Source organism: Pleurodeles waltl, chromosome 3_1 (assembly GCF_031143425.1).
Source record: "Pleurodeles waltl isolate 20211129_DDA chromosome 3_1, aPleWal1.hap1.20221129, whole genome shotgun sequence".
Lineage (NCBI taxonomy): Eukaryota > Metazoa > Chordata > Amphibia > Caudata > Salamandridae > Pleurodeles > Pleurodeles waltl.
Window position 1 is genome coordinate 1509551652 of NC_090440.1, and position 72089 is coordinate 1509623740.

The following is a 72089-nucleotide window of genomic DNA, read 5'->3' on the forward strand; positions in this document are numbered from 1 at the left end:
TGTGTCCCTGCAGTCCTGCCCCACTCTACGTCCATGGGATGGTGTCCTTACGAAGATATGGCTGGGAATGGAGGCCTGTGAGAGGTCCCCTGTTTGGGCTATTGGTTCAGATGTAGCCTCATGGATTAGCAGATTTGTTGTCTTGCCAACGTCTCTCATTGTGTCTCATTGCAAAGTGTTACGGAGTACAGGGCCAGGATGCACTGTGGGATGTTGCTTAGAAGTCAGGGGCACATTCAGGTGAAGAATTCTGTGTGCTGGGGGTTGGTGCATTAGATTGGTGGTGGTGTATGTGTGCGAACAGGTATTTTTGATCTAGATTTTACCCACTTCTTTCCTGTTTCCCCCCTCCTCTGTGGTCTTGTGTGCTTGTGTGCTTTAGCATCATCTGGCAAGGGAGCTGAGGCACCGGTGAGTGGGGATGCTGCAGCCCATGGTTCATAGGAGGCAGAGTCCACCGAAGCCAATGGGACCAGTGGGTTGGAGGCCGAGGGGAGTACCACGAGGGAGGCAACTACCGCTGGAGGTAGTAACTCAGACACCTCCTCCGATGGCAGCTCCCTGGTGGTGGTGGAGCCTACTGGGCCCAGCCCTTCCTTGACATCTTCCACCACCCCCCATACCATTACCGCCCTCCCAGTAGCTCCCCAGCGTGAGGCCCACACCCGCTCACCAGGAAGGTGGGCGTCTCCTTTGCCCCAGGCAACACATATCCTGCCCCTGTTAGCACTGCTGCCCTCACTGAGGAGGCTATTGACCTTCTGAGAAGCATCCTCTGTTGGTCAGACAACCATTGTGAATGTCATCCAGAGGCTGGCATCCCAGATGCAGCAATGTTATGCATTCCTGGAAGGCATTCAGGGTGCCATGCCTGGCCTCCAGGTATCATTTCAGGCTCTGGCCTCTTCTTTGATGGCAGCCAGTGTCCGTGATCTTTCCGTCCCCCTTCCCACCACCTCTACCCCTTCAAGAGCCCCCCTCCCTTCTCCCATCCCATGCACCCAAATCAACACCCAAGAAGCATGCAGACAAACACAAGCACCACACATCCCACCACATGAAGGCACATACCCAGCATTCAAAGACAGACACAGCAACATCCACCTCCCTCACTGTGTCCACCCCCCTCCTCCCAGGACACAGAAACGCTCCCAGACATCCACTCCACACACGTCCACCAAACATGGGCATACTGTACAGGCACCTGCATCCAAGCACAGAAGACCTACACCTCATACCTCCACTCTCCCATCCTCCACTCCCAAACTTGTCTACAAAACCCCTTCAGCTGCACCTCGTAAGCTTTCCCTCTCCCATGTTGACCTGTTCGAACGCACTGGCCAACCCCGTCTTGTCCCTAAATGTTCCCTTGGCCTCCTGAAACCCACTACTTCCTCATCCAAGTCCTCCGCAGTCTGCCCTACCCATTCCTGTGCCCCTTCTCAGAGAATAAGAAGGCTTTTGTTGCCCCTGGTCCTTCTGCCACCCCCGGTCCAGGCCCACTCCTCCTCCTCCCAAGGGCTAGCCCAAACCCTCTCCACCTCCAGAACCTACGCCCATGACCCCCCCCTTCTAAACATGAGTCCCCACCACCCTGTGCCCCTGAACCCTGAGGTGCCTGGCTGCCCCATTGATGCCCCTTCTCAGGGAAGTGTCCCTTTACATCGTAGAAGTCAAGTGTGGTTTATCTTTGCCTGCCTGGGACTTTGTACTGGCCGCTGTTTTTTAATTAAAATTTGCTGCCCAGCAGACATGTTGATGCTAAATTGAGCCATTGTGCTGTGTTTTATAGTGGGGGTGGGGGGGGTCGGTGCACAGGTGTATGCATTGGTGCCAGTATTTGTTGGCCTGTGTCTGGTAAGTACATTTTGTTATGGTGTGTATTGCTTGGGGTGGTGGGAGGGTTTGGATGTGCGTTGCGGTGTTGGTGGGGTGGGTGGTTGTGTAATTGTGCCCTTTTCTCCCTTGTGTGCTAGGCTGGGGGACTTACCATCATCATCTTCGTCGGTGGTCACGGTCCTGGAGGAATAGGGCAAGGAGAAGCACTGGCATAATTTAAAACTCTTGCTCCATGTCAACGTCGGCGTGTTCTGTGGGCCTCTGGTGAGTGTTTCCCTTTCATATAGGTCGTTTCCGCCAGGCTTTTAGAGCTGATGGTTCCCGCCCCAGAACTCATGGCGGTGTGGTGTTCATAATATGCTGGTTGGGCCCTTCCGCCGCCCTGGAGGTGGCCTCTGCCGTCATCAGTGGTGCTTCATTATTTGGCAGGCTGCACCGCCGGCCTGTTGGCAGTAGTTACCACCACCGCCGGCGGTGTGGTTATTACCGCCAGGTTCAAAATTACCGCTACAGTTCCCAGTGTTACAGGTTGAGAAAACTCAAATCTTTGGTGTCCCTGAGACTTCCAACAGGAGGCAAGCTCTACTCCAAGCCCTCTGAGAACTTTCTCAAGCAGGACACACAGCAAAGTTCACCCTTTGCAATTGTTTTCACGCAGAAGCAGCAAATGCAGGCAAGTCCAGCAAAGTAACACAGCAAAGGGACAGTACTCCTCCTTCAGCTCTTCTCCCGGGCAGAGGTTCCTCTTGATTCCAGAAGGATTCTAAAAGTCTGGGGTTTTAGTTGCTCTTCTTATACCACTTTCTGCCTTTGAAGTTGGCAAACTTCAATACAAAGTCCCAAGTGTTTGCAAGATCCTTCCTTGTCCAGGCCAGGCCCCAGACATACACCAGGGGTTTGGAGACTGCATTTTTTGAGAGCAGGCACAGCCCTTTCAGTCACCAACATCAATCATTCATTGATTGAAAAGAAAAGGACGAGGATGCAGTTCCGTAATTCGGATCCAATACTGGGAGCCCATCTAATAATATAGGGCCCTTCGTGATTTACTAAATTAGCTTGAAAAATAAGTGGACTCTATGAAGTTATCCGTTTATTGGATTATCGTGAAACTAAAGACAATGGGGGTCATTCCAACCTTGGCGGTAAAAGCCGCTTACCGCTGTCAGAAGACCGCCAACATACCGCCGCGGCCGCGGTAAACCGCCACGGTCATTCTGACCCACAACAGGCAAACCGACAAAAAATACAGACATCCACAAAAGTCCGCCACACCAAAGGCCAGCGAGAAACTGCCGATGACCAAACCTCCACCGTCACGCCAACAGAAGTACGCCCACACTATCACGACACACGAAAAATACACACACTCTTACAAAACACAGCCACATTGGACAAATCGAAATACATACACCTGATACACATACACACACCACTCCCACACACCCAATTAAATATAAAACACACACCCACATCACCACAAACCTCCACTCCTAGAGAATCGGTACCACGCACAGAGAAATAGATATCCGAGCACCCAGACGCGCATATTACATTCACCCAGCAATATTACCATGCACTTCACACAACACACCAATACACATCACCACACTTAGCACCACACAATGCACCCCACACATCACCCACACCACCCCATGGCACCGCAAAGACACCCCAGGTTTTCTGAGGATGAACTCAGGGTCATGGTGGAGGAAATCGTACGGGTAGAGCCACAGCTCTTCGGAACACAGGTGCAGCACACCTCCATTGCCAGGAAGATGGAGCTATGGAGCAGAATAGTCGACAGGGTCAACGCTGTGGGGCAGCACCCAAGAAATAGGGACAACATCAGGAAGCGGTGGAACGACCTACGGGGGAAGGTGCGTTCAATGGTATCCAGGCACAACATTGCGGTTCAGTGGACTGGCAGCGGTCCACCACCTCCTCCCCCAGAATTTACAACATGGGAGGAGCAGGTCTTGGCGATCCTGCATCCTGAGGGCCTCGCAGGAGTATCTGGAGGAATGGACTCTGGTAAGTCTCATCTTCACTACTTCCTCCCCCCCACCCCACCAGCATGCCAACTCATACCCCCACCCACACCCTCACCCCCATCACACCTACTCCTTGCAAATGTCTCACCATCACAACCCACCCATCCCAACCCCAAGCCCTGCATGCGACCACAAAGCATGTACACCCATCACCAAAGCATGCCCACTGCACATCCCCATCCCCCCCCAACCAACGTCACAAAAGCCCCCACACAGGAATGCAAGCACCGGGGTACACGGGCACCCACCCATTGCACGCTATGGCACACACAGATGCAATAACCATCCTTTTATACCCCTGCAGGACCCTAACGCCACGTCACCGCGCAGGAGGGTCCACAAATGTCCACTCCACCCCCAGAAGAGGCCCACAGTGATGACAGCACCTCTGTCGACCTGGATCTAGATGACCAGCCCAGCCCATCGGGGACCTCGGGACAGTCGGTTCCCCTCAGACAGCCACAGGCCACAGCAGACCTTCCCCCCTCTGGGAACACCAGCACAGCACCAACCCAGCGGGCCCATACCTCTGTCCCCAGGACACGTCAAGCAGCTGTGTGTCCACCACTACAGGGCACCCAGGTTAACCCACCACCCCAACAACAACAGGGACCTGGGGGCAGTGGTAGTGGGCACACGGTCCAGGGGACAGAGGCCCAGGGAAACAGGGGAACAGGGAGGGCTGCTGTGCGACAGGGGGGGGGGACAGGCCCAGGAAACCCACTCTCCATGAGGCCCTCTCCTCCATAAAGGGAGCCTACCATCATTCCCAGGAGATGGTGGCGACGGTACTGGCCAGGTTTCAGGAGATCCAGCTCCTGCAGGAGGAACAGTATTTGGGGTTCAGGGAGGAACTACGATCCATCAGTTCCGCCCTGGGCACCATTGTAGGGGCTCTGAATATGGTAGTCACCACATTGCGGGACACTGTGGCACCACAAAGGGCCCCTGATACTAGCATGGACCAAGAACTGCCTACCACCTCTGCCGGCGCTAGTGGACAGGAGGCCCCGCCACAGGACCAACAGGCCACCAGCACCCCACCCCCTGCAGAAGGAGAACCACCCCGCAAGCGGGCCCTGAGATCCAGGAAGAAGACAGAGTAAGATGCCAAGACCCCCGCCAGGAAAGGATACCTCCCTGATTGTCATCCCACTGTCCCACATTGTCACCCTGTCCATCCTTAAACTGCCCCTGCTCCACTTTCCACAGGCATTTGGACAATGCACCTGTGATTCAAATAGTCTGGACTCTGCCATGGACTATACTCCACCATCACCCCTCACCGATTTGCAACCACCCACCAATATAGAGCACTGTAATAAACACAGTTATTGCACAAAACAATCAGGAGTCTGGCTGTGATTTTGAACAAATGTATTAGACATTACCGTGCCAAAATGCTTATTTACATTGTGATGCCAACATACCAATGTCACACAGCTGTAGTCCATGGGGAAATAAAGCAGATGTCAGGCAGTGGTGCCCACATCTCTGAAATCAGAAGGGAAAGTCACAACTCAGTTACCATACACTGGGGGAAAAGGACAGACAGTAGAGAGGTAGTAGTGTTTAAGTATATTTAATATGCTGGTGTGTATTCTTACCTGTGTGTCATTGGAAATACTGCTGTATTACTGTGTTCCTGTTGTCTATGTCGTCTTCTTCGGCTTCCTCGTCTTCACTCTCCACAGGCTCCACAGCTGCTACAACACCACCATCTGGACCATCCTCCTGCAGAAAAGGCACCTGTCGTCACAAAGCCAGGTTGTGAAGCATACAGCAGGCCACGATGATCTGGCACACCTTCTTTGGTGAGTAGAATAGGGATCCACCTGTCATTTGGAGGCACCTGAACGTGGCCTTCAGGAGGCCGAAGGTCCGCTCGATCACCCTCCTAGTTCTCCCATGGGCCTCATTGTAGCGTTCCTCTGCCCATGTCCTGGGATTCCTCACTGGGGTCAGTAGCCATGACAGGTTGGGGTAACCAGAGTCACCAATTAGCCACACACGTTGCCTCTGGAGTTGACCCATCACGTAAGGGATGCTGCTATTCCGCATGATGTACGCGTCATGCACTGAGCCAGGGAACTTGGCATTAACATGGGAGATGTACTGGTCTGCCAAACACACCATCTGCACATTCATCGAATGATAACTCTTCCTGTTTCTGTACACCTGTTCACTCCTGTGGGGGGGAACCAAAGCCACATGGGTCCCATCAATGGCACCTATGATGTTGGGGATATGTCCAAGGGCATAGAAATCAACCTTCACTGTAGGCAAATCCCCCACCTCAGGGAAAACGATGTAGCTGTGCATGTGTTTCAGCAGGGCAGACAACACTCTGGACAACACCTTGGAAAACATAGGCTGGGACATCCCTGATGATATGGCCACTGTTGTTTGGAATGACCCACTTGCAAGGAAATGGAGCACTGACAGCACCTGCACTAGAGGGGGGATCCCTGTGGGTTGGCGGATTGGTGACATCAAGTCTGGCTCCAGCTGGGCACACAGTTCATGAATAGTGGCTCGGTCAAGCCTGTATGTCAGTATGACATGTCTTTCCTCCGTTGTCAACAGGTCCACCAGCGGTCTGTACACCGGAAGATTCCGCCATCTCCTCGCATGTCCCAGCGGACGGTGCCTATGAAGGACAACAGCGAGCACAGAGTCAATCAACCCACAGGTACGTAACCACAGCTTACACATAACACGATTCTCACTCTATTGAATGGTTTGTATGAGTGTTGATGCAAGGCCTAGGTATGTGTGACGCAGTAAAAAGTAAGCCATGTGGGCCCCTGAAATGGCGGCTGCCTGACCTGTGAAGTGCGACAATGGGACGTGAGGTAAATGCGCTGGCGTGGCACACCGTGGCGGTAGGCGGTCAAAGACCGCGGCGCAAAGCAGCATTGGTTAACATTGAACCCTATGGGTCTCAGGAGCCAATGACGATGTGCGCCGGCGGTCGCGGTACGCACCGCCGCGGGCGTGACCGCCATTTTCTATCTGCTTAATCACTCGATACCTGATCTTCGACCGGAGAGGACCTACACTGCAAGTGCTGCTGTGACCTCGGTCTGGAAGAGACAATGGCTCATGCGACTGGGGAGAGGGCCCCTGCCTTCACAGCTCATGAGTTGGAGAAACTAGTGGATGGGGTCCTCCCCCAGTACGCGCTACTCTACAGTCCTCCAGACCAACAGGTAAGTACAATGGGAGCATGCTTTATGGGTAATGCCTGTGTTGAGTGGGGTGGATGAAAGATGGTGGGGAGGGGAGCGATTGAGGCATGCATCAAACGACGGTGAAAGCATGTGCCACATGGCAAGGGTAGGGATGGGGGGCCACTCACGTTGAGCATGCAGAAGGTGATGACTATTTTTCTCCCCCTGTACATTTCACATAGGTCAGCGCCCACCAGAAGATCGATATTTGGCGTGCCATCGCCAAGGACGTCCGGACCCTGGGGGTCCACCAGAGACGGGGCACCCACTGCAGGAAGAGATGGGAGGACATCCGCCGCTGGAGCAGGAAGACGGCGGAGGCTCAGGTGGGGATGGCCTCCCAACGTGGGAGGGGTGCCAGTCGGACTTTGACCCCCCTGATGTCCCGGATCCTGGCGGTGGCCTACCCCGATTTGGATGGGCGCGTGAGGATATCACAGCAGACACAAGGGGGTGAGTACACTCTCATTCTGCTGACTTTGCGCGCAGTGGAGGTGTCTGGGTGGGGGAGGAGGGCTGTGGGTATCCCTAGGCCAGGGCGATTTCTGTTGGCTAGGCCCTCCGTAAGGCATGGCCCTGTGCCCCCACCCCCCACCTCTGTAGGGTGCCTAGTACAGCTATTCATGGGCCTGTGTCATCTATGTGTGCAGATGTCATCCATAGGCTTGTAGGCAATGTCCCACGGATTGAGTAGTCGACCCCAAGTGCGCGGCGTAGTGTAGGGGGCTTCTGTGTCTGTCCTGTCCGCCAACGGTGTCGCCAATGCATGCACTCAACATGTCTTTATTTTCTCCCCCCCCTTTTTTGTGGTCGTCCTGTTCATGTGTGCATTAGCATCATCAGGCGGAGGAGAAGTGGCATCGGAGCACGAGGGAGCTGCATCCCACAAGGCCATGGAGGGCCATGCAATGGACTCCGAATTCACCAGTGGGACGGAGGGCGAGGGGAGCTCCACAGTGGGGACTCGGGCAGACATCAGTGACACCGACTCGTCCTCTGAAGGGAGCTCCCTTGTGGTGGCGGCAACATCTGTGCCCCCCGCAACAACAGGTACAGCCGCCACCCACCGCACCAGCACCGCCCTCCCAGCAGCCCCTCAGCGTTTGCCCCGTGCCCGCTCACCTAGGAAGTTGGGCATCTCCTTCGCCCCAGGCACCTCAGGCCCTGCCCCAGTCACCCCTGCTGCCCTCAGTGAGGAGGTCATTGACCTCCTGAGGACGCTCACTGTTGGGCAGTCTACCATTTTGAATGCCATCCAGGGTGTAGAAAGGGAGGTGCATCAGAGTAATGCATACCTGGAGGGCATTCATTCTGGTCAGGCTGCCCTTCAGCGATCGTTCCAGACTCTGGCCTCCCCCCTCCAACTTCCTCCACCCATACCCTATCACCTGTACCTCTGCCTATCCCAGACACACCATCAGACCAGCCTGCACACACCTCAACACCCAAGGGAAGCTCAGCCAGACATAAGCACCACACATCACACAGGCATTCACACAAGCAACATCCACATACAGACATACCAACACCCACTGCCTCCACTGTGTCCCCCTCCTCCTCGTCTCCCTCCTCCCTCCCTGTCACGTCTCCACTCACACCTGCATGCACAACATCTTCAGCCACTACGTCCCTCAGCAGCACACACACCAGAACCCCCCGCACACGTGCAGTCACCACCCCCACTGCCATTTACACGTCCCCTGTGTCCTCTCCCAGTGTGTCTGTGACCCCCTCTTCCAAGATACACAAACGCAGGCAGCCACCCACCCAACAGCCATCCACCTCATGACAGCCTCCAGCCCAAGCACCTGCACCCAAAGACACCAAACTTACAAATCCTACAACCACAACCTCTTCCTCCACTCCCATACCCACTTCACCTACCCGTCCCACTGCTCCTAAAAAGCTTTTCCTGCCAAACTCAACCTCTTTCCACCAACTCCCCCACCCCGTCCATGTCATAGGACTACAGTCAGCACCTCAGCCACGACAAAACCGGCCCCTGTCATTACAGTCTGCCATGGACTGTGGAGTGCCCCACCCTCCAGGGCAGCCAGTTCGGTACGAAGCCAAGGCACGGGCAGCCCACCCCCAGAGAAACATCCCAAGATAGGCAGTGGCCGGCGCGAGAAGGTGAAAACACGAGGGACTCAAACCCCTACCATGGCTCCGGCAGGAAGTGTGGAGACAGCTGGCACACCGCCCAAGGTGGGGAAGGGCCACAGGCGATCAGGGAAGGCTGGGAAGGGCAGCACGCCCGACAACACCGCCATCAGCCCAGCTGGCCAGGAGGGCCCCGCCAACCCCATCCCAGGTGGGCAGGAGGCCAACAGGCCCGGCACAGCTGCCCAGGAGGGCCCTGCCAGCCACAGGACAGATGGGCAGGAGGGCCCGCCAGCCACAGGACAGGTGGCAAATGACCTCCCCGCCATGGCCGGATCCGCTGCACTGGGCCCTTCATCTCTAGTACCGCTGCACTGGGCACCGGCGTCTCAAGCACCGCTGCACTGGGCCCTTCATCTCAAGTACCGCTGCACTGGGCACCGCCGTCTCAAGCACCACTGCACTGGGCCCTTCATCTCAAGTACCGCTGCACTGGGCACCGCCGTCTCAAGCATCGCTGCACTGGGCCCTTCATCTCAAGTACCGCTGCACTGGGCACCGCCGTCTCAAGCACCGCTGCACTGGGCCCTCATCTCAAGTACCGCTGCACTAGGCACCGCCGTCTCAAGCACCGCTGCACTGGGCACCGCCGTCTCAAGCACCGCTGCACTGGGCACTGCCGTCTCAAGCACCGCTGCACTGGGCCCTTCATCTCAAGTACCGCTGCACTGGGCACCGCCGTCTCAAGCACCGCTGCACTGAGCACCGCCATCTCAAGCACCGCTGCACTGGGCACCGCCGTCTCAAGTACCGCTGGCCCATGAGCGGCAGGGGCTGGCCAGCATCTGTGTCGGGCAGGGCTGCATGAAGCACTCTGGGCTCCAGGCCCCCTCCAGAACCAGTGGAGACTGTTATCCACTTGTGAGACTGTGGCTTTGCACTCCCCAGGATGTAACAGTGGGCAGGCCACCCACTGTGTGGACTTGTGAGACAGTGGCTTTGCACTCCCCAGGATTGAACAGTGGACAGCCCACCCACTGTCTGGACTTGTAAGACTGTGGCTTTGCACTCCCCAGGATTGAACAGTGGCCATGGAGGCCCCTCGTGGATCTGGCGTCGTGCACTCATCTGGCTGAGGTGCCCCCCCTTCCCTTCCCCCTGAGGTGCCTGTAGTTTTGCTATCTGATGCCCCAGCAGTGTTCTCTCCGTTGGAGTCAGGTATCCTGTGTGGGCTTTGCCCATGTGAATTGGGGCCAGTGGTCCACGAGCAATGCCTGCTACAATGCTCGGACTTGTACATTTATGTATATAAGAGTTTTTGATGTGTATATATATTTTTTTGGCAGTAATACAATATATTCCAATGTTTAGAATCATTTCCTTTTGTATTTGCATTCTTCCGGGGGGTTTGGGGGGTGTCACTCTGATGTGTTGCTATGCATTGATGTGTGTGTTGTAGTGGGTGAGGGTGAGGGTGGGTGTGTCGCGTATGTGTGTACCCGTAATAATTTCCCCTCCACCCTCCCCTGTGTCGTAGGTGCAGTACTCACCGTTGTCTTCTGCGCCGGCGTTCGTGCTCCTGGTAGAGGAGCAGGAACACTATCGCTGGGAGTATGTGGAGTTCGGGTTCCATTCTGTCCTGATTCCTCGTGGGCTGTATGGAGGTGAGCGTTTTCCCTTCGAAATGGCTGTTTCTGCAGTGTTTTTAGCGGCGGGGCTACCGCCCCGGAAAAGGTGGCGGATTGGTAGGTTGTGATACAGTGGGTGGCACATTGTCTCCCGCCTGTCTGTTGGCGGTGACCGCCGCGCTGTTTGTTTGTACCGCCGTATGCGGGCGGTGTGTTGATGTGGCGGTCGCTGTTGGCGGTTTCCGCCATGGTCGGAATTCCATTTTTTTTCCCGCCAGCCTGTTTGCGGGTTGGCCGCAGGTTTAACACCGACCACCAGGGTTGGAATGACCACCAATGTGTGTATAAGCAGATGGATCTGGGATGACTGGTTAACTGGTGCCTATTAGACTTATGGTATATGCAGATAGATCTGAAAAGTATATGTTGGGAGTATATTTTATTGTCCCGAAGAAGGTGGTGGAAGGACTTTGAAAGACCACCGAAACGCGACAACGCAAATTGAATTGCTGGACCCATTGGAACAGGCCTAAAATTGAACAGGGACTGTGGACAGAAATCGATTGGCCTGTATATACCAAGATTGGGACAGCTTATACGTAATAGACCAGAGTGGATGTCTTTTGTTTTGTCTCCCTCATGTTTGGTTTTTATACGGCATGGTTCTATATTTTTTCTTTGTCTTTTGAAGGGCGGTCTTATTTTGTAATTTTTTGGGATCGCATTATTAAATAATTTTTAATTGATTAAGAATGATCAATGGAGTGATAGAGTGGTGGAAATAGTGTGTTGTGTGTTGCATAGTTTTTTGATCCCACTGGGGAGTTACTCTTTTTCACAGTCGGTTACCCAGGCCCAGTCACACACCACCACAGAGCATCCCCATCAATAAACACCACCCACCACAGTACCCACACAGCATACCCACACCTCTGTCCCCAGGACACGTCAATCAGCGGTGTGTCCACCTCTACAGGGACCCCCGGCCACACCTCGCACACAAGACTATCTGGGACCTGGGGTCAGTGGCAGCGGGCACACTGTTCAGGGGACAGAGGCACAGGAAAACAGGGACACTGGGAGGACTGCTGTGTGCCAGGGGGAGGACAGGCCCAGGGAACCGACTCTCCAGGAGGCACTTGCAGAGATCCTGGGAGCATATCAACATTCCCAGGACACGATGGGCCAGATCCTGGACAATGTGCAGGAGAACAGGCAGCTGCAAGAGGGACAGTACCAGGGGATCAGAGAGGACTTGCAGGTCATTAACACCACCTTGATCTCCATAGCAGGGGTGCTGGCAGTCATGGCCAATATTATGAGGGAGGCAGTCACACAACAGTGGGCCCCTGCCACTAGCCAGACATCTGAACAACCTTCCACGTCCGCTGCCACTAGTGGACAGGAGGCCCGCCACAGGAACAACATGCCACCAGCACCCCGCCCCCTTCAGAAGGTAAACCACCCCGCAAATGTTCCCTGCAACCCAGACAGAAGCCAGAGACACTTGCCAAGACTCCCGCCAGGAAATGAGACTTACCTGATTGTCACCCTTATGTCCCATCCTGTCACCCTGTCCACCTTGAACTGCCATTTCTCCCCTTCCTATGTCCCCTTAGACAATGCACCTGTGTTACAATACCCTGGACTTTCCTCCATCATCACCCCATCCTCTTGCACTTGCCCCTCAATATTTTAGCACTTCAATAAACACCCTTGGAAAAAAAAGAAGTATGGAGTATGTCAAATTTTTCAAGTATGTATTCATTTAACCAGGTACAAACATTGCAATTCAACTGTACTGAAAATGAGCATCTGTAGCTGGCTGCAGTGATCACACCAGGGGCATATGCGAGGTCACCAACATCTGTAAAATGAATTGCCAAAGGGTACAGTAAATGGGCAAAGAAGTGGGAAATAACAGCATGCCAGTGCCACAGAAATTCCCCAAAATGTCATTGAAATGTGAAGTAACACTGTCTTACCTCTGTCTCATTGGAAATATTGTCTGATGACTGATGTTCTGTTGTCCTCATCCTCATCCTCACTGTCCACAGGGTCCACTGCTGCCACACGGGCATCTCCAGCCTCCTCCTTCTGCAGAAAAGGCACATGGCGTCTCAGGACAAGGTTGTCCAACATCCAGCATGTCACTATTATTTGCCAGACCTTCTTGGGTAAGTAGCACAGGGATCCACCTGTTAGATGGAGGCACCTGAACCTGGCCTTCAGGAGGCCAAAGGTCTTTTCTATAATCTTTCTGGTTCGCCCATGTGCCTCATTATAACGTTCTTCTGTGCTTGTCCTGGCATTCCTCACAGGGGTCATCAGCCATGATAGGTTGGGGTAACCAGAGTCACCTGCAATATTGAGGGACAACATTTAGCCACACACTATCCAATATGGCCCACACCATACCCTTACACCAACATATACTGGGTGGGGACCAGGGCTCACCTATTATCCACACCCTGTGCCCCTATAGTTGGCCCATCACATTTGGGATGCTGCTATTCCATAGGACAAAGGCATCATGCACTGACCAAGGATACTTAGCATTGACGTGGGAGATGTACTGGTCGGCCAAGCACACCATCTGTACATTCATAGAGTGGAAACTCTTACGATTTCTGAACACCTGTTCATTTTGATGGGGGGGGAATGCAATATGTGTTCCATCAATAGCCCCAATTATGTTGGGGATATGTCCCATTGCATAGAACTCAGCCTTCACTGTGGTCAAATCTGGGGAAATACAATATAGCTGCACATGTGTTTAATCAGGGCAGACAACACTCTGGTCAGCTCGTTTGAGAACATTGGCTGTGACATTCCTGCTGCCAAGCCCACTGTCACTTGGAAAGAACCAGTTGCCAGGAAATGGAGCACTGATAGAACTTGCACAAGAGGGGGGATCCCAGTGGGGTGACGGATAGCAAATATCAGGTCAGGCTCCAATTGGGCACACAGCTCTGTGACTGTGATCCTGTCAAGTCTATAGGTAAGGATGATGTGCCTCTCCTCCATTGTTGCCAGGTCCACCAGGGGTCTGGACACAGGGGTATGTCTCCATCTCCTATTCATCTGCAGTGGTAGCAATCTATGGGGCAAAAGAGGAAGGATACGGTCACAAACTGAACAATGGGGCTATAACATAACTCTGCATGCTGTGAACTTGTAATGGGTAAGTGTGAATTGTCCAGTATGTCCAAATGTAACCAGTGATGCAGCAATTATCCATTGCCTGCGCTCCCCTGAAATTGCGTCCGTCTGTCCTGTGTGGAGCGACAGGTGGAAGTAAGGTAATTCCGCTGACATTGTGCACCGTTGCGGGAGGCGGATGGGAACCGCCGTGCAACTCCTCATTGGTTATAATTGGGCCCTATGTGTTACAGTGGCCAGTGGTGATCTACGCCGGTGGTGACGTGACCACCATTTTCTATCTGATTCCTCACTTGCTACCTAATCTTCAACAAGAGAGTACCTACACTGCATGTGCTGCTGTGACCTGTGTCTGGAAACTACCATGGCCCGTGTGACTGGGGAAAGGACCCTAGCCTTCACTTAGGCAGAGTTGGTGAGACTGGTAGATGGGGTCCTACCCCAGTACAGACTGCTGAATGGGCCTCCAGACCAACAGGTGAGTACACTGTGGGCACGATGCATGTGGCATGAATGCATGGAGTGGTGTGTGAAGGCCTCGTGTAAGGGGGGTGGGTGGATGTCCTCTGGGTGGTATATTGGTTGTGTGCTGGGCCATATGTGTGCAAATGGTGATGTGATGGGGTATGGTGGGCCATAAGTGTAACAGACAGGAGGACTGTTTGACTAATTCTATTTTCCTGTGTGTATTTCCTCTGCAGGTCAGTGCCCATCAAAGAAGGGTATATAGCGTGCCATCACCAAGGACGTGCAGACCCAGGGGGTCTACGGCAGGTGGAGCACCCACTGTCGGAAACGGTGGGAGGATCTGAGATGCTGGGCACGGAAGACGGCAGAGGCCCAGCTGGTGATGGCCTCCCAACGAGGAAGGGGTACCCGTTGAACCATGACCCCCCTGATGACCCTCATACTGGCAGTGGCCTATCCAGAGCTGGATGGGTGCTTGAGGGCATCACAGCAACCACAAGGGGGTGAGTACAGTGCCCATCATTAGTACTTATGCCTGGTGGGGTGGTATCCGGGTGGTGGATGTGTGTCAGTGGGTGCCCCTAGGCCAGGCCTGACATTGCAGCGTAGGTCCCCTGGTGGCTAGGGTTATGAAGGGATAATCCTGCTTCCCAGCTTGTAGACATCCACTACTGGTCAGGGCTGCATGGGTCTTAGGTGTGCTGCATTTGCCAGTGTGTGTCCTTCTCCATGCCTTGGTGGCTAGCAATATCACTGGTAGTGCAATGCATAGAGCCTAGGCCTGTTCCCTGTGTGTGAGGATGCCGTGTACACCAACGGTGGTGTTGGTGCAGCCATTGACCAAGTGTATCCTTTGTCTCTTCACCCTCCTTATTGTTTTGTCACCCTGTCTTTATGTGCTGGTGGCAGACACCCCTGTGACCACTCCAGCTACAGGTACAGCCGCCGCCACCCCCTACCAGCACCGTCCTCCCAGCAGCCCCTCATCGAGTTGCCCGTGGCCCGTGCCCACTCACCCAGGAGGGTGGGCATCTCCTTCGCCGCAGGCACCTCAGGCCCTGCCCAGTGAGCCCTGCTGCCCTGAGTGAGGAGGCTATTGACCTCCTGAGATCCATCTCTGTAGGGCAGTCAACCATTGTGAATGCCATCCAGCCTCAGATGCAACAGACTAATGCATTCCTGGAGGGCATTCACACTGGCTTGGTGGCCCAACAGAGATCGATCCAGGCTCTGGCCTCCTCTCTGATGGCAGGCATTGTCCCTGTTTCTACCCTCCAACCTCCTCTTCCCAATCCCATTCTCCTCAACCCTAACCTAACCCAAGCACACAGGCAGACGAGCATGCACACAAGACAGCACACATGAGTGGTACAGGCAAACACAAGCACCACACTTCATCCCACAGGCACTCACACAAACACCATCCAGATGCAGACATACCAACATCCACAATTTCCAATGTCTCCCCCTCCTCCTCTAGCTCCCTCCCAGTTCCGTCTACACTCACTCACTGGCAGACACCTCCACAACTGCCATGTACACGTCCCCTGTGTCCTCTCCCACTGTGTCTGCCCCCCCTCCCAAGGTACACAAACGCAAGCACTCAGACACCCAACAGCTATCGACCTTAGAACAGCATCCAGCCCATGCACCTGCACCCAAAGTCCGCAGACAGACACCTCCTACAACCACTCCCTCTTCCTCCACTCCCAAACCTTCTCCCTCTTCCCACCCCAATGTCGCTAAAAAACTGTTCCTATCCACCATTGACCTGTTCCCTACCCCCACACCCTGTCCTGCACATCTGGCCAGGGTGGAAAGAACCCAGCCAAGCACCTCAGCCACCCAGTCCAGGGGGCCAGTCGTCACCACACCCACTCGTGGAAAAGGATCCAGGGCACATGTCCTGAGGGTGAAGGAGCCTGCACCAGGCAGCCTCAAGGGAGAGGAGGCTGCCACAGCTGCCAGAAAAAGCAAGGAGCCTGCCCAAGCTGCTGCCAGGAAGACAAAGAAGCCTGCCCCAGCTCCTGCCAGGAAGACAAAGGAGCCTGCCCCAGCTTCTGCTAAGAAGTTAAAGGAGCCTGCCCAAGCTGCTGTTAGGAAGGCTAAGGAGCCTGCCCCAGCTGCCAGGAAGATTAAGGAGCCTGCCCAAGCTGCCAAGAAGAGCAAGGAGCCTGCACCAGCAGGCAGGAAGAGCAAGGGACCTGGGGCAGAAACTGTGATGGAGCCCCCACCACCAACCATGGTTGTGCAGCCGTCCAATGCTGCAGGGGATGGGCTGGAGCCTCCTCCCAGCAGCAGCAGCATCACCACCACCACCAGTGAGCAGCTGTCTGAGTTTGCAGGGGATGGGCAGGAGCCTCCCCTCAGCAGCAGCAGCACCACCACGAGTGAGTAGCTGTCCGAGGTTGCAGGGGATGGGCAGGAGCCTCCCCTCACCAGCAGCACCACCACCTCCAGTGAGTAGCCATCACCGCCGGCGACCAGTATGTAATCCTGCATCCATGGGCTGCTGTGCAGCCTGTCCCCTGCAAATCCTGTGGGTATGACACCCACCTGAGAGACTGTGACCTTGCACTCTCCAGGATCAAGAGCACAGGGCACGATGCCCCCTCCAGAACCATTGGATAGGACACCCACCTACCCCTGACTACCCAGGATCAATAGCGCAGGGCACGATGCACCTTCCAGAACCAGTAGGTAAGACACCCACCTATCCCAGACTCCCCAGGATAAAGAACACAGGGCACGATGCCCCCTCTAGAACCAGTGAGGTATTCTCCCACTCGAGAGACTGTGGCCTTGCACTCCCCAGAACCAAGCACATGGCATATTGCCCCCTGCTGAGCAAGTGGGCAAGTCACCCACTTGAGAGACTGGGGCCTTTCACTCCTCAGGACCAAGCACAGGGCATGTTGCCCACTCCAGAGCAAGTGGGCAAGTCACCTACTTGAGAGACTGTGACCTTGCACTCCCCAGGACCAAGCACAGGGCATGTTGCTCCCTCCAGAGCCAGTGGTCTTGTTCCATCTGCCAGCTGAGGTGCCCCCGTCCTCTGTCCCCCTGAGGTGCCTGCCTATTTCCCAACTGATGCCCCTGCAGTGTTTTCTCCGTGTTGAAGCAGGTGCCATGTGTGGCCTTGGCCTTTGACCTGTGGCCACGTGGACAACATACATTGTCGACTGGGCTGTGTCCCTTTTTATGTACATATGTATATATCTATCATCTTGCCTCACTTATTTATCTTGATGTGTTGCTCTCATTACATTCACTTTTTCAAAATCGTTTTGACCTTGCATTATTCATCCATGGTACAGGGTAAAAATATTTTAATAATGCAGCTGATTGTGTGTATGGTGTTGGGGGGGTGTAGTGCGTGTGTGTGTCACTCTCTTTTTTCTCCTACCCTCCCTTGTGTGCTAGGCTGCTGTACTCGCCATCGTCGTCTTCGCTGGCGTTGGTGTTCTTGGTGGAGCAGCACGTAGAAGATCATGGGGAAGACATGCAGCTCGGGCTCCATGGCTTTGTTGTTGTTCCCTGTTTCTCCAATGATGAGTCCCTTCCCTTCTGAAGTCTGTTTCCGCCATGCTTTTGATATTGTTGGTACCGCCTCGGAAAAGGTGGTTGTTTCCTGAGTCATAATATGGTGTGCGGAACCTTGACTTCTGCGTGGCTGTAGGCGGCTACCACTGTGGTGCCTGTTGTTTCCACCCTGGCGGTCAGTGTGGTACATTGGCTGTCTACCGGAGATCTTTCTGCCATCGTCAGAATTTGTCGGTAATTACTGCCGGCCTGTTGGTGGTATTACAGCCACTTTAACACTAACTGCCAGGGTTGTAATGAGGGCCAGAGACATTTTAAAACACCGCAGTCTCTGTTACTTTTTGGAATATTTTAAACAGTTCCCTAGGTTGGTTTAAAGCTCTCTTAGGAATAGCATTGAATTTCCGGTGCTCATTTTCAGCTTGGAGATATGCATTATCAGCCATGGGTGGCTTAGAGTGACAGAGATAGGGGTCATTATATGATATGTCTTTTTTCACCAGTGATGGGCGTTGCAAATCTCTCTTTTAAATTAATAAGTTTTACACACCTTTTGCAAGAGAGCTCACTCAATTCAACCATTTCTGGAGAATCCATTTTCATTCTCATCTTCTACTGACTCTGCTCAATAGATTTGCCATGTCGGTGCTACAGATGGAACCACAGCTGTAAGGTCATGGACTGACATTTGTTGGAGAACATAGCTGCTGCCACTCAGCATAGTTTAATAAGGAGTTCGGCCCAGAATTTGTGCCATCCCTGGTCTGAGGGAGACCCTTAGAAAGTGGCAGCAGAAGATGCTTAAATACCTGCAAAGTAAATTTTAGTAAACCAATTTCTGGTGGGTGGATTTGATTGAGCGTGATTGAGCACATTGGCCATAGGACCTATATCAATAATGTTGATGCTTCCCTTGCTAGAGAGTATGAGATAATTCCTAAATTCTATAAACATAACAGCCCAATGCAGTAATTCTAGGGCACAAGACACCCCCGCCTTAGCGCAATATCAGACATAGGGGCATATTTATGATGCTCCTAGCACCACCTTGTGACACATTTGCATCCTTTTTTTACGCAAATGTGGTGTTAAGGTGGCATTTACTATGCACCATATTTACAAAGTGGGGCAACGCAAGCATTGCAACAGTTTGAAACCCTTGCATCACATTATGCCTGCACCAGGCATAATGTATGCAATGGTGGTCTTCCCACGTAGGAAGGCCCAGAAAATGGTGCAGTTAAATTTACTAGATTTCACTGCGCCATTTTTTGCGTCATTATTAATGCCTGCCTAAAGCTTCCACTGAAAATAATGGGCCTCTCTGTGCTTTGCTGCATTAGCGCCATAATTTATGGTGCTAATCTAAGCGCAATATTAGCACCTTAAATTATGACACTAATGTGGAAATGACAGCCATGGTGCACCGTATTATAAATACCGCGCAACCATGGTGTTGTTAGAGGAACACCATGAGGCACTAGAAAAGTGCTGCATCACGATTGATGCACAACTTTTCCATAAATATGCCCCATAGAGTGAAAGACCTCTTGCCTAGAAAATACCTTGGGCGAATGGCAGATAACTATTCCTGTCCACCGTTGACATTTAAATACAAGAAGACTTTTTTGCTGTCCTTTAAAATGAAAAGGCTTATTCCTCCTGCTGCTCCGCAGGCTCGATTCCAGAACACGGGATCTTGCTCTAGGAAGAATGGGCGCCGATGAGCTGATTTTTTCCTGGAACAAGAGTAAGTTGCGGCCTACAAACAGACCACATCTAGGCCCATATTTATACTTTTTGACGCAAAACTGCACCGGCGCAGTTTTGCGTAAAAAATATTACCACCGGCTAACGCCATTTCAGTGCGCCGTGAGGGCATCAAATTTATACTTTGACGCCCGGCGGCGTAAACCACAGGTGTAAGTAATTTTTTTTGATGCACACCGCAGTGTCAAGTCGTAAAGCAAAACGACGTTAACGCGATGGAAATGACTGTGGGTTGATTTACGACCCTGCACACCAGATATGCAGCGTTTTTTGACGCAATAGCGTCAAAATTCCCCGCAAACACAGCCATTTCAGCAGAGGAGAGGCCCTGATCAACAAGCATTTAACACACTCTGTAAAGGGTTCACTATATATTTATTAAACAGTGATAACAGAAGAGGAAACTCAGGGAAAAGTCTTACCTACCCTAATCTACCCTAACTACTCATTACCCAAAACTGTTCCTAACTAACCTAAGCTAAACTTACTTATCACATATAACAAAACATTCTAAACATCAACCCCCCACCGCCCTTATGAGACGGGACACATGTAGGACAACAGATACTAACCTAAACACATACTATCCTATACTAAACAAATATATATTTTTTTGTATTTTTTTTTTTAAACACACAAGAACCCCAATATAGCCTAGCCACCCACCCACCCACCCACACACTCAAAAAGAAAAAAAAGAAATAATCAGGACCCCCCCACCCACTAACACTAACTAAACTAACAGCCTATACTAACCTAACACTAAGCCCCCTTAGCACACTAAGTATAAGAACAATGAAAGAGGAGGGAGGGGAGGGAATCATGTCCATTTACAAAGTCTAGAGGTTGGCCCTCCGGAGGGTCCGCTTTATGGACCGCACACGCCTCTTCATATGGCGAACATTCCAGCTCAGGTGACTAATTTTCCGGAGGACACGGTCCATTTTGTGCTGCATGTCCTGAAAAGCTGCAGGGTCAACTGTAGCATCTGGGGCGGACTGGGAACCAGCTGAGGATGTGTGTGTTCGTGCATAGTCAATGCCTGTGGCCTGCCCTGAAGGTGGTCCACTGCTAGGGCTTGGAGCACTTGCAGACGTTGTTGGGACAACAGTCCCAGCTGTGGGTGGTGCCACCTGGGTGGAAGTGGTGGTCGTGCTGGTGGTGGCTGTGGTGGGCAAAGTAGGGCCACCCTGTGGGAAAACCCTCCATGCTCCGGAGGTCCGTTCGTTCCTGTATCTTTGGGCCATCCGTCTGAACCCCAACTCTACCAGCAGGATATGCTGGTAATGGATTGCCCGCCTCTGGAACTTACGGACCTGGATGGGTGGCAGCTGTGAAGACAAAGACAAAAATTTACATTAGGAACTGCATTGTGTGAAATGGCACAAGAAGTAAATCAGACAGTACATCTACTGTACTTGTAACAGCTCCTATCATCATACAGATCATTGAATGTCCCTGAGGAAGTACATGGCAGGCCAGCCTACAAAGGTTGTATCACACATAGCACATCCAAACCCTACAAGATGGGTAACAACTGGCATTAATTTGGCATCAGAGGTCTGACAGTTGTCAGCTAACAATCATGAAGCACATCCTGCGCCAATGCCAGGGCTACAAATGTCAGTGTACGGGATGGAAATCTAGGGCCACATGATCTGCAACTTGTAAATGGACTTGCTAGTATAGTACTCATGTGCTATCCCTGATTGGGTATACTAGGTTCCAACCAAACATTCACTGATTTACATGTCTGTGTAACATACTTGTATCATCAGTCCTAGGTACACTATTCACAAACCCATGCCTATGTTTGAGGGTGGGGGTGGAGAAACAATTAACAATTTCAAACAACATGGACACCCAGGAAGCTTAGGAAAGCTGGACATGTGTTTGGCTCTACACACACACCACAGGTAAGGTGTATCTACAAATAGGAGACAGCAAACCCTTGACCAATCGCAGCACCACACGTGTCTGGAAATGCAGACCTTTGTCCACATCATATACTTCCAGTAAGGCATGACTTACAACAGACACAGAGTTGCAAGAACACCCCTGGACATGATTTGCATGCACACCTAGGCCATTGCACTCAAGTGCCACATACTTGTAGCACTACATGTGGAGCTACATGCTGCTAGGAAGTTCACCCTACAGTTTCATAAGTACATTATTGAATAGGGAAACAGAAGTCCGTGGGTAAGCATTTTGCAGTGCAATTCTGGGAGAATGTGGGTCTGACAGGCAGACTAAATCTGAGATTTGGTCCAGTGCGACTCTTGTTGATACAAGTTTTATCCACATGACTCACCCCAGTTCACATTGCGGGGCCTACAGGAATGACCTAGAATCCCTAGATAAGACAATAGGATAAGCACTGGCAAACTCCAAAATGCTTAGAAAATGAAATCCCACTCATGGAACAAGACAAATGATGGGCCAGTGCATCATACCTTGCTATGTTTTCAACACACAGGAGTCCATCACACATCACCAGCAAACAGAACACATAACAGACATATCAACACTTACTGGAGTTGTCGGGGTCCTCAAATGAAGCCACCTCGCCCACAGTGTAGGGTGCGGGTCCACCTGTAAGGCATGGAAGGAAGAAATGTGCTCAAAATCTGTGCACTGACCAACAATTCCAAAGACAAAAACTATGTGTAAGATGACATAAGTAAGTAAAGCCACTCAGATATGATGATACTGCATCCGATATAGCACGACTAACATGTACATAGCATGGGTCTCCTGTGACAATTACACACATATCTGCACACAAGCAGTGGCCCTAACTATCATGTGGTGGCAAACATGCTCCTTCATTAGTGAGCAGACATAATAATGGTGTCTATTTGTCTCATCATGTGCATCCAAGAGAGACATCCAAAGCCTGGTTACTTGATACTTGAGGAGTGCATTACCAGTCAAACAGCCATTGTGGCCATGACATATTTATGACACATAGGTACAATGTACAGAGGGGCAGGGACATTTGTAAGCTCTCATGTTGTTACAGTTTCTTCATTTGATGTGGACCAGCTATGGTGATTTGAACCAACCATAGAGATATGAACCCATGTGCATACCTTTGGCCTGCCACCCCTAAACGAAAGGTGGAACACCAAACACCAAATACCAGTGTAAGATGTTAGCTGAGGGCACCTTACACTTTTTCCCTATGTTTCCAAATCCAGATCTGACATGTGTCCAAAATGATGAAGGACTACAATAATCCCTAACATTCATAGAACTTCCTTGAACGCTTTCCTTACACACTCACCAGACACACATGAGACATATGTCTGGGCCACATTGCTATCATCAGTTGACGTGAAGCCTGCACTCAATTTCTGCATCATGTAGTGTTTTGAAAGTCAGTCTAGCTGGTGCGTCAACAAAGGTTGCCAATATTTTGGAAAATCTATACTTCACTGGCAAATGTGATCTATATAGACATGATTGACTCCTAATTTGTGATGCTGTCTGACACAAAGGCGGCACCAAATTACATTAAGCAAAAGTATTCAGCAAGTTTGCAGAGCACTTGCTTCCTGACAGCTGGCAATTGTGGTCCTTCACATAGTCCATCAATGACCCTGTATGTTTCAGAAGCATTCCGCACACTCAGCAACTTAGCCGGCAGATATTGTAGAAATCATCTGATGTCACTACAGAGCTTTTATTTGTGCACATTTACATGATTTGTACTCACCAACAGGGCCACCAATCACTATTCCCAGGTGGTCCAGCAGATCTTGCTCCCTGGTGATGAGGTCAGCACAGCTGTGCTTCAGCTGGTGATCATTCCTCTGGCTCCGATACACACGCTGCAAGTGATGCAGGACCTTTCCCTACCGGATTCGTCGTGCCTCAGTGTGGTACCCCTGTATCACCCTGCCCCATGCCTCAATCATCAGTGGGAGGAAATGGCACACCAGCCATATAAACCCCCCAAGCTCCTCCTCACCCATCTTGCCAAGACGTGGCCTTCCCAATATCTTAGCACCGAAAAGGGGAATAGGGGATAAAGAAGAACAAAGGAGAAAAGGGGGAAAGTAGAAGTACAAAAAAGTAAACTTAACAACTAAAAGGGCCCAACTATCCCCAAACTAGCACTACCCACAACAGACTCCCACAAGCAAAAAAGACAACACAATACTGGACAATAGTACACAAAACACACTCAGACAATATACAACAACAATATTTATTTCACAAACTAACAAGTAATGGAGCACAGAGGAGTCAAAAGCACGATATCACTGGACAAAACTCAGAACACAGCCACACAGTCTAGAAGAATCACAGACTGCAAAGTGAAAGTGAAAGTACCACCACTGTACATAATCTGTAAACAGTATATCCTATTACATTACTTCCTGCATAAAATGGGCGCCGTTTTTATCATTATGCGTCATATTTTTTCACGCATACGGTATGTGCGTCATTTGTTTCGACGCCCAGGTGTAAAAATTAGGCCGCATCCATGTATTTGGAAATAGTCTTAACACTTAACCAATTTTCAGGGCATTATGCGTCGTTTCTCGGGCATAAGCGTAATTTTTTGATGCGTATGCGTCAAAATTTTAAGGCATGAACTGGTTTTGGGTATTTTTTCCATTTTAATGTAATGTTACATTTGTGACACAACTGAGATAGGCTGATTGCACCCACTTTGGTGTTGATGGTGTATGATCACATGTGAGACATCATACTGCTGCGGACCATGACCCGCTACTTCCTTAACAGGATTCTCACGCTTGGCTGACGCACTAGATGGCCATATGTGTGGCCTACATATATGTATTGCACAATTTGGGCATGTTTGGCATCAGGAGAGGATAGCAAGGTGACACACATAAGTACAATACCTAAATGCCTATGGCTCAATGTGTGTGCATTGGCTACTAATGTAGTTGTCGACCCAGTGTGTGTGCATCACAAGATGCATTATTGCAAATATGCTTGTATGAATGTGAAGTCAATGTGTCCAAACCTTAGATGCAAGTCAGTGTGGAAATGAGAGAGGACATGTGCTAGTCATACATGTGGCAACATCTGTTGTGTGCACTTCCAAGATTTTGGGTAACGTAGACACCACAAATGACAAAGCATGCACCGGATAGATGGCAGTCCCTTGTGCATGTCAATGGTCCACAAGTTGGCCATCCCATGTCCTAGAAATTTGGTAACTGCTTCCTAGGCACTTGTTGGTGAACCCACAGTGAGTCAGGCACATGCATAGACTAAGTGGGTACCATGTTATTGGCACAGACAGCCAAAGGTGAACCACAAATGTAATATGACGCCACAGTTGTGGTCATATGACTGAGCCACAACTCTCCAGTGGCAGTGGTGGACCAGGAGATGAGGCAGCACGTGGCCACATATTTCCAGTGATCAATTGCACAGAGGTGTCTTGTTCATGTGTGTGGTCCAATGTTGATCCTGTATATTTTTAGGGGTGTATCTTGTTACAGTTACTTCCAGGTCTCATCATGAGTCAGTGGCAGCTATTCCTGTATCTACTGAGTAACCTTCGGAGATCAATGTGAGTAAAGTTGATGAGGACATTAGAACCTACATGGGGATGGTCCCACCCTGTCACTGAAGACGTGTTATGAGACTGTCAACAGGGCAACCTTGGTGTGCTGAGTGAGATAATGTCTCAGATGTCATGTTCCGGCAGGTGTCATTACAACATTTGTACACAGGTTGGCCTGTGAAGTTCCCACTGCATCTGGGGACATCATAGCCTCTGTGTTGATTAATGTAGCAGCTATTCAGCATGCACAGCCCACCAATATGTTGTGAGCAATGTGATTCAGCGTGTGAACTGTCAGGGTCCTAATATGTGTGGACTTTTCATGCACATTATCAGAGATAGCTGGTTCTGCGGGAGGCACCATACCCAATCCCTGCATACGGCCCTGGTACACTGTCACACTTTGTTGTTCATGCATACATGAGACCCAGACAAGAGATAGGCCATGATTTTGGTATTCAAAGACAATTTTACTAATATGGTACAATTAAAAAGCAGATTATGCTATACAATGTATTTGTGTATGCAGAGAGGAGGCACATGTCAAAATACCCTCTGAGGATTGAGAGGTTTGGTAACGCAAGTGTGGTACGTATATAGCCACAAGGAACCTTTAGGGTAATGCAAAGACAGGTGCCAGTCAGGCTCACAGGATGCAGGGTCAATCTGGATCCAGCAACTTCACAAGGTACATAATCAGTGGTCTGACTAAGACTAGTCGGAGGAAGAACAAGACAGTTGACATGTAAAACTGTGTATGCCCTGTGTTTTTGAAGGTGACACATAAACCCAAGGGCTGTGTTACATGGCTTAATTACTAGCAATGCATAACGGTGTATTTGACAAAATGGAAACTTCTATTCTGTTCCAGGTATCAGCAGGGGCAGTGCATGTTCAAATGGGTGGTGTGCATGGAAGTGATCCCAGGTGTGTGCTGCATCAGTTTCTCACAAGTCCTGTATGTGAGATTCGAATTCAAATGGCCAACAGTACCTTTCACACGGGAAGCAATCTACAGGTGATAACAGGGCTGAGAAAGTACAAGCCAGTGTATTAATTGACCTGACGTCCATGCAGTCAGATGTACTATGATAATGGCATAACATAGGAAAGGGTGTAGCACACAGGATCAGTATTGTTAGTCTGTGTGTATAGAGGAAGTAATATGGGGGTATACATATTACCATTCCAGGGACCTCTTCAGACAGGTGGGGTGAGACCAGGAGCATGGGTGTGTCAGGAGTTAGGAACTGGGCTGACATATACATGGAATGTCATGTGCGTAATGCTGGTCATAGGTGTGGCACTTGTGCTGTCTATGTTCTGCTTCTATGGAACTCTAATCACAGATAGTCCTTGCAAAGATCGGTGCAGTTGGACTTACTGCGGTCAAGGGTCTGGTCATACATTCTTGTTACCAATGCAATTTCACATCCACTGCCTCATGAATGAGGCTTGTTTTACCCTTATTGAGTGATGTGTCTTAGTTGTGTGCCATATGCTGTGATGAACCATGTTGCTAACATGTATGTGTGAAATAGGTGTGGTCCTCTACTATTGCCCTTTAAAGGTGAAATGTACAGAATATATGTCATTTACAGTGTGTGTGTATGTGACTGTTGTATGATACGCATCACAATTGCTCAGGGAATTTCTGTGTCTTGATCGGTATATCAGCAATGCTCCATGAGGCTACACTCTTATTCTGATAGTTAGAGATAAAGGTGAGCAAAAATGATTAGCCAGACCATGATATGGTGATTATTATCGGTGTTTATTTACATTAGTTAATACAGTGGTGATGGTGATTAGTTTTAAAATAAATTGTTCACTATATGTTGGCGCCTACGCAATCCAGCAGCAGTGTTTTGTAGTTCCCCCTCATGTTGCAGACCAGCGTCCTCCTCTTCCTCCTCTTCAGGCATTTGTGGCTCTGGTTCTAAGAGGGGAATGTTCCTTCGTATACAAATGTTGTGCAGGATGGTACATGTTAGAATGATCTTACAGACCATTTCTGGGGAATATAGGAGGCTGCCACCAGTGATGTCGAGGCACCTGAATCTTGACTTGATGATGCCGAAGGTCCTCTTGCTTATGCTGCGTGTCCTCCTATGTGCGTCATTGTAGGCACGCTCTGCTGCAGTGCTTGGGTTGCCAAATGGTGTCATTATCCATGGCTGGATCCCATACCCCTGATCAGCTGGAAAAGAAAATTAATGGGATCATGTTGCTGTAGCTTGCCCCATTGAAATCACCTTGCATGGCAGTAGTTGTCTTGTGTTGTCTGTGACTCTTTTGTATTATTGTGTTCCTTCCTAGGCTTGTAGGATGTACCATCTGCATTGGGCTGTTTCCTTGGCTGAACGAGTGTTTGGCTGTTGACTGGTTGTCAGCAGTATGTTTTGGGATTTGCAGTACAGTGTGTCCTCCCTAGCATTGTGACTTGTGACACAGGTGTCCCTGTGTCTTCACTGGGGGTGATATGATATTTCCATACACAGAATAATTTTGACAGTGTTGTTAACAGGTTACCTACCATCAATGTACCCTGGACATCCAAATCCTTTAGACTTATTCAAAGTATTAATGTAAACATCAGTGAGACGCTTACATTTGGCAAGGTGACAAATAGGCAAACCTTTCCAAACATTGTGATCATTGATGTCTTAACATTAGACTGTACACTAATTTCAGATGTGTGACAGGTTCAATGCAGACCTATGAAACATGGCTAGTGATGTCACGAATTTAGTGTGTTCCTGTCCACATGTTGCTGTCGTGGTGCATGTGTTATGTGTCCTAGAGGGTTGCTGTGCAGTGTATATAAGTAGGTTTTTGTACTTACCAACAAGTAGTCCATTGCCATACCGTCCATCCTGGAAGTGTTGATTGACGGTAGAGTGACAGAAGAAGAATGAGTTATGGACACTCCCAGGATATTTTGCCACGATGTTGGTGATCAATCCTTGGTGATCGACAATGGCCTGCACATTGATGGAATGTGTGTGCTTCATGTTGCGGTAGAGGTGTTCAGTTGCAGCGGGTGGGCCAAGGCGTACATGTGTGCAGTCGATGGCACCAAGGACGTGTGGGAAGCCACTAATGAGGTAAAACCCCTGTTTTGTCTCCTGCTGATTCTGCAGTGTGTTTGGGAAGCAGATGTGGCAGGGTGTGAGTCCAATGATGGCATCCAGTACTTTGGGCAAGGAGGCAGAGAATGATGGTTGTGATATTCCAGCAACCAGGGCACCAGTTGTTTGAAAAGAGCCACTTGCCAACATGTGAAGTACAGCTTGGTTTCTGTTGGGATGGTGCGGGGTGTCAGCAAGGTGGGTGCCAACTGTGGCTCTATGTTTCGCAGCAGCTGCTGAATGGCCTGCAAGTTCAACCTGTACCTCTGGATGATGTCATGTTCCCTGAGGCCATGAAGGGTTGTTCTGGTGCGGAATATCCTCTCCTGCCTTCTGCGCTGCCTTTGGAGTCCCTGCTGGTGTTGTGGCAGTTGCTGTTGTTGTTGCTGGGCTCTGCGTCTGCGTGCACGCTGGATGAGAAACACTTCCATGTCTCCCTTTTGCTGCTCTGCTGTTGCTTTTGTGTGTTCTGATTAAATACAGGTGTGTTTGCCCCATTTTAATGCCTGCCCTGACCCAGGCGTTAATTTTTTACGCAAATGGGGCTGTGCGTCATTTTCCGGCTCCGCCTCCCAGCCGTGCAGAATTTTTGCCCGGAAGCATAAATACGACGCACGACCGTTTAACTCATTTTTTGGACGGGAACGCCTACCTTACATATGGTTAACGCAAGGCAGTTTCCCGCATCCAAAAAATGACGCACATGGCAGGATTTTGACATCCGCGGGCTCGGGAGTCAAAGTTTAAATATGGGGCAATGTTTGCGCTGAATGTGCGTCTAATTTTTTGCTGCACATGTGGCGCAGACAGGGTATAAATATGCCCCCAAGAGTGCGGGTCTGATAGAGTCAGCCGGAAGCACTGCGTTTGATTCACCTTTTGAAAATAAGCCATTGTCCTTTTTTCAAACCTACAGCATCTTTCACATCAAACTGGAGGTCGGTTTGAAATAACACCTGCATATTCTGTATCAAGATGCCCCTAAGGAAATTAATGAGGAAACACATGCACTGGCCTAGCTGCTTAAAGTAGCTTGTTGAAACCTATTTACCTCCGCGGAAAGTATTATTGGGCTGTAGCAGGGCTATCTTGCAGCTCACATGAATATTGTGACCTCTCTGGCCGATCTACTACCAAGCAATTTTCCTACAATATTTTATATACTACGATTGTCACCTCAGCCGCATTTTAACCGACCTTATCATGATTTTACATAAAATATTAATTAATGCAAAATATAGAAATCCTAAAACCACGAATCTAAATCTATTCTTTGCAAGAGAATTACATACCCTTTCAAGCACAAAAATGAAAAGAATGCTTACTAAGATCCTTAAAATAGCCTGCAAAATAGCACACACAGAGTGCCATGACAATTGCACGCATGCAACAAATCCTATTTAATTTTTAAACAAATAAACAAAGTCAATCACACCACCGGGTATAATACGCAAGCACTTAACAGTCCATGGGCCATTTTGAATGCATCCCGTTCTGTTTATGCTGTGCATCCATGCAGGGAGTGAAAATTGCAAAGTGAACAGCTGACAGTGTGCGGATATACATATTTAAATAGAGCATCCCCCAGAGAAAGTTTCCTTGTTTGAGATGTTGTGAGGGTTTAGCAGATTGACTGTATACTCTGCCCTATCCCACCCCTCTTTTTAGGCATGCATATATTTTCAATATACACTATTAGTTTTGACCTTTCACCCCCTTTGTGGTTTTATGGAATAAATAAGCACATTTGAATTCAAAATGACCGATTCACTTCTCGGTGCTTTATTCTGTAATGTGCATCTTACAAGGCTGGTCATTAGCCCATAAGTGGGAGTTTAACTGTAACTCCATTAGCCTTTCTTATTTGAAAGGTTTTGCACCAATTGAATAATTGAATTGTTATCCAGCTGAGTACAATGTAATCAATTTAATGTGATCCAATATAATGTAATTTCACTGTGGACCATGCTTATCGTTACAGTATTTGCAACATTGTGAAGCTCAGCCTTTAATTATTAACCACTTTACTATTTGTCACCTTGATTAAAATCACCTGTATGCTTAGTATTTAAGAAAAAAAAGACAAGACCCCATTTAAACTAATTGCCTTCAAAATGGCGCCTTGTTTTTTTCTTGGTTGCTGACTTGCATCTGACAAAACAGTCAGCAGCCACGTTAAATAGCATCCAATAAACATGTGAAATAATTAGTTCATAAACGTTACTATACATTGTCTTTCTAGCACCAATTCAAGTTATTTTTCTTATTGTATGTTGTTGGTGTTTATTTGTAATGTGGATTCTCCATTTTGGTTGGGTTTACAGTATAGACGTCCGTCCGTCCTCCTTATTTAGATGTTAGCAGTCTCCTAGACGAAAGCCCTCATTCAAACTGCCTTCTCCACCAAGAAATACCGCCTACGTTGAGAGGAAAAAGGGGATGCCCGTGGGACCCCAGCCACCCTTCTAGATGATTTGGATGTGCCTTACTGCCAAGAAAAAAGTGGCAGTCCAACCTTCATGTCTGCGAGGGCGGAGTGGAGGGGGGAAGAGATGAAAACTCACCTTTCTTCCCCATTTCACATCCGTCTTTGACTGGACATAACTGGACAACACCTGCCATCACTGCTGCCAGTGACCCACATAGAAAACACAACCCCCCTCATCACCAGACTCAAAGGTAGGACGCCGCATTTGCCAAAGTAAGTTTGGTGGGCACTACACTGGAAGTCGGGACCTCTCCAGACATATACATGTCACAGTTATTTCTTAAAGATACTGTGACATGTATATGTCAGGAACACGAGTAGGTCAGACATGGATGGGGACACACTGATACACAACACATATCGCATACATACAAAACTCTCATAATGGTGCTAGTATTCATTGGCAAATAAATGCTAGCACCACAATGATGATACTTCCACACCTGTCAACTGTCAATGTGTACACTTTGCCAGGGGCTCTGTACCAGTCATGTTGTGCTGCAAGTTGTGTGTGTGTGTGTGAGTCAGTACATTTACATATGTATGCAATGCGATTGGCTGGGTGAGGGGCAGGAGCTGGAGTGGGTGATGTGGTTGTGTGAGTATGTGTACCACCTGCATATGGCTGTGATGTTGTTGTGTATGCTGTGTTGTGTGATGTATTGCTGTGTGCAACATTTAGGTGAGTGGTGTTGTCCTTTTCGTGATGTGTGTAATTGTGTTTGTGTGTGAGTGTGTTTGCGTAGAAGAGTATGTAGTTGTGTTGGTTGTAGTGGTTATGTAGTGTGTGGGTGCAGTATTAATGGTGAATGTATGTTGTGTGGTGGATGTATGTCAATGTGTATTTTCAGCATGTACGTGGTGTGATGTGGTGGAATGAAAATAGATGCGAGCGTGTATGGGGTGAGTTGTGCCCTGTGTAGTGCAGAAGGATACATAAGGCAAAGGTACCTCTAGTCCACGTCCACTGCCATTGTCTGCTGTTCATTGGGTCCGTGATGTCCTCCCTCTGTCAGTGAACTGCCACCAGTCCTCCACTTGGAGAGCTCTAACATCTAAATACGGTCGGCAGAACACCATCAACTTGACAGTCTTCTCGGGTTCGCCACCGACGTGGCTTGGTGGTGTGACCACCAAGATCTAAATCAGGCCATTAGTTTTTTAAACACAATGTCTATGAGTGTCTTCATTTCTTAGTGCCTCTTGATATATTTCTGCCTTGGTATCCAATTTAGAAAAACAAAAAAATGTTAAATGCATTGTTATAGTTCATCCAGATGCTGGTCATTATAGTACTTTTGTCCACTGTGCCACTATAGACATGGAGCAAACATATGCCAATCAGCCTTTGTCATGCTCCAGAAGAAGTAGTCCTACCACAACTGCCATGTTCCTTAGAATGGCAACATAAGCAACCCCAGGCAGTATACAGCCTTGTTGGACTACATTCTTGAGGTGCACCTTGAGTTAATTGGCAACAAAATTATATGGCACTGAAATAATTTATGTTTACCTATTTGTATCCCTACCCTGGCCACTTTTACCATATCTTCCAAGATGCAAAATTATGTCAAACCGGTGTTCCACCCAATGGCACATCCTGAGCTAGGCCCTGGTGAGTGGGCACACAACTTCACAAGAGTGTTTAGGACTAGGTAGATGCCAGTGGAATACAAGTGAAATCTTCACCCCAATGTCCATCAAAATAATATATATATATATATATTTATATATATATGAAGGACTCTGCAGTCCTAGCCAGCTCCCCACCTCCTGTGAGAGCCGGCATTGCTTATGCAGATAGGGAGCTGCTAAACATGCAGCTCCCTCTCTGCAAAAAGCAATTGTTTCCTCTGTTTCCCTGTCCGCATCTCTTCCGGCATTGAAACTGAGGAAATCTGCGCTCCCAGCAAGCGAGAGCTGTTTGTTATAGAGAGGGGGTCCGCACCCCTGCATACAATAAAATGTTAGCCCCAGGGAGGTGACTGTCCCCGGGACCGCTGTGGTCTGTCGGTCCCACATATTACATCAAGACATTTTGACGCAGGGAGGTGGTAGTTTCTCAGGTGTGGGTGGGGTCATGAGGGCCCGCTGACTATTGAATTGAAGCTCTGGGGAGGTGTCAGCCCCTGGGCATAAATAAGCCCAGGAGGTGGTCCCCTAGCACCCTCTCCTTTAATTTTTACATGCCCCCAGGACCTGGCCCACCGAGAGCTTCATCAAAATAAGCGCGGGAGACCATGCTTGTTTTTTTATTAATTGGCGCACATTTGTGATATCTTTGCAAATTTGTGGCAACATTTTTATTTTTTTAAGTGCTTATATGCCCTGGCTTGGTCCCTCATGCACCCCAGCACTAGAGCTAAGGGGTCAGGGTATCCCTACCTTGTCCTCTTTTTTTTCAGGGACTCAGTGGAAGCTGAGTACCAAGATGGTTGCCAACATGTCCTGGTTGAAATGTTGGCAGCCAATCAGAGCTCTGCATTTCCCTGCACAAGCTGTTATTATTAGTGAAGTCGTCGGGGAGGATCTGTGTCCCTCGATATACAAATTTAGTTTCCCTCTAATTTCTCTTAAACTACTAAACGGACGTACACAAAATATCAAAAATCTTAATCTGCATACCAAAAGCTACCTTTATGCCAAATTTGGTGTAATCGCGTCCAGTGGCTCAGCCTGGAGTTGTGTTCAAAACTCCTAAGGGAATTAACATGAGAAACACACTATAGGCCAGATATAGCAACAGTTTTGCATGGCGCAAACTGCGAAATTCGCAGTTTGCGCCATGCAAAACGGGCATCGCGATGCACATTCCCATTTTGCGAGTCGGTACCGTCTCGCAAAATGGGAATGCGACTCACAAATAGGAAGGGGTGTTGCCTTCCTATTTGCGATTCGCACCGCGATGCAGAATTGCTTTGTGACTGCGAACGCGGTCACAAAGCAATTCGCAGTTAGCACCCATGTGAAGTGGGTGCTAACTCATTCGCCAAGGGGAAGGGGTCACATGGGCGCCCTTCCCCTTTGCGAATGTCGCCAAAAATATTTGTTGCCAAAAATATTTTTTCAGAGCAGGCAGTGGTCCAATGGACCAATGGACCACTGCCTACTCTGAAAAAATGAAACCAAATGGTTTCATTTTTTCTTTTGTATTGCAACTCGTTTTCCTTTAAGAAAAACGGGCTGCAATACAAAAAAAAAACGGATTTATTAAAAAAGCCGTCACAGACATGGAGGTCTGCTGTCTCCAGCAGGCCACCATCCCTGTGAGTGCAGGGAATCGCAAGGGGGTCGCAAATTGCGACCCACCTCATTAATATTAATGAGGTGGGTCTTTGCGACCCTCTCGCGATTCGCAGATGGTGTCATGGACACCATTCTGCATATGATTTTGCGACTCGCAAACTGCGAGTTGCAAAATCATATCTACCTACATCTGGCCCTATATATATATATATCGTAGTGGCAGTCGCCACTAGGCAGTTATAGTTAGGTCCACGTGCCACTGCCACTAGGTAAAAAAAAAAAAAAAAAGTAATATATATATACCTGTTGCTCTGTGGGCCCAAGAGGCTTAGATAGAGTTATATGGCCTGACCACAAGCCTTTAACGGCTGTCCCTTCAAGTCATCTTTTTTCTTTTGTTATCCTGGTCTACCCCAACTCCCCCCTCTATTTGAGGTGTCCTACTCCCGTTTGTTTGCTCTGCTTTCCCTTGTTGCAGCCTCAGTCTTCTTCTTTTTGCCTTCCGCTCTGCTCACATTTTCTCTCATTCTGCTCTCCCCTCCAATCCCACCTTCATTTCAGGGGTTCTGATCCCCATTTGTGCACTCTGCTTGCCTTTTTTGTAGCTTCTGTCTTCCTCACTTTATCCTCTGCTCTGCACCCTTTTCCTCTCTGATTCTGCTCTGCCCCTTGATCTCCCCTTTATTTTAAGGGTTCCACTCCCCCTTTGTTTGCTTTGCTTTGTTTTCCGTCTTTTAATCTCTGTCTTCCTCTCTTCATTCTCCGTTCGGCACCACTTTTTCTTCTCTGATCCGGCTCTGCCTCCATGAACCCCCCACCCCTCCCCATTTTAGGGGGTTCTGCTCCTCTTTGTTTGCTCTGGTATCCCTCTGCAGCCTCTGACTTCCTCTCTTTATCCTCTGCTCTGCGCCCCTTTCACCTCTTTGATTCACATCTTGCTTCCTGATCCCCCTCCATTTTAGGGGTTTTGCTCCCCTTTGCTAGCTCTGGTTTCCCTATCTGCAGCCTCTGTCTTTTTTTTTAGCACCTTCTCTCTCTGGCCCCTTGACTCACACTGCCCTGCTGACTCCCTGAGTCTATCAGTCCAATAGCTGTGTACTCTCTTACTACAATCAAAGGGCTTGTTTAGAGCCATAGGTTAGCTTTTTTGATGTTATGATGTACTTCTGTTTTTCTCTAAATTTGACATTGTGAAAGTTTGCCATTTTTGTGTGATTCTGCTCACCATTAACAAAACGCTACTGCTTGAAAAGCCAGTTTTTCCCTCCCACCCTATCCAGTTCCCTCTTCCTACCTGCTCTCCAGACACAGCTTGGTGACTAGTAAGTTGAACAAACTCCTCCTTAGGGTGAACTCATTTGCCTGTTGCAGGCGTCCACTTGGCTGGGCCTTCAGGTGAGCAGTGGCTAAGGGAGAGTCAGATGACCTTATCATCACTCTTCACAAACCCTCCATCCAGTGCACTTCAGCATGGACATCAAGGCTAGTGCAGAGAGGACAAGGACAATTGAATGTTTGGGCCCAGTTGGGCCTAGGGCCAGAAATGCTGCCATTTTTTCAAATTAACAACTTCTGCCATATCCCATTCATAGCCTCAAACACACACACACACACACGCATAATCTTGACAAAGGGACAATAATCATTCACAGCAAGCAAACTCAATCCACACTTCACATACTTACCAAACACTACACAACTTCGCAAAACAAATCTATATACCATTCTTAGCGTCTTCTCAAGCCTGGTACCCACAGAATACCTAGGCAACGCACGGAGCTCACCATCTTCATTCCTCTCGTGTACCTCTGAACTCCCACATTCTAAAGCAAGCTTTCATTATTTTCTATGCTACTGATTACATCATACAGAAACAGAGTCCTCAGGGAGCCAGAAAGGTTCCGTTCTAAATCATGCAAGACACTACATCTCTCACTCTGTTATACGAAAAATTTTAAATATTTAGAACATCATCAGATGGACACAGATATTTACATATATAGAAACAGGTACAGCTATATCTCTTCAATTGATCTTCTTGGTGCTCTGATCAGTCAACCTCATCTATTTACTGGAAGCTGTAAATGGTCATCTTTAAATTCAGAAACTGCCATTGATGGTAAGGAATCGGTAACAATCATTTAGTTGAAGACCAATGAAATACTGGGCTGAAGTGAGAAGAGTCTCTGGTAAGTGACTTTCCAGGTTATTAGGCAATGACCAGATATCCTTTGGCAGACACTACTTCAAACCGTTCATCATCTTCAGAAACATGAGATTTTCTTTTCAGTAACTGTTGAACAATCACCAGAACTCCTTCTCTGAGTGAGAGCTCTTTTGCATGTCACCTCTTGTCTGCCTTCACTTTAAATTTCTGTTTCTGAACCAAGTCCATTGTATGAATCAGGTTTTCATTACTATTTCTTTTTGGGGTCCACTGGAGTATCTTTGTTTCCATTGCTCTCCTGGACATCAAAGTCAAAGGACTTTCACCTGTGATCAAGTGGAGTACTGAAGGATAATCTTGTAAAATAGAATTCAGTAGTGTTTTTAGACTGAGCTTCTCAAGAGTTGCATGCTGCACTTCTTTTTTTATTTATTTATTTATTTATAGTTTTATGTAAACAACATACAACAAAAAATAAAATGCCACCTTGGTCCTTACAGTAATAGATCAGTCAGCTACTTTAATCTATCTTTGGCTCTCCAAGCTCCCCACGTCTCAGTAACTCTTATGAATCAGGCAGAGGGAGACCAAAAAACTTTGCTGAATGTCTATATAGTAGTATGCCCCTGCCGGAAGGGCCTAACGGGTCATCGAGTCCAAGGGCAGGACCAAACAGCAGTGGCAGAACAAGAAAAAAAAAAAAAAAAAAAAAAAAGGGAAACAGAAACTTCAAAAATAAAGGGAGAGAGAAGGCCGGGAGGAACAAGCACAATTCTCAGCAACCCTTCTGTACAACCTTATCTCATTGTAGAGTAAACAGCACTCATCACCTCAACATACCCATCCGCAGCAGGTTCTTCAGACAGATGCAGATTCAAGATAGGATTGAAGCGGTGCCCAGATGTCTCGTGGCCTGGAGCCAACTGGAGTCAACTCCCAGTAATTTGTTAATTGTTCCTGGTAAAAAGCGGCATCTCGCAGCCAATCCAAAATCTGGGGAGACCGTGCCCGGCCCCAACAGATTGCCACCCTACGCCTAGCTAACAATAACATCATGCCAACCAGGCGCCGCACTGTAGTCTGCACCTCATTCACCACTCCCAGTAGCGCTATCAAGGGAGACGGAGGAATCTCCAGCCCAATCATCTCAGAGAGTACACGAAAGACCCTTCCCCAATAGGCACATACTGCCGGACAGGTCCACGCCAAGTGCAAAAAATCAGCAGCAGGGGCCCGGCATCTTACACAGGTATCATCCGTTCGCAGCCCCATAGCACATAAACTTCTGGGGGTGTAGTACAGACGGTGCAAAAACTTAAAATGTATAAGGCGTAGTCTATAGTTTGGTGATAACTCCTTCATATGTGTACAGCACATCCTCCAAACATCTTCTGCGATGTTCTCACCCACATCTTCCGCCCATTTCATCCTTACAGACAGCCCCGTCCCCTCTCCCTGCCCCTGCGTACTGCCATACAGCTTAGTGATTAGCCTCTCAGGCGTCCGCACACTCTACAACACTTCCAACGCGCAGCAAGAAGTCGGGGGCAAGCAGGGGTAGCGAGCACGCAGCATAGCGCATATCCTCAACACGTAGAACCGGTGGAGAGCAGTGGCCGGTATATCCCACAGGATCTCCTCCGGGGACATCAATCTGTCATCAACAAACCAATCATCGAGGGTTATCAGATCAAAGTCCCGTAGGAAGCTCCGCAGCCGCGAGTCCTGAAACATCACCTCATCTCCCGCCGCCACCACTTGCATAGACGGTGCAAACTGCACACTTATCCCAGAACACTTCAGCAAACCCGACCAAGCCCGGACAGTGGAGGGCACCGTATCAATGCCCCGAGGGCGAGCTCTGTCCAAATTGCCCAACACTCGCTCGAGCCCATCCGGCCACACCGCATCGCTTTCGGGAGCCAGGTGTGGCAGATAACGTATCAGGTTGATCCTGTAATAGGCAAACAGAGCCTGCGCGCAGAGATAATAGAGTTCTAGGTCAGGGGCCGCAAGACCACCCATCTCAAATGGCAGGAAAAACCAGCTGTAAGCACTAGCGGAAGATTGAGAAACAGATACAAAAACTTGGGCAGCACAAGCATCTTAGCCACCGCAATCCGTCCAGTCAGGGACAATGGCAAGGAGCGCCATGCCGTGACTCTGTCGTCCAGCCAGGCCATGGCCCTACCATAGCTGGCAAGCCAGAGCGTGTCAACATCACAGCTCAACCAGATGCCCAAACATTTAACAGGATCGTCCGCCCACACAATAGGGTAGCGGGACCGACACACTGCCGTTCCAGACGTCAGAGGCAGCACAACCGACTTAGACCAATTTATCGCCACTCCAGATATGTCTCCGAACCTGACAATTTCGTCCAGCAACACATCCAGGTTTCGCACAGGATCTCGTACATACAGCGCCACGTCATCACCGTACATGGAAATCAGAATCGCTCTCTGGCGGAACTGCAGCCCCCGCTCACTGTGGTGCTGTCTCATAAAGGCTGCCAGCAGCTCCATCGCAATCGCAAAAAGCAATGGTGACAGGGGGCAACCCTGTCTAGTTCCACGCGCCACCTTGAAGGGCTCTGACACGCATCCGTTCACCCGCAAGCGAGCCAATGGCTGTGAATATAGCAAACGTATCCAGTTCACAAAACGACTACTCATCCCCACTCTCTCCAGGAGCGCAAACAGATATTGCCACAGCAATGAGTTGAACGCCTTAGTAGCGTCCAAAAACACGGCCACAGCCCCATCATCGACGGGAACTGAGCCAGCAACAGCAAAGAATGTACGTAAGTTTTGTGCCGTGGACCGCCCCGGTATGAACCCCAACTGATCCGGCAGCACCAGTTTCGTCATAAGAGGCCGCAGTCGCGCCGCAATCATTTTGGCTAATATCTTATTATCAATGTTAATCATCGACAGGGGCCGGTACGAATCACAGCTAGCTGCAGCCTTCCCAGGCTTGAGAATCGTGACAATAAGCGCCTCGCGCAAAGAGGCCGGGAGCACTCCATTCCGCAATGCCTCGTCATAGACGTCCAGCAGAGAGGATGCCAAAATATCTGCGAACTCTTTATAAAATGCCAAAGTCAATCCATCCAACCCAGGGGCCTTGTCCCCAGGGAGGCTCTGAATAGCAGCCTTCACCTCTTCTATAGTAAAAGGAGCATCAAAGTACTCCCTGTGTACCCTGTCAAACCAGAGGAGGCTAATGTCAGAGAAATATCCCCGAATCACCTCCACAGGCACCGCAGAGGGAGCAGAATAAAGATCCTGAAAAAAGGTAGTAAAGACCCTCAGAACCTCAGACGTGCCCGCCACTCGCTCCCCACTCGAATCATCCATTTCAGTCACATAGCCACTAGCCCACGGCCTGCAGAATAGATTCGCCAAAGTGCGTCCGGCTCTATCACCCTCTCCATATCGCCTGGCCCGTGCAAATTTCCCCCAAAAATGTACTTCTCTCAAAGAAGCCTCTTCATACGCGGAGACCGCAGCCCTCAAGGCCGCCAATGTGGCTCCACACCAGTCCAACACCAGTCGAGCCTCCAGATCCGCAATCCGGCCCTCTAACTCAGCCAGCTCACGACGCAATGCCCCCAGCACGCCGTGCTGCTTTGAAATACATATCCCGCGTACAACCCCCTAATGGCTTCCCACAACGTACCAGCCGACCTCACCGTGCCCACATTCTGTTCAAAGTAAAGATTGATATCGCGACGAGGTTCCTCACGGAACAACTCCTCTCTAAGTGCCCCAGGCGGCAACCTCCACATATAGGCCTGAGCAGGTCTGCAGGGTATCTCCAGCTCTACGTGCACCGGGGCGTGGTCAGACAGCGTGCGTGCCATGTGATCGAACGAGCGGGTCCATAAAGCCACATCGCGAGAGCCTATCCAACGATCAAGATGCAACCAGCTATTGTGTACATAGTTAACACAAGTGCCTTCCCCTTCACAAGTGCAGGGTGTTTCATCCGCCGCAAGTCTACCAGCGACGCATCGTCCATAATTGCAGTTAAAACGCGAGCAGCAGAAGTACGCTGTGTCTGAGCCGAGCTTTCTCTATCCAAAATGGGATCAAGGATCACATTGAAGTCTCCTCCCCAAAGCACAGTTCCTCCCCCCAGAGACTCGATCAGTCGCCAGACCTCACTAAAGAACTCAGGAACATCCGAATTAGGCCCATACACCGGCGCGAGGTGACACGGCCTATCCATCAACACTCCGCTAAGCAGAACATACCGCCCCAATGGGTCAACAATCACCCTGCAAGTGCGCCACTGCAACCCCTTGCGTAACAAAATCGCCACGCCTCTAGCATAACTCGAATACACAGACCCGTGGCATTCCCCAATCCATCCCGCCTTTAAATAATGTAAGGTACTCTCCACCAGGTGTGTCTCCTGTAGCATGCATATATCTATATTCTGCCTCTTGACGTATGCCGACATAAGGCGCACCTTCCTTCTATCATTCAAGCCACGCACATTCCATGTTAAGCAGCGAATCAGAGACTCTCTCATCTGTGTCATCTGTTCTCCTCAGCGAACATACAGCGCATTTCCATCCCTCCTCCATCCCAGCCAATCTCCCAAAACCACAAAACACAAAAACAAAAACAAAAAAGCACACAATACAACAATCCCAAAGACCCATTCCCCCCCACCACCCACACAGTCCCCCCAAACGGGTCAAAGACATATCCCTCCCCCCAAAATCCACAGTTACCCAAATATGCAAATAATGGGGACTCATCCAGAGGGCGGAAGCTAGCCGCCCAACCCGCCTAGTATCAGGCAGGGAGGGCAGGCGGGGGCCCAGCACAAAAGGAGTGTCTTCAGGACGAGCAGCACAAAAAGAAATGCATCTCACATCTAGTTGCAGAAGCACATTCTCTACTGAAAAACAAAAATAATCAGTGACGATCAGTCATTATCGCTCAGCGACTCTCGTTCCGCGGCACTCGCTTCAGGCTTCCGAAGAAGAGACTTGGCATACCTCGCCTCCAGCTTCGGGTCCGTAAAGAACTGTAGAGACCCACCATTGTTGCACCTTTAGTTACGCCGGGTATATGAGCGAGAACCTAGCAGCAGTTTGGGCCAGCGAGCGCTTCGCCGGAAAGAACGCCCTGTGCGCCGCCAGCACGCCAGGGGTGTAGTCTGGAAAAAAGTTCAATTCAGTGTTTTTATATATCACCGGGCGGCGCTCCCTGGCCAGTCGCAGAATCGTGTCACGGTCTCGATAGTTCAGAAGCCGAATAATGATAGGACGCGGGGGAGCTCCAGGCGGGGGCCGCGGCCCCAGCGATCTATGCGCCCTCTCCACTACCAGCAAACTGGACAGCTGGCCGGGGAACAGATCGGATAGCATCTTCTCCACAAAATCCTCCATTCTGCCCATGTCCGTGGTCTCGGGGAGCCCCATCAACCTGAGATTGTTCCGACGGGATCGGGCCTCCAAATCTTCGTTCTTTGCCCGGATGACCTCCAGCACCCTCTCCATGCGCAGCAATTGTTCACTCTCACCTCGCTGCGTGTCTTCCAGACCAGAGGGACGCGCTTCCAACTGGTCAAGGCGGGCGTCATGCTCATCCACCCGAGTCTTGATACGATCAAGTTGCTCTGTCACGTGATCTAGCTTCCATCTATTCCAGCCAGGCTGGTTTTGAGGTCCAGAAACATAGCCTTTACCGAACCATCTGAATTCTCTTGATCCGTCGCAGGCCCCTCCGAAAGGGATGCGGGTGCACCCCCCTTCCGTTGGCCCCCCTCAAAGGAGAGCTTAGCCTGTCTCTGCTCCGCCTTCCCCATCACTCAACCAGTGGGTCGTTGATGGACACACTCCGCTGACCCCCTTGGAAGTCCAGGAGGAGAGGCCAGATATTCAATCCACCTTCACAAAGTCCTACTGGCTCCTGCTAATCAGCTTTATCCAGTGCCAGTGGTGCTATGAATCTCGCCAATGTCCGGCGTCAGATAAGCCTCTGCGTCAACGGCACTAGGCCAGAGCACCACTACACCAGTTCCCACTCTGGACTTTTCCTTCGCCACCACCGCACCTCCGGGCCCCGGCCACGATCCCGCCACCTCCACTTGTTCGATCGTCTTTGAGTGTGCCCCCCAGGCCACACAATCGACTCCGGCACACCAGCATCTCCCACATCTGTGCAGCAGGGGGACACAGTGGCCTCACCAACCTCCAGAGTCAGGGCCCAGAACGCAGGGTCAAAATCACACCAGTCCGCCGTACCTTGTATCCGTCTACACCAACCCCAGTAGATCAGGTCCTACACCGGCAGCCGACCACCAGGCCAGCCAAGGTCACTCAGAAGGAGGGGGGGTTGGGGGCGGGTGGAGGCCCCCCCTCCGCAGCCCGACCTGACTGCCGAGCGGCTCCCCGGAACCCCCCTGACCCCAGCGACACTCCCCTCCAAAGGCGGCTGCCTATGCCGCCAGTCCTTCCCGGCAGGAGGGCTCTCGGGCCACCCAACGCCCGGTGCAGTCCACGCGGCCGTCCTTTCTCCAGGGCACGCGGTCTAGGCCTTCAAGGCAAGGCCGCGATCCCCAGGCGCGGCGAGAGAAGGCCGTCAATCGTGGAGGAGAAGGGGAGGGCCGTGGCACAACACCACCGCCGATATGGTCCCCCCCAGAGCACCCCAATGATCGATGCCACGGAGGCCCTCCAGGTCCCCAGGGGAAAGCGCAGACCAGTCCCACTCAGCGTGGCGGCCGGGAGCACGCCGCAACCTCAAGAGGCCGGCTCGACCCCTCGCACCGCAACTGCCACCGCTGCAATGGGGGGAAGCCGTCAACATCAGGCATCCCCCCACCTTCTCATCGCTCGGCCAGCTCCGTCCTGACTGGAGAATTTAGCAAACTGGGCCCCTGCCGGAGTAGAGACTCACGGAGTGCCGGCCATCTTGCCGCTGGCTAGCTCCACCCCCCCACTTCTTTCTTTAGCGTACTTAGAAAATGCTCTACAAGTCCATTGCCCAGAGGCCACTAGGGTGTGATCTTTTGATGTTTATGTTCAGATGCTCAAGAAATTCTTGAAATTCTTTGCTGTTGAAGTGTGGACCACTGTCAAACTTCACAATGACTGGCAAACACAATGTTGCTAAGATCAAATTTTTCAATCACTCACTCATGTGTCATAGATGAGCAATATTCGACCAAAGGAAAACGTGAATATTCATTCATTATCCTCATTAAATGATGTCCATTGTGAAGTGGACCAAAGAAGTCAATGGCTATTGTCTCCAAGGCAGCATATGTTGAGTGACTTTGGTTGACAGGCAATTGCATATGTGACAGGCCTTGAGTTCCTTTTCAAGTCTTTCCAACCTGAAGACACTCCAAAGGAAAGCCCATCTGCACCTGTCTGCACCTGGAGCGCATCCAGCTCCATGAACCCTGGTCCTCAGACTGTCCATTGCTACAATGTAAGACCCTCCATACTCTGAACAAAGTACGTTCCATTACCCAGAGACACCCACGGACCTTTCTACTGCTTCTACTGCCACCACCCCATCACCTTATACCAAACTCTGGACTCTCCCGCCATTGGAGCAGCGGACAACCCTCCCTGAGCGTCTCAACTGCATCCTCCTCAACGTACGCTCCCTCCACAAACATGCCCTTGAACTCTGGGACCTGCTAGACTCCACCTGCCCAGAAATCGCCTTTATCACTAAAACATTAACAAACACAATGTCAGCATCAGGCATCGCCATCCCCAGCGACTTCAAACTACTCTGCAAAGGCTGGCCCTCTCGACCAAGCGGGCGGCCTGGACATTGTACCCAAATCCACCCTCCGCCTGACAACCAATGTGGAAGAAACCCCCCCCTCATAGAGCACCTCCATTTCTAGATTCACGTCACCCCCTACGTCCACTTTCTGTGGCACCCTCATCTACAGGCCACCCGGTCCCCGTCCAGCCTTCAGCGACTCCATCGTTGACATCATATCTCCCCACACCCTTGCCTCCACAAACTACTTTCTCCTCGGATACCTCAACTAACACATTGACAACGGCAATGACAACAACACTGCTTCCCTGCTTGAGAACCTCGCAACTATAGGCCTCAAGCAACTGGTCACCTCGCCAACACACATCACTGGACACACACTTGACCCCATTTCCTCCGCTAGCAACAACATCACAGTCAACAGCACCTCCACGCTACACTGGACCGACCACCAATGCATTGATTTCTCCATCATCACACCTGCTGTCCACCCACACATCCTCCATTCCCCACGTAGGAAATGGAACCAGATCACTGAGTAACAACTCACAAACACCCTCCGAAAGTCACCTCCTCCCCTCGCCACTGATGCAAACACCTTAACACGGAACTTCCACCTATGGATCTCTGAATGCGCCAACACTCTAGCACCACTCCAAATGACTTCTGCTAAACACAACCTCAAGAAAGCCTGCTGGTTCTCCCCTGCACTCCAGGACTCCAGGCACACCTGCAGATGGCTGGAAAAAAAAGATGGGGAAACAGCAAGTCCCCAGAACACCTTGCGGCCTTCAGATATGCCATCAAATCCCACCACCATCTCATGAGATCCACTAGGAAAGCTACCTTGCAGCACTGTATCAGTGCCACACAACACCAAAGAGCTTTTCACCTTGGGGAAAGAGTTTGGCAAACCCCAATCGGAAATGGCAAACATGCCTCCATCTCAGGGCCTCTGGGACAGACTAGCTACCTTCTTCCATCGAAAAATCAAAGACATCTATGATAGCTTCGGACCCCAAGATCCTACGAGCCACCAACAACCATCCAGCCCAGATCTTCCGCACCTTCACAGATCTTGCACTTCTGGACCAATCTCACCATGGACAAGACCCGTTTCATCATGAGCAGCATCCACTCAGGTGCCCCTACTGATCCTTGTCCTCACCACATCTTCAACAAAGCCAAGACCGCAATCGCTCCCGTGCTAGCCACACTCTCAACTGCTCCATGCAGATGGCTACCTTCCCTGAGGACTGGAAGCATGCCCATATCCGCCTGCTCCTGAAGAAACCCATTGCTGACCCACTGGACCTGAAGAACTACCGCCTCATCTCTCTGCTGCCTTTCAGAGCCAAGATCATTGAAAAAAGGCCATCAACACACAGCTCTGCAAACACATCAAGGACAACAACATCCTGGACATCTCCCAATCAGGCTTCAGGAGAAATCACTGCACAGAGACCATCCCCCTCCTCGCTGCTACAGACAACATCAGGCCACTCCTCAGCCACGTCCAAACAGTAGCCCTCATCCTCCTGGACCTATCGACCACCTTAGACACGGTATCCTATCACACCCTCTGCTCCAGACTCACACTGCTGGCATGCACCTAAAGGCCCTACGGTGGATACGCTCCTCCCTGACCGGCAGAACACAGAGAGTCAAACTCCCACCATACCTGTCAAAACCTACGCAGATCAGCTGCGCAGCACCCCATGGCTACTCCTTAAGATCTAACACTCTTCAACATTTACATGGCCCGCTCACGTTCATCGTCAGGAACCACGGTTTGAACATCAACGACACGCAGCAGATCATCTCACTGACTGAAAACCCTGCAACTGCCAAGAAGAACTTCAAGAAAGGGACAAAAGTTGTTGCTGCCTGGATGAAGGAGAGCTGTCTTAAGCTCAACTCTGACAAAACTGAGATCCTCATCCTGGGACCCTCTACATCAGCCTGGGATGACTCATGGTGGCCTGCTATACTCTGCACCTCCCCACCCCAACAAACCACACATGGAACCTTGGCTTCACCCTGGCTTCATCGCTCACCATGACCCACCAGGTCAACTTTGTCGCATCCTCCTGTTTCTACATACTTTGATTTCTCCGGAAGATTTTCAAATGGTCCCCACACGACTGCAGCAAGACGATAACTCATGCCCTGGTCACCAGCAGACTCAACTATGGCAACACCCTTTACACTGGCTCCACCCAGAAGAACCTGAGGAAACTACAGCACATCAAGAACACCTCCACCAGACTCATCGTTGACGTTAACCATCGCAAAAATATCACCAGACACCTAAGAGACCTCCACTGGCTCCCAGCAGATAAAAGGATCAACTTCAAACTACTCGTCCAAGCATACAAGGCTCCTCGACCTTGGACCCACCTACCTCAACCACTGCATCACCATCAACTGCCATGCCAGACCTCTCCACTACGCACTAGCCACCGTACCCCACCTACAGAAGACCTGGGCTGGAGGAAAATCCTTTGCCTACATTGCAGCAAAGAGCTGAAACACCTTGCCTTGTCACCTGAGGCGGGCACCATTGTTACCTCAATTCAGAAAAGACCTTAACACCTAGCTCTTCAACTGAAAGGCGAGGAGTGCGCTCTACAAACTTTGATTGATTAATTGTTTAATTCCAGGTAGGGAAACCAAACTCAGTCTCGGAGAGTTCTCTTTGTAGCAACAATACTACAATGTCCTTCATGAGTCACTTATATCACCTTTTCTCGTAGACTCTCTGAAATGAGGATATTCGAAGAATAACTCCTTCCTGAGTTACTGGCAATTCATCTTTGACATTTTTGTACTTTTGATATTCAGTATTATTACTTAAAGCTCGAACGTGTTTGTTCCACGACTGATGTATCATTATGGCCCTCATTATGACATTGGCAGTAAATGGCACCTACCGCCATGCTCATGGCTGCCAACATACCACCGGGTGGCATATATCCATTCACCATATTATGACACACACCAATCCGACAGAATACAGCCACATACACAAATCTGCCAGCACAAAGGTGCAAAAGTGGAGGACCCAAAACCCACACCATTATGCCAACAAAACAACACCCACCACATTACAACCCATGAATCACCACGGCGGACATTCAATGGTGGTAAACCATTGGTGGTACACACTGCCGCACTCAGAATGGACACCCACATACAAAACAATACTACATTGGACAATACAAAACACACACACCTGACAACCATACACACACCCACCACACCAATATAAAACACACACCCACATTACCCACAACCATTTACGAACAACAATTACTGCCAGGAGACTGACACTAACAGCACAGAGATAACTAGACACACACACCAAATACACACATACATCCCTCATGCACCCCACATCACACAGCCCACCACATTACTCAACACACTCTCACCAACACACACCACACAACACCCATGGCACCACAAAGGCACCCCATTTCACTGATGAGGAGTTAAGGGTCATGGTGGAGGAAATTGTCACGGTAGAGCCACAGCTGTTTGGAGCACAGGTACAGCAGATATCCATTGCAAGGAAGATGGAGCTATGGCGGAGAAACGTGGACAGGGGCAGCACCGTGGGACAGCATCCAAGAACAAGGGACGACATCAGGAAGAGGTGGAGCGACCTACAGGGGAAGGTACGTTCCTTTGCAGCAAGGCACCAGCTTGCCATACAGAGGACTGGCTTTGGACCCCTCCCCCACAGCTCACAGCATAGGAGGAGCAGATACTGGCATTACTGTATCCTGAGGGACTCGATGGAGTAGCCAGAGGACTGGACACTGGTAAGTCAACATTTACTACTTATCACCCCCATACCTGCATGCCATCACGCCTCCCCACCCTCACTCCCATCACTCCACTACATCCCACGCACTGCACCTACACATATGACTAACCCAAATGTCAAGACCTGCATGCTATACCAAGGCATGAACACCCCTCCCAGCCCTTTATGGACACCCATCACTAAAGCATACACAGCATAGGGAAACTAACATTCCCTCAATACATCACCATACACAAATATAAGGTGGCAGGGCAACACCAACGATAGAGGGGAAGCCAGGGATGTACAGATGTCATACACATGAAGGGTAATACATCACTTACGTCCCCACAGGTACCCCAGCCAATGTCAGTGGGGAGGAGGTGCCACAACTATATAGTCCCCCAACAGAAGATGCCCCCAGTGATGGCAGTAACTCTGGACTTCTGGATCTGGATGACTTACCTGGTCCATCAGGGACTACTGGCAGCCGGTCACCCAAGCCCACTTACAGACCACCACATAGCCTCCCCCATCAGGATCCAACACCACAGCACCCACCCAGCGTACCTGCACCTCTGTCCCCAGGACACATTAATCAGCAATGTGCCAACCTGTATAGGTACCCCAGTCCACACCTCAGCCCCAAGATAATCAGGGACCTGGGGTCAGTGGCAGTGGGCACACCATTCAGGGGACAGATGCACAGGCCAACAGGGACACTGGGAGGACTGCTGTGACCCAGGGGGAAGACAGGACCAGGGAACCGACTCTCCATGAGGCACTCTCCGAGATCCTGAGAGCCTACCAACATTCCTAGGACCAATGGGCCAGATCGTTGACAACGTGCAGGAGAACAGGCGGCTGCAGGAGGGATAGCATCAGGGGATAAGGGAGGACTTGCAGGCCATAAACACCACCCTGACCTCCTTAGCAGGGGTGCTGGCAGACATGGCGAACATCATGAGGGAGGCAACAGCACACCAGCAGGCCATTACCACTAGCCAGTCCATTGACCAGCCCTCCACTTCTGCTGCCGCTAGTGGGCAGGAGGCCCCACCACAGGACCCACAGCTCACCAACACCCCTTCCCCTGCAGAAGGTGAACCACCCTGCAAACGTTCCCTGTGACGCAGACAGAAGCCAGAGACACTTGCCAAGACCACCATCAGGAAATGAGACTCTCCTGATTGTCCCCCTTGTGTCCCACTCAGTCACCTTGTCCACCTTGAACTGCCTTAGCTCCCCTTCCTATGGCCACTTGGACACTGCACCTTTGCTACAAACAGACTGGAACAATACCCTGTACTTTCCTCTATCATCTACCAATTCCATTGCACTTTTCTCTCAATTTGTTAGCACTAAAATAAACACCCTTGAACACAACTCAAATACTTGTATGTCATGTGTTAAAACACTGTATTTATGGAAACAGTTACATCCATGGCAAATGAACTGTACATTGTGAGAGCATAGAAATAATGACCTGTAGCTGGTCGTAGTCAGCACATCAGTTCACAATTGTCATTGCAAAAACATCTGTAAAATGATAATCCATAGGTGACAGTAAGAGGTAAAAAGTAGTCAATGCCATCATGCCATAGCCACACAGAATACAACAATAGTCATAGAAATGTGAAGTTGCACTGTCTCACCTGTGTGTCATTGGACGTACTGATGGATAACTAATGTTCTGTTGTCCTCAATCCTCATCTTCATCCTCGTCATCTTCACTGTCATCAGGGTCTACTGCAGCCACAAGGGCATCTCCAGTCTCCTCCTCCTGCAGAAAAGATACATGGCACCTGAAGGCCAGGTTGTGCAACATGCAGCATGCCACTACTATCTGGCAGACCTTCTCGGGTGAGTAGCACAGGGATCCACCTGTCATATGGAGGCACCTGAACCTGCCCTTCAGGAGGCTGAAGGTTTTCTCGATGATCCGTCTGGTTCACCCATGTGCCTCATTATAATATTCTTCAGCCCTTGTCCTGGCATTCCTCACAGGGGTCAGCAGCCACAATAGGTTTTGGTAGCCAGAGTCACCTGCACGTATTGAGGGACAATATTTAGCCACACACCATCCTATGAGGTTAACACCAGAGGCATACACTAACATACACTGGGTGGGGACCAAGGCTCACCTATTAGCCACACCCTGTGCCTCTGTAGTTGGGCCATCACATTGGGGATGCTGCTATTCCTCAGGACAAAGGCATCATGCACTGACCTAGGATACTTAGCATTGACGTGGGAGATGTACTGGTCCGCCAGGCACACCATCTGCACATTCATGGAGTGGAAACTTATGATTCCTGTACACCTGTTCATTCTGAAGTGGGGGAACAAATGCAATATGTGTCCCGTCAGTCGCCCCAATAATATTGGGGATATGCCCCATTGCATACAAACAGGCCTTCACAGTGGCCAAATCTTCCACCTGGGGGGAAAGCTATGTAGCTGCACATGTGTTTTACCAGAGCAGACAACACTTTTGCCAGCACGACTGAGAACATTGGCTGTGACATTTCTGCTGCCAAGCCCACTAACACTTGGAAAGAACCTGTTGCCAATAAATGGAGCACTGATAGCACTTGTACAAGAAGGGGGATCCCAATCGGATGACGGATAGATGAGTTAAGGTCTGGCTCCAACTGGGCACACAGCTCTGTGATTGTGGCTCTGTCCAGTCTATAGGTGAGGATAATGTGCTTGTTCTCCAGTGTAGCTAAGTCCACCAGGCATCTGTACACGGGGATATGTCTCCAACTCCTATTCGTGCACAGCGGTAGGTATCTAAGGGACACAAGAGTGAGCAGTCTGTCAGAATTGGAACAACAAAACCACTACAGCAGTCCACATGGTGCACTTTTGTATTGGGACAGTGTTAATGGTGAATTATGTGCCAATCTAATCTGTGACGCAGCAATTGTCGATATGCCTGTCTCCCCCTGAAATGGCGACCGCCTGTCCTGTACGTAGAGACATGTGGAAGTGAGGTAACTCCACCGACGCTGGTCATTGTGGCAGGAGGCGATCTTGCACCGCTGTGCAATTCCTCATTGGATAATATGGGGCTATATGAAGTACAGTGGCCAATGGGGGTCTACTCTGGCGGTGACATTGTACACCGCTGTGGACGTGACCGCCATCTTCTAACTCAATCCTCACTTGTTTCCTGACCCTCAACAGGAGAAATCCTACACTGCGTGTGCTGCTGTGACCTGTGCCTGGACACTACCATGAACCGTATGACCAGGGAAAGGGCCCCTGCCTTCACTTCGGAGGAGTTGAAGTGACTGGTGGATGGGATCCTACCGCAGTACGGACAGCTGTATGGGCCTCCAACCAATAGGTGAGAACACTTTGGCCACAATGTATGTTTTAAGGATGCATGGAGATGTTTGTGCAAGCATTGTGTAAGGGTGGGTGGGGGTCAGGGGATTGTCTGTTGGCGGTGCACATATTGTGCGCTGGGCTATGTGTGTGCAAATAGTGATGGAAATGGGTATAGTGGGCCATTTCTGTGACGGGCTGGACTGTTTGTTTAATGGTGTTCTCCTGTCTGTATTGCCTCTGCAGGTCAGCGCCCATCAAAAGAAGGGATTATGGTGTGCCATCACCAAGGACGTGTGGACCCTGGGGGCCTATGGCAGGCGGAGCACCCACTGTCAGAAACGGTGGGAGGACCTGAGAGGCTGTGTATGGAAGACCGCGGAGGCGCAGATGGGGATGTCCTCCCAACGAGGAAAGGGTGCCCGTCGGATCGTGACCCCCTGACGGCCTGCATGCTGGCAGTGGCCTACCCTGAGCTGGATGGGCACTTGAGGGCATCACAGCAGCCACAAGGGGGTGAGTACAGTGGGTATCAATACATATTTTGACTGGTGGGATGGTATCCGAGTGGTGGATGTGTGTCAGTGGATGCCCCTAAGGCCAGGCAGACATTGCAGCGTGGGTCTTCTGAAGGGTAAAGGGTGTATGGCAAATACAGGTGACTTAGCTTGTTATCCGTCCATTTCAGGCAGGGCATTGTGGGTCCCAGGAGTGCTGCAGTTGGCAGTGTGTTGTCCTCATCTTGCCTTAGCAGTATTCCTGGTAGTGCAATGCATAGTGCTTAAGCCTGTTCCCCTGTGTGTGACGGTGATGTTATTGCCAACTGTGGTGTTGGTGCAGTCATTGACCCAGTGTATCCTTTGTCTCTCTCCCCCCTTTCTTGTTTTGTCATCCTGTCCTTGTGTGCATTAGCATCATCTGGGAGGAGCAGGGGCACCAGTGACAGAGCTGCATCCCACATGACCCAGGAGGCAGAATCCACCGATGCCGAGGGAACCAGTGGGACGGAGGGCGAGGGGAGCATCACGGCAGAGACTGGAGGAGACAACACAGACTCAGATGGGAGCTCCCTGGTTGTGGTGGACACCTTTCTGACCATCCCAGCTGCAGGTACAGCTGTCACCCCGTACCAGCCCTGTTCTACCAGCAGCCCCTCAGTGAGTTTCCTGTGCCCACTCACCCAGGAGGGTGGGCATCTCCTTCACCCCAGGCACGTCAGGCCCTGCCCCAGTGAGCCCTGCTGCCCTGAGTGAGGAGGCTATTGACCTCCAGAGATCCATCTCTGTAAGACAGGCAACCATTGTGAATGCCATCCAGGGGCTGGCATCCCAGATGCAGCAATGCAATGCATTCCTTGAGGGCATCCACAGTGGATTGGCGGCCCAACAGAGAGCGATTCAGGCTCTGGCCTCCTCTCTGATGGCAGCCATTGTCCCTATTTCTACCATCCCCCCTCCCAGTTCCCAGTCCCATTCTCCTCAACCCTAACCCATCCCAAGCACATATGCAGAGGAGCATGCACACAAGACAACACCCAAGAGTGTCACAGGCAAACACAGGCACCACACTTCATCCCACAAGCACACACTCAAACACCATACCGTTTCAGACACAACAACATCCACTTCCTCCACTGTCTTCCCCTCCTCCTCCACCACCTCCCTCCCAGTCATGTCCACACTCACACCTGCATGCACTACATCAACATCCACTACCAGCATCACCACACCAAGCAGGACTCACACCTCACTGGCAGATACCTCCACAACAGCCATGCACGCGTCCCCTTTGTCCTCTCCCACCCTGACTGTCCCCCCTCCTAAAGGACACAAAATGTAAACCCTCACACACCAAACAACCATCCACCTCACATCAGCATACAGACCATGCACCTTCATCCAAATCCAGCAGACATACACCTCCACCAACAACTCCCTCAACCTCCACTCCCATTACTCTTCCCGCCCCAACATCCCTAAAAATCTTTTCCTTTCCCAAATTGACCTCTCCCCTACCCCTCCCCCCGTCCTGTCCGTATGAGCAGGGTATACAGGACAAAGCCCAGCACCTCAGCCAAACAATCCACGGGGACAGTGGTAGCACCACCTACTCGTAGTGGTAAGGATACCACACCTCCATCGAAGAAGGGGAAAAGAGCCTGCACCACCAGGAAAGACAGGGAAAGAGCCTGCACCACCAGGAAAGAAGGGGAAGGAGCCTTCACCACCAGGAAAGAAGGGAAAGAGCCCAACTACCCTTGCCAGGAAGGGTAAGGGATCCACACCCCATGTACTGGAGGATACTAAGCCCTCTACGCCAGCTAATGAATTGCAGACATCAGAAAGTGCAGAGGCTGCCCAGGAGGCTCCTCCATCCACCACCACACTGCAGCCATCAGAAAGTGAGGTGGCTGCCCAGGAGCCTCCTCCATCCACCACCACACATCAGCCATCAGAATGCGCAGAGGATGCCCAGGAGGCTCTTCCATCCACCACCACATTGCAGCCACCACGGCCAGTGGACGCCATGTAGGCCACACTACAGAGGCTGCTGTGCTAGTTGCCTCCCTCCAGAACCAGTGGGAAAGTCACCCACCCCAGAAACTGTGGCTTTCCACTCCCCAGCACGGAGAAATGGGCAATGTAGCCCCCTCCAGAACCAGTGGGAAAGTTACCCACCTGAGAGGCTGTGGCCTTCCACTCCCCAGGACACAGAAATGGGCATGTTGCCCCCTCCAGAACCAGTGGGAAAGTCCCCCACCTGAGGGACTGTGACCTTGCACAAACAAGGACAGAGCAATGGGCATGTTGCCCCCTCCAGAACCAGTGGGAAAGTCACCCACCTGAGAGACAGTGGCCTTGCTCTCCACAGGACAGAGAAATGGGCATGTTGCCCCCTCCAGAACCAGTAGGAAAGTCACCCACCTGAGAGAGTGGCCTTGCACTCTTCAGGACAGAGCAATGGGGTTGTTACCCCCTCCAGTCTGTGTGCCATATGGGCCCTTTGAACTTTGGACTGGGCAGTGTCCCTTTGTGCACATGTGTACATATCTGTTTCATTGACAAATCTAATTATTGATTTTTAATTTGATCTGATTACAATCACTTTAGTCCATTCCTGTTGTCCTTGCATTATTCTGCTGTTTTTCAGGGACAAATTGTTTTTCGTGTGCAGCTGGTTGTGTGTATGGTGTGTGTGTGACGGTGTGTGTGTGCGTTTGTGTGTGTCACTCTCATTTTCCTTCCACCCTCCCTTGTATGCTAGGCGGCTGTACTCACCGTCATCGTCTTCATCGGCGTTGGTGTTCTAGGTAGAGCATGAGGAAGACTTGCAGTTCGGGTTCCATGTCGGCGTTGTTCTTCCCTGTGTCTTCGATGGTGAGTCCTTTCTCTTCAGTGATGCGTTTCCCCTAGGCTTTTGATGGCGTTGGAGCTGCCCTGGAAAAGGTGGCGGTGTGCTGTGTCTTAATATGGTGGGCGGTACTTTGTCTTCCGCCTAGCTGTTGTTGGCTACCTTCGTGGTGAGTGTTGTTTCTGCCCTGGTGGTTGGTGCAATACATTGGCTGTCTATGGGAGTTATCACCGCCATGGTCATAATTTGGCGGGACTTACCCCCAGCCTGTTGGTGGTATTACCGCCACTTCATCACTCACCACCAGGGTCATAATGAGGGCCTATGTCTTTTAACTTGAGCAGGTCACTATCAAGACTCGTAGCAGTGATAATCTGGGCTAAGGAAATAACAGCTGATGTACTTGACTTGAGAATCAATTTGATATAGGTCTTAGCCTTAGCCTTTTTAGATGGAGTGCCATGACCTTGAATGGGTACTCTCGAAAAGTAGTCAACAGGATTTTGATCCTTTCCTGGATGATGCACAGTTGTATAATCATGCTCCTGCAGTCATTGTCCCCATTGTTCACTTCAAGGAGGTATCTTGGCTTTTGGTTTGACAAAGATGGTCAGCAGGGCTTGATGATCAGTCACCAGCACAAAAGGCTTTCTGTACAGGAACACATAGAAATGTTCACAAGTCTATAGTACAGCCAAACTTTCCTTCTCAGGCTGTGAGTAAGAATGTTCTGTTTGAGATAAACTTCTACTAGCATAGGCCACAATATGGCTGCTTCCATTTGGGCATCCACTATGCTGTGCCTAACACAAAGGGGCTAGCATCAACAACAATTTCAGAATGGGGCTTTGAATTGAGGTGCACCATTTAGATAGCATTGTCTATGGCATTGTTGATTTTCTTGAAACTCTTTTCACATTCTCATGACCATATAAAATAAAGATTTTTATTTGTTTACTCTTGTAATGGAGCCTTAACAGTGGCAAGGTCCTTTATGTATCATGAACTGTACCTGGCCATTCCAAGAAAAGAATGTACCATTGAAACATCTTATGGGGGGTTCAGTATTTGTCAAAGCTTATACTTTTGCAGGATCAGGCGTAATGCCCCCATCAGAAAAAATATAGAAAAATAATTTCATTTTTCTTTTACTGAACTCACACCTATGCACTTCAAGTCAAACCCTCATCATTGAGTAATTGACATACTTGTGTGAGGGCTCTATCGCGTTCCTTCTGTGTAGCTCCACAAACCAGTATGTCTTCGACATAGTTAAATTAATTTACAACAGTTTGTATGGTGTGTCGTATGACATGTTGGAATAGTTCTGCAGCTGATGACACACCAAAACTAAGGGCCTGATTAAGAGTTTGGTGGTCCGTGGACTACCATGGTGGTTGTGGTGGTCCGATCGCTGTTAGATTTGCAGTTGGACCATTGTATTCCTATGCACAGGTTCCAATACCAAAGACCGCTGCATTCCCGCCAGCACCGCCAGGCAGCACAGACCACTGTGAGTTAAGCCAGTGATGCAGTCAGAGCCACTGTTTCGCCAGACAGATTATGATGTTGCCTTCTGGCCGATGTGAATGTGGTGGACCAACCACCATATCCCAGCTGGCATAAACAGAAGCATGAAAAGCGGGAACTCACCTGTAGACAGTGACACACATCCTGTGCTGCCATGGAGTCAATCCTTCAGGTCCTGCCACTGCTGCTGATAGATGGAGCCCAAAAACAATGCCACCATGGACACAAATGACGGTAAAGCAAAACATCAACCCGTGTCCCTGAACAGTACAACAAATCGACGTGCCGCCATTGACCAGTTATGGGGGCTTCGCTCCGTAGACCAAGTATGATCTTGTATGTCCCGGGTTAGAGATGTACACAATGTATGACCCAATCACAGCCCTTTAATGCCCCCTTTGGACATGTCACTGACACTGCACCGCCACACTACACAAAACCACATGTCTGCACATTCCAGTTTCAGGGACAGTGAAGTGTACATAACATTGTGTCATACAACAGCAACACGACATCTACATCACACCTACTAAATGAGCTGACACTCTCACATTGCTCACTTGCCATTGCCTAGCATGATATTGAAGACACATATGTATGGATGTGCCATGTAACCCAAACACCCCTTTCCACGCAACATCCTTTAATGGACCCTCAAATCTCACCCACATTGCAAGTCAATGGAAGGTAAATGGGATGCACAATATTTTCAAGGACAAATATACAAAACTCACAATGTAAATAATACCTGCAGAACAGGGATGGCGGCATCAGGGGGACCCCCAGGAAGGATGCTGCCCTGTGGCACATTTCACTTTGCACGTGCCCCTGAAACAATATTTGTACAGGAACTGGGCCTTCATGTATCTCAGGGACAACCAATAGTATAACCAAGTGACATGCATATCTGTCAAATGTGTAAGTGCAAGTCAAGAAAACAAACACAACAGCAACAGCATGGGTCACAAATGTAGATGAAGTAGCTGGAAGCTACAAACGTGAAAATGGGCACATGGTCGGTCAAATGTATAGGAAGGTAGCACAATTGAATACCCTCCATGTGTGGACAAACAAAACTCTAGCTTGCACACTTGATAACAAATGTCCATTCTACAACAGGGGGACACATGTAACCCAACAGATGTTGACATTGGCCAAGCCAAGATTAAATACTTACCATATCAAACAACACACAATGTAATAACACCCCCATTGGATTACCACCCACATATCCACCCATGGAACATTTCCCATTGTCCTTAGTGACAAAAGCATTGCTCCCAAAGTCAGAAATTGCCAACTACAGCAAATGGATCAGCAATAAGGGTGGATAAAAAAACTACTGTAGGCATACATCACAAATTGCATATGCACAGCAAAAAGGTAGAAAAGCATTGGCAGGACAAATGTGTACCTCAAATAACAGCTTGGGTTTATTAACATAACACTTGAATGTGTTAAGGTCAAAGACCAGTCCACAAATATAAGTCATTGTGCATTAATGTGCACCACAATGTGACCATCAAGTGGGCATGTCAGGCACCTCAATGATCCCTCTTGTGTGGGGTGGAGCCAGATTTAGGATGGGTGGGTTTTGATTTTTGGAGAGGTGAGCTTAACCTTGGGAGTGGTGGACTTAACTTTGGGACCGGTGGGCTTATTCTTGGAGGTGGGAGGGGTATAGCGGGTTTCAGGGTAGGTGGGGGCAGGTGTGACAGGGGAGGACTGGGACATAGAAAGGATGGGCTGGGATGTGGGTGGTTCCTTTTGGTTGGGAGAGGGGTGTTTTCACAGGGCTAAGGTCAAGCAGCAAACTTTCTTTGGGAAAACAGGTAGTGTCTGCAGAAGTGATTAGGCGTTGGGAGGATGAGGACGTCCTTGTCATGGCTGTGGGTGTTGTTGCTGCTGGGGTTTGGGTAGTGTCTGTCGCGTGCATGAGTGTAGGCTTTTGTGTTTCTTGGGGGCTGTGAAGTAGAGGGGATGGCTAAGGAATGAGTGGTGGCTGTATTTGTGGCTGTGGGGGGTGGTGCTTGAGGGTATAGTGTGTGTGGTGTGTGGGTCTGTGGGTGAATGGATGGTATCTGGAGGTACGGTGTGTGTGGTTTGTTGGTCTGTGTGTGCTGGGGTGGTGTCTGGGGTATGGTGTGTGGGTCTGTGGGATTTGGGGAGTATCTGGGTAAGATCTGTGTGGTGTGTGGGTCTGCGGGTGTTGGGGAGTATCTGGGTAAGATCTGTGTGGTGTGTGGGTCTGCGGGTGTTGGGGTGGTATCTGGTGATATGATGTGTGTGGGGCATGGGTCTGTGGGTGTTGGGGTGGTATCTGGGGGTATGGTGGGTATGGTGTGTGGGTTTGTGGGTGTTGGGGTGGTATCTGTTGGCATGGTAGAGTGTGGTGTGTGGGTCATGGGGCTGGTGTCTCTGGGAATGGTTGGTGTGGTGATGTGTGTGAGTGACTGTTGTGTGCTTGCACACCTATGTGTCTTGTGGTGCCTTTGCTTATGTGTGCTGCTTGTGTGTGTTGAGGTGGGGGCATGCAAATGTGTGTGTGCTTTAGACAGGTAGGGGAAGAGGGATATTGGAGGGAGAAAAAGTAGGTGGTGAGGTGTAGGATTGTGGAGCATGCAAAGCTGTCATCACTGAGGAGGCCTGAGCCCGAAGAGTTCTTTGTAAGCCAGACATGGCAGTATCAATACCTTCCAGGTACGCTTTCACCTGCTGACCCTGGGTGCCCTGCACCTGGATGCCATTCAGAATGGAGGTCTGACCTACAGAGATACTCCTCAGTAGGTCAATAGTCTCCTCGCATAGGGCAGCAGGGCTAACAGGGACAGGGGGTGAGGTGCTTGGTGCGAAGAAGATGACCACCCTCTTGGGTAAGAGGGTGCTGGTAACTGGGTGGGGAGAAACAGGGAGGGTGGAGATGGAGCTGGGGTAGCAGACAAGGATGGAACAGGCACATGTCCTGATAGGTTCGCCACCACTAGGGAGTGTTGACCGGAACAAGAATCTGAAGATGAAGGTGTTGATCCTATGTTCCCCATGGCACTCCCCTCACCCTCCGGGCCACTGGTTCCCTCTGTGTCTGATGTCTCTTAACTTTAGGTACCATGGCCAGCTGCTTCCCCACTAGTTTCAGTCCTGTCTCCTCCTCTTGCCTGTGCTGATGCTGAAATTACAAAGACAACTAGGGTCACTACATGTGCCCGAACACATATGAACAACTGCTTCGATTAACAAACATGCCATAATATACAGTAGCCCCCAGCCAAAAGCTTCAGCAAAGTTGTCCCAACATTTGCAACACCATATGCATGCATGCTACATGAACTGTGAACAGCTGCCCACAACAAAATCAGAATGACAGACAACTCCAATTGCATGGATGAAGTTGTGCAATAACAATACGCATGGAGCAAGCAGGAGACCTTTTCACCTCGAATGGTTTGGCTTATGTGACATCCCGCGATGACCTGTTGGCACCGAATATATTGCCAATATCAAGTTAAATCTCTCAGATCCCACACAGGATCAAGCATCCAGCTAATCTTTATACACTCAATACCACATCATGATGAAATGATGGGCAAAACTGCAGCCATGTTGCAGCAACAAATACAGTGGCCAGAAGAAGGTGACAGGGGAACACCTATATCACACTGTTTAAGATTTCCAGTGGTAACTTCACAATATGCACGTAATCTAAATAGACTCATGGAAATTGTACCAATGTTGCTCTGGTAGACAACACATCTTGCCCAGAAAAGTACACGGGAGACAATTTGGGCAAAATGACTGGGAGATTTTTCAACAAATATCCACACCACAACGAATCAGCTGTCTTGATCGGTACTGCTGAAAATACTCAGACTGCATAAAAAGTTAATAGCCCTTTGAATGTTATAGAGGCCCAGTACCTGTAAAAGGCCCCTAACATGTTGCTCATTGGGAAGGCACATCACTGTCCTTTTTTGTCATGCAAATACAGATTACCTTGGATGAATGTGTGTACACAACCACATAGGGTTGCCACATTCCTGAAAGTCACTCCCAGATGCATGTCAACAGTTAGGCAATGATCCTCCACCATTTAACATGTGCTAAGCACTTTGCCATATGACTCTACATCAATGGCATGGAAATGCACACTATAAGTTTAAAACTGAAGTCCTACTTGTCATTTCCTTCATTGCTTCTGCAATTGTACAATGCCAAAATACATTGAGTGATGTGTGAGGGTATATTGGAGCAACCAAGCAATGGTGACACACTCCTGTCTGTGGCAACACATGAACTGTAGGCCCATCACATATTCCTAGCACATTTTGTCATGCATACATGTGAGGGAATCAGCCTTCATCCCATGGAGACAGGTAGACCATACATGAAACAGCAGTGAAAATGATATGGCAAAAGTGAAAGTTACACGTGCTAACATGTAGGCACAAGGAATGATGGCAACAGTGTTGTTACCAAAATCATGTCAATGGACATTCACTACTTACCAAGGGAAAGTATTTCTCTGTCACTGCACCCAAAGTGCAATGAATGAGCTATCACATACATTATAGCCACATTGACAGGAGAGATAGTAGTGAGGCACCAGCACTCATGACACATTGAAGACAAGTGGTCTGTCGAGGACAGATGTCAATATACTCAATTGAGCAGACATGTCTGAGTACAGTTGTCTATTACCTCAAGTTGCATGTTGTTGGGGCTGACACATTGAAGACAAGTGGACTGTTGGGTACAAATGGCACTCACAACAACAAACAACATGACCTGACTGATGAGTGTACTCATCTATGTGTTGGCCCTGGAGAGTAAATTGGTTGTGGACTGTACACTGTTGTGTCCTAGGTCACTGGACCAATAGACAAGATACATTAGCATGCACCAACTTCCATACCTACACAAACAATTACTCATCTTGTGTGTCACCCATGGCCCATCCCTAGTCTTCAGTGGGAGATAGCAGGCTTCAACACATCAACTTGGCAATGTAACAGGCAGGAATCTACCCTCCCTTGTAGTTTTTGTACTCCCTAAAATGCCCATCAAACTTGGGGTAGGCCACCACCAGAATGCAGGCCATCTGGGAAAGGGGGGGTCAGGCTCTGGCATGCGCCCACCCACATTGGGGGGACAGTCCCAGCTGGACCTCTGCAATCTTCCAGACCTAGCGTCTCAGGTCCTCACACCTCTTATGATAGTGGGCGCTCTGCTGGCTATGGACCCCGAGGGTCCACACCTTCCGGGCAATTACTCTCCAAATCCTTTTCTTCTGATGGGCGTTGACCTGTATGAATGCAATAGACAAATGAAAAGGTTACAATCCCAGTTTTTTTGGCCAACTGGTTGTGTCACACACATTTCAGAAACACCAAGCACAAACATTGTGTAGTTGTCAATACACCACAAGTGTAAAACACACATGCTGTTGAGTACAGGGACATAAATACACACTTTTGGAGTTATCTGTATTCTAACCCAGTACCCTGCTCATGGCCGACACTGACTAAGCAAGCCTACTGACATCAGGTAGCCTAGGCTCAAGCTACATGTACTGGTGTGTGAGCCACAATGAAACACAACACACCATTGTAACCTTCTGAAGGATCAACTCCTTGGGCCTGACTGGACAATGCATAAGTCCCTACACACAATTACCATAGGACAGACCTCACCCTAAGACTTAAGTGACAATGACAGGATTGCCATGGCATGTAAAGTATCTTTCCTATGCACGTGTGGACATGTGGGCTACCCAATGTAATCTCAGAGTGGGTTTGTGTGGTATGTACTTGAAGTAGATAACACACCTTTTACCATATGTGGCAATCCTACAGAGATGGCATTCAACATACTAAGGTATGTTTGGTCTGATTGGTTGTATGTAACCAAGCTAATGAGTCACATGTCATGTCCTCCCCTGAATCACCCAACGTTCTGCACTACAGGTTTATCACTTGTGCAATACGCCTGTACTGTACAAATAAGACTTATGGAAAAGTGACAACAGAGCTGTGGGAGTAAGGGACCTGTCATAGGTCAATGACACACACTGCAATGAGGCTCAATGCACATATGTTTTAGGTCAAGGAGTTACATCAGGACCCATTCCTAATGTTATCAATGTACAAACGCCTTTGGGCCACGTTTGGCCACTAAATACTCATTTTGGCCACATCCAAAGATCGGCATGTCTACAGTGAGTGGGCCGGGTGCCACAATTGCATAGCCACAGCAACTCTACCCCATTCTGGTCTATGTCTCATATTTATGAGAAACATTTGACAGGCCCTATTCTCTGTAGGCTGAGCATACAGAACCTACATGACATTAACATTTTCATTACTTCCATGCATGACTGTATATCCTGTGCCCATCCTCTATGTGAGTTTAGGGTTGTGTTTCACTCTGAAGGGCACCGTGGTTTTTACATATTTCTCATACAACAGTTTGGCAGGGCCAGATGCGGGCTGAGTGATCTGTAGGACTATATACATTGCTAACCAGATCCTCAAATGACTAAAAGAGTAGGGATACACAGCTCATACTGTAATGAACATACATGTTGTTTTACATTTTAAACATCATATCCAAAGATATGTCATTGTATGACTGTAAAGTCTCCTTGCATAGATATATGAATACAACATATAGAGCATGTAGGGCATATCACATAACAATATGGTAATGTGAAATACATAGAGTACTTGCCTCCACTACCAGCACCACGTGCATCACATGTATAGAATACAAAATGTGTCTCACTGGCACTTTGAGACATATTGTTGCCTAAAGGGAAGGAAAAGATGGTGTTGAACAGAGACAAATATGCCTATGAAATTCTTACCTGCTCCTCTGGGGAGCCATAGAGCTGACAATACAGGGTAAGGACCTCCTCAATGAGCCTCTCCAGCATCTCAGGGGTGAAGGAATGTGCCCTTTAACTTGCTTGGCATGGCATGGTGGCTCCCAGAGGCTGCACACAGCAGCTGAAGTGGTGGAGGTGCTGATGGCACATTGCACAATGGGGTGACCCCTAGAAAAAAACTGATAACAAATATTTAAACAACTCGTAATGTAAAGATGATACTATCCATCAAAGTCTCCTCAAGTACATAAATGTAATAAAGTAACCCAAAACAATATTATGAATATAGAACAAAGGGAAGAAAACTGTAACATCAGTAGTCCATAATTATTCAAATTAACGGATTACAACCAACTTTCGGTTACGCTTATTAAAGCAATTAGTCCACGGTATTTGATGAAAAATGTTTAATTGTTGAGCGATCTTTGATCCAAATTGTTCATATGTCCAAATTCAAGCCACATTCTGGTTACAAGACGTTCAAGCCAACACGTGTTTCGTCTTTGGGAGTGAATAACATCCCTAAACGACTTCTTCAGGGCTAAAAAATCATAGATAACACACATGAATAATGGCCAATATGCTCAATCGTCAAATAACATATAAATGCACCCAAGTGTGCATGCATAACCCAAAGGGAGAAATTCATTATCTAAAAAGTGTATTACGTACCCCAAAGAGCAAAATGTATAATATATCTACAAAAGGAAAAGGATAAACCTCACATGTAAAACAGATAAAGTATATAGTCCATACCCTTAACAAAAAAATCTTTTTATATAAGTCACCACTGAACTACCTGTAAACCACATAACACCACTAGTGTATCAATCCACATGCATTTAAATTATAGTGTACACCAAACACCAAACAGAACCATGATTTAAATTAGGTTACTATACCTTACAGATCCAAAAATAATCGAGAAATAAACTGTAGATTCAGCAATAATAAATTGTCCTATAGACTACTTCAACATCTGATATTTCAACTGCTGTCAAGAAAAACCCACAATGAATATCAACATAAAATAATTCAACACATGGGTTTCATCATCAACTACACATACTAAACGTATCCACCATATCCAAAATAAACAGAATGTAATAAGAAAACGCTTATTATTAATAAAATTAATCAATATAGACTTAATAGTCTCTGAAAATCTATGACGATCTAATTTGAAATATACCACCTACCAAAAATCAAATAAATGTCTCATCCATTAGTTAACATGCTCAAAATCTTATACTCAAGTCTACCGAGAACACTCACGTCTCAATTTCGAATTGTCAGCATAATTAAAGAATCACCGGCATCTTCCGTCTCCTGTTTCATGAACATCTAGCGAGTACGCTGACGCCGCGCGTATCGACCCGGAAGTTAAATACACTTCAGGGTTGGTAATACACTATTCCAGAAGAAAGGGAATAGACATGGAAATCGGACTAATGACATAAACGATCCGATTTTACACACTTCAAAATGCCTACATTCCACTATTAATGAAAGACTACCGATAATATAGATGAATAAATGCACCCCTTATATAGTAAATAAGAAAAAAAAAAAGAAAAAGAAGATTCGCTATAACATATTTCGAGAAATCACCATAATGACCTTTTATAACAACTGCATAAATCATATATAGCAGCACACGTTGATTAACAACAATAGATAATATGTGATTACTATGAGGAACCAAAGAAAATAAAAAACAAATCAATAATAGTAACCCCACTATTATTAAAAGAATAGACAAATGAGAATTTTGGCTCAGCACTCATATACACTTGATAATGTTAACAAATAGAAATATTATATAGTACATAGAATATTACATATAAACTGATATATAAACAGACGGAAGATGCCGGTGATTCTTTAATTATGCTGACAATTCGAAATTGAGACGTGAGTGTTCTCGGTAGACTTGAGTATAAGATTTTGAGCATGTTAACTGATGGATGAGACATTTATTTGATTTTTGGTAGGTGGTATATTTCAAATTAGATCGTCATAGATTTTCAGAGACTATTAAGTCTATATTGATTAATTTTATTAATAATAAGCGTTTTCTTATTACATTCTGTTTATTTTGGATATGGTGGATACGTTTAGTATGTGTAGTTGATGATGAAACCCATGTGTTGACTTATTTTATGTTGATATTCATTGTGGGTTTTTCTTGACAGCAGTTGAAATATCAGATGTTGAAGTAGTCTATAGGACAATTTATTATTGCTGAATCTACAGTTTATTTCTCGATTATTTTTGGATCTGTAAGGTATAGTAACCTAATTTAAATCATGGTTCTGTTTGGTGTTTGGTGTACACTATAATTTAAATGCATGTGGATTGATACACTAGTGGTGTTATGTGGTTTACAGGTAGTTCAGTGGTGACTTATATAAAAAGATTTTTTTGTTAAGGGTATGGACTATATACTTTATCTGTTTTACATGTGAGGTTTATCCTTTTCCTTTTGTAGATATATTATACATTTTGCTCTTTGGGGTACGTAATACACTTTTTAGATAATGAATTTCTCCCTTTGGGTTATGCATGCACACTTGGGTGCATTTATATGTTATTTGACGATTGAGCATATTGGCCATTACTCATGTGTGTTATCTATGATTTTTTAGCCCTGAAGAAGTCGTTTAGGGATGTTATTCACTCCCAAAGACGAAACACGTGTTGGCTTGAACGTCTTGTAACCAGAATGTGGCTTGAATTTGGACATATGAACAATTTGGATCAAAGATCGCTCAACAATTAAACATTTTTCATCAAATACCGTGGACTAATTGCTTTAATAAGCGTAACCGAAAGTTGGTTGTAATCCGTTAATTTGAATAATTATGGACTACTGATGTTACAGTTTTCTTCCCTTTGTTCTATATTCATAATATTGTTTTGGGTTACTTTATTACATTTATGTACTTGAGGAGACTTTGATGGATAGTATCATCTTTACATTACGAGTTGTTTAAATATTTGTTATCAGTGTTTTTCTAGGGGTCACCCCATTGTGCAATGTATTATTAGTGTGAGGTTTAGGACCTCTGAGGGTTGGGTGTTTCCCTTGTGGGGTTTCCCCAATAATTATACTGGCAGACTAGTACTTTGAGCGCCATTTCCTCATATTACACCCCGTTTTTAGTATTGTGGTGCTGATGGCAGCAGTGTCAGGAGGCAAATTAGTGATTTAGTGAAGTGCAATGTATATGTATGCGACATATGTGGTCATCGCTGCAGACAGCCACAGCCATTGGTCTGAGACCGCCACAGTCACCAATGTTAGCCTATGGTTGTGTCTGCTACAGATGAGACCACCCAGCATGTGGTCAACTTCAGCTGGTGGTCGCGGGCGGTTCCTAATGTCTGGTGAACTAGGTCAGGCCTCTGCCATTTTGTATTGGGCCCTGATAAATGCGCCACAATATCAATATATGTGTCTGATCATCACAAACAATCTAAAGCAGCCTTGTGGTTAAAGGTTTCCTACACAATCTCCAGTGTAGTGTAGTGTGTTGCTAGTCACAGATGGCATAATATGGTGGTTCACTATCCACTGGCTGTGACAGTATTTTTGGTAGTCAGAAAAGACTGTTAACTTTCGAGGGACACATGAGGAGCAGGTAGATAGGTGATTTCCATATCCATGTTGTTGACACATGTGTACACATGTGCACACAACCACGTGACTCACATTTGGCCCTTGAGTAGTAGACAGCTTTGATGTGCATTGGTTGTCATGTATTTCCAGTCAGTAATGCTTTATCACATGATTTTGGTCCTATTCATCATGTATGTTTGAAAACACCAATCCAAGATGCATATCACCCATTGTTAAAGTCATGGCAATATTACACTTTCTGGCCACAGGGTCCTTCCAATATACAATGGCCATATTTGGTGGTACGTCCCAACCCATGTTCAGTGGTGTGCTAAGAGAGTGGCTATCAGCATTGATGAAACACATTGACAGCCATACCATGTTCCCCAGATGTGAGGATTTAGCCAATGTGAATGGTGACTTCTTTGGTTTTGGTCGGCTTCCACATGTGGTGCAACTTGTCTGCTTGTCAGATCTCTACATCTCAAATGTCTGTGACCGGTTTTCAGGTTCAGGCCATGATTCCTTTGTAATGTGTAACAGCACCGTACCCCAGCTGATGTCACAACGGTAACCAGAGAGGGCCTGGCTGGTTGGTAATTCACATCTGTCCAGGTTTTGAGTGTGCAATATCATGTGCTATAATCATTAAATGAGTGATTCATTGTGGCACTTGTGTCTCATTCAAAAACAGGAAACTCAGCATATCCAAACTGTCTTTGGTTGGTGATACCGCGGAGGAATCCAACTACACCAGGGGAAGTCCACATCAATGATGCCCATAGATGAACATGAGATGTAGTGGAGCTGGCCTTTGGGCACCTGAAAGCCAGAATTCACTGTCAGGACAAAACTGAGGGAGCCCTCCTCTACTCACCTGGGAAGGTGTGTCAGATCACCGCGGCATGTTGCATGCTCCATAACATCGCCCTGCGGAGGAATATCCCTTACATCCCAAAGGAGCAGAAGCCTGCAGTGCCACCGGTGGGAATTCTGAAATGCCAAATGAAGATGATAGTGTTGAAGAGGAAGGAGCTTACTTGCAACAAGTTCTGATCAACAGCTTCTTCTCATGATTGTATGCAATGTGATGTCATTACTTTGACTGTACAATGAACTGTGCTAGTGATAATGTGGGGAGTATATTTGTGGAAGTAGTTAGGGAGCTGATGCTCAGGCAAAATCTGTCAAAGCATGTTTGGTGAGGAAGCGTTTGACACATTCATATTTTGATGATGTCGCTTTCTTTGTGTCAGATTTTTTAAATTGACTTTGTTCTCAAGATGTTTGCTATGTGACCTGTCATATTTATGGTTTTATAACTATACTCCTTGTTTTGTTCTTTGTTTAGGTACCGTGACCATGAGATTTTCATTTGGGCATTTCAGAGATGTGACATTGGCAGGTATATTGTGCTGTTGGGACATACAAAGTGGACATGGATTGTTCCTGGGAATGTATTTCCCAGACATTGGGTGTAGAAGACCTGTATCAAGACAGCTTTCACAGTGATAGGATGGAAGTGCAGAAGACTCTGTTGGAAGTGTTTGTTGTTTTGTCGTGGCCATGATGCTTCATGTGTGGTATCATGTGGTCAATAAAAATGTTGTTGGCACATCATTGACATTTGTTTATGTCATAGTACCAGATGCAAAGTCACAGGATTGAAATGACCCTGTGATCAGGAACAGTTGTATTGTCATCTGTCTGGGTATTGCAGTAGATGAGATGGGCTTTCTTTTGAGAGCTGGGGGATATGGCTCTTGCTCAAGACATCAACCATATCCATTTTTGTCGATTTAACAGGTCCATGTCTGATATGTCCATTCCTACAATGTTCTGGGTGTTTATACCAATATATTTTGTGGCCTAAACAGTCTTATATGGTCAAGTCTGGATTTCTATGTTTGTGACATCTTCACAGCCTAAGTGCTGAACAATGTAATAAAACCTCTTCTGAAACAAGACAGTGGTATATATGTGTTGGTGTGTAATGGTTATAATCCTGAGCTGGACAAATTATACATGCAACATATCCCTGCACAAGTAGCATGTATCTTCATTGTGTGGTCACATTATTTTACATATCTACATAGCTAAATGCGACCAGTCTTGAGGAATGAAATTGTTGCAGTAGATGTCACATTGTTGGAAGTCCAAAGTCTAGAGTAATCCTCCAATTGGAACTGAAATGTGGGTCAGGATCACTCCATGGAGTGTGTGTGTGTCACACACAAAGAAAGACATTAAGGTTGAGGTTTCTTGCTGGCAGTGGTGGGTGTCTTGCACTCCGCATCTCCTGGATTTGTGCATGGATGTCCCTGCTTGCGAGGAGGGGCCAGTTGCTACAGAGGCAGGAATGTCCAATGGTGGTTATACCTCTGACAAGCCCTTCTTTCATGCAGCTGCTGCATATGTATTTGAGTTATTGAGCCCACAGGAAGTGGTGGATGGTGGGTGAAAAGCACTGTTCAGGATTTGTGGATGCCTGTCAGCATTCCCTTTAGGGTGCTTAGGTGTGAATTGTGGTCATCCATTTTTTGAAACGTGTTCCTCTGCAGCTGCTTCATTTTCCCAAGTTCAGTTAACACCTGCTCCATCACATCTTAGTATTCCTGATAGACCCGCAAGATGTGGCTAATGGTATCCTGGTTGACATTAGCCCCAGTGGTCTCACTTCACTGACCCACAGCATCCCTCCCATGCACCCCACCCCCACAAGCCCTTGTCCTTGGCACTGAAGGCCATCTCCAACTGGGTCCTGGACCCTCTGTGTTAGGAGTGTTGGGTTGCACCTCAGGATCGAGGACTGGGGGGCTACAGATGGTTGGAATGGTGCTTGGTACACAGGTTGGGGGTGCGCTGTTGCTTGTGTAGTTGACACTACAGGGCTAGAAGGTGTCCCTGTGGGCACAGGGAGACTGACTGTTGTCATTTGCCCAGGTTGTCCCGATGTGCCAGGACCGACAGCTACATCCACAAGTCCAAAAGTGTTGTCATCACTGAGGGCTTCATCCGGGTTTGGAGTGTAAGTCTGGTCGGTGGACGAGGTCTGCCAAGGAGCTGTGCCTACTTGATCTGTTGATTAAGAGGGTACATTGTTATTTGTTGTCGTGTGACATCCACCTTCAAAGGATATGTGTTACAGAAATTAGGGACACAGGACATTCTTAAGTGGTAGGTTAGTCTATTATACCAAGTTACCATGGTTTAAGAGTATTTGACATAACATGTGTGAAGCTTGCTAAAATATTAGACTTGAGCAGCTCATTAGATGTGCTGACCGGTTGCACTTTGGATGAGGGAATAAAAATGACATTGTATCAAGAGTGAAGCCTGCACAGTGAAGAGGCTAAATGTGCATTTATCCATTCAGAGGCATAGTTGAGTGTGATACAGGCAAATACACAACTTTGTTGTATCTGTAGTCATCATGTGTGCAGTGCTGTGTCAATGTGTTTGCTGCTGTTACCCCTCTGCTGATGCAGCTTATGGCCTTAGGATAACTTGGTATGCACACTTAGTAAGATGTCATTTCTATCCTCAAAAGTGCAATCTTGGGATACAAGGTCCAAATTGAGCTAGCTAGACAGACACATCCCTGAGTTGAGCATGATCTATATATTGCACAATCCCAGGTAAGTAAACCTCATTAGAGAGTTCACTAACAGATATATTTGGGTAAGTGAGCACTGGGCTGGTGTTTAGAGTTAGACAAACAGAGCCTATTGTGCTTTGCAGTCAGGTTATTTCCTCCACTTCACACACTTGACAAATGGTTTCCTCCCAGGTGAGTAAACCTAATTTGAGAATTAACAAACAGTTGTATTTGGGCAAGTGAACACTGGGCTGGTGTTTGGAGTTAGAGAAACAGGGCCTATCATGCTTTGCAGTTAAGTTACTCCATCTACTTCCCAACACTTGACAAATGGTATCCTCCCAGGTGAGTGAACTTTATTAGAGAGTTAACAAATAGGTGTGTTTGGGCAAGTGAACACTGGGCTGATAGTTGGAGTTGCAGAAATAGGGCCTCCTACGATGTACAGTCCAGTCACTCTCTCTACTCCCCAACACTTGACAAATGTTGAGTATTATATGTTGGTTGCCAGACTGCCTTTAACGTGGAACATATGTTTACATTTTGAGACATACTATGAGTCCTGGGATGATTTTTTATATTAAAACCCATACAAGCACCATTCCAACTTATGGCATGTGATGGGCCTTGATAGCTTTGATGTTAGGTCTTACATCTCAGATACTCTGGGTATTGAATGTTGGTAAAGTCAATGAATGACACAGTGGCAAAAGCTGAGCTGTAAGCATGCAGGACATTGTAGTTAGGCGACAGTTTTTGTGTTGTAACTTACCAGACTCCACTCCCCCAGGTATTCCTGTCAAGCCTTGAAGATGCAGGATGGCCAAGACCTTTTCCTCCCAGGGACAGAGTTGTAATGGGGCACTGGAAGCGCCACTGCCAGTCGTGTTGCCCTCTATCTGTTGCCTGGAGGTCATGGAATGCACCTTGCCCCTCAGGACTTTCCACCTCTTCCGAACAGATCACCTTCACACGGAAAAGTACCCGGAAGCACTAGTCCCTGCCACATGGCCAACTATTACCAAGGTCCATTGCTTTGTAACATGCCAGTCTTACAACAACTGTACTCAATGACTGTTCTGCAAACCACTGTATATCTTGTCAGCCTGCCCAGTGATTGTGTTTCACTTACTCATTGTCAAATCCTGTCCCTCTGCACTGTCTGACACATCAACCCAGCATGTCAAATGCACTTTCCTTTAGCACTTGTGTCGGATCACAATGGAAGATGTCACTATAATGGACTCACAATCATGGACAATGTACATATAGCACTAGAGCACTTTTCAATAAATAGCACTTACACAACCACTTTGTCTCTGTGTAATGTGACACATCAACTGTGCAGTAGATAACTGAAATGTGCCTCTTGTCAAATTACATAGCTTGTCAATACAACTGTCCTGAAATTATGTAGTCTGCTAACTATGCACAGTGGCCTGGATTGCACCATACTCTGCCCTTCCTGAGGGTAATATCTGATGAAAAGAGAAACCATACACCATAATGCTGTGTTGGACAGAATAATGCTTCCTCAAGGGATATCTAAGCCATTAAATAGTGGCAGCAAAATGTTGCCACCATGCAATACTAAGACATATAACATTGCCCACAAATCTAAGCAAAGAGTCAACAAACTGCATGAATGAAGGTGACTGAGTTGACATCCAAATAAGTAATCATGCTGAACAGTGTCACAAATGATCTATGCGAGTCATGAACAAGATACTAATAGAGTGCTTACTACCACTCAGCTAATAAGGGTTTCCTTGAACATCACACTGCAGTCAGACATAACACATTGTCCCC